The sequence below is a fragment of the Crassostrea angulata genome, chromosome 9, assembly GCF_025612915.1.
Source record: "Crassostrea angulata isolate pt1a10 chromosome 9, ASM2561291v2, whole genome shotgun sequence".
Classification (NCBI taxonomy): Eukaryota; Metazoa; Mollusca; class Bivalvia; order Ostreida; family Ostreidae; genus Magallana; species Magallana angulata.
Window position 1 is genome coordinate 32,364,568 of NC_069119.1, and position 72,089 is coordinate 32,436,656.

General features: G+C 31.7%; 1 protein-coding gene and 1 pseudogene across 2 annotated transcripts; both read left to right on the top strand.

Annotated features, from left to right (window-relative positions):
- Positions 1–4,602: 4,602 nt before the first annotated feature.
- Positions 4,603–7,123, top strand: LOC128162508 (uncharacterized; annotated as a pseudogene).
- A 15,159-nt stretch (positions 7,124–22,282) lies between these two features.
- LOC128163213 (uncharacterized) lies at positions 22,283–27,332 on the top strand. Of its 2 annotated transcripts, XM_052826757.1 has the most exons (10): positions 22,283–22,390; positions 22,674–22,780; positions 24,067–24,212; positions 24,564–24,725; positions 24,967–25,097; positions 25,472–25,574; positions 25,955–26,086; positions 26,432–26,517; positions 26,765–26,851; positions 27,151–27,332. In XM_052826757.1, the coding sequence occupies exons 1-10, from the start codon at positions 22,374–22,376 to the stop codon at positions 27,254–27,256; spliced, it is 1,077 nt and encodes a 358-aa protein (XP_052682717.1). In that variant the 5' UTR covers positions 22,283–22,373; the 3' UTR covers positions 27,257–27,332. The 2 variants fall into 2 exon arrangements, with proteins under 2 accessions (XP_052682717.1, XP_052682718.1); XM_052826758.1 differs by lacking the exon at positions 25,955–26,086.
- The last annotated feature ends 44,757 nt before the right edge of the window (positions 27,333–72,089 follow it).

Below are 72,089 nucleotides of genomic sequence, written 5' to 3' on the forward strand. Positions count from 1 at the left end.
TTTTTTAATTTACCAAAAAGTACAGTTTTTTTTTTATCAAATATCATTAACAAATTAAACTTGCTTCTTAACCATTCTTCAAAGTAGAGCCATATTTCTTTGACATGAAAATAGTCCACAAATAAATGTTCTATAATTTTTATATCTTGATTACAGAAAGAGCAGGCTGGCGAATCAATTATATTGAGTTTGAAAAGGTACTCATTTGTTGGCAAAATTCTATGTAAAATCTGGAATTAAGACCATTGAAATTTGGATTCTTTCGAGGTTTTAAATGGGAGTTCAAAAATATTATTCCATTATATTCCTGTATAAGCAAAGCCACTTTCTGTCCACTTATATACTGAACGAATTGATTCTTTTTTGCTATCGATGAGTACATAAAAACATTCTGAGGGAATTTGGAATTAATGGTCCATATTCTACCTTATTATTATTTGAGGCTGTTAATCTTTCAAAAACTGCTCCTTTCAAACTCCTATATTCTAGAAAATTGGTCTTACCATTTGAGTTTTCAAGAGTTTCAAGGCTTTCAAAATTGCCACAATATGCCTGTGTTTTTTTTCGAAAAACGGCATGTACAGTAGCCATGCGCTGTTTAATTTTTTATGAGTAAACAACATTAAATAGGAATCAAACACAAATAATTTTTTGTTTTATTAACGAATATTAACTTTAATCATAAGTTAAAGAAAATTAAGTGTAAAAGAAATCAAGATAATGCATAAATATCAAACCAGATAATTTACATACGAGTTAATATTTATTAATGAACTCGGCCAAACAAAAGATTGAATGGGTTGTTGAAATACTTACTAAATATACTTAACGCAAAGGAGAGAATGGTTTGAAAAGATAAGCACTGACATGATACATCAATGTTAACAATTGTCACTGTTCTTCTATTGAAAAAGGGTTTGTTTTTTTTAATTCACATTTTGCATTGTTTAAATAAAATCTACTTGTCGTTGTTTTAGAATAAATCCTAGTATTGCGTAAACAAGTTACAAAACGAAAAAAAACGTACGATCACGCAGGATCACGCACGGTTAAAAATGCTAACTAATTTTTCTGATACACGCACGACCCCGCAAGTTACACGAACGATTTAACACGATAAGCTTGTCAACAATAATGTTGTTACCAAAGTAACTGATCGTGAAGCTCTAAAGATTTTTAATGCAAACTGTAAGGATAAAATTAGGATTCATCCAGTCAGTTTGATGATGCAAACTGCAAACTTTATTACAACTGTACATGTAGCCTTTTTAAAAAAAAAAATGCGTTCAAAATCAAAGAAAAGTGTTCGATTGACAAGATTTATAATATACCACAGTGACTATGAATTTGTTTATTAGATATATTTACAAAAAACTGCAAACGCCGTCTAACTAAGAGTCATTTGTTGATAATTGTCTAAATATTTTTTTTTAAATAATGCAAACCTTCATGTATATTTTCATTAAATATGATTTGCTCAAACAAAGGGAAATGGCTTTGTATTTTGGGTTAAAATAGCTTTTTTCGTAATAGAAACTAACGGAAAAAGGATTTAAAAAAAAAATCTTTTCCCTGCGTGAACAATATTGCTTTTGGGGTGGTTTTAATATTGTTATTTAGCATATTCATACCAAACAGTTTGCTGTTTCACAAAAAGTTTGTTGTTTCACGCGAGAGTGGGCGGGGGGATAAGTCTACAAATCAAGATACATTCCAAAACAACCATTTTGCTGTGTAACCTTTTATAAATTAATTAGAATTATGAATTAAGATAAAACTTGACTTTGATATCTAACGTAAACATATGATTATTATCATTTTATGCATATATTGCCCGCTAAGTAATATTTTTCTCGCTCATAGAGACCAATTACAATGAGAACATTTTTAGACCTCCTGTATGCAAAACTTCCGTTATTTGATTACAAATTGTTTTCTATTAGGAATCAATTAGAAATTGATCATACTTTTTACTAAATAAGTTCGAATTCCGCTGGGTCTTTTATAATTTTTACCTCTCCAAAAAATATTAAAAACATATTCTTTTTAATTATATTTTGTAAAATATAACAATTTTTAAAACGGTGAAGGTATTTTGGTTTCTATTTATATTTATCTTCATTTATAGCGACAGTTGTCCCATATAACCTTAACACGTGATGAATATAATTATGCCTTTCAGTCAAGTAAAAGAAGACTAAAGAGTAACTGTAAGCCATCCAGTCCCCTTTCCAGACAAATCAGTTAACATTCAGTTGAATGAATGGCACAGATTCTTGCGTGAGTTTTTTTTTTAAATTATTTCTAGCAGTCATTAATTTTTGACTGGCCAACGTGACCCCATCTATTAGTTTCAGTCGGCCAGGATCTCAAACCGGAAGCCACGCGTAGAACATATGAATTGAGTCTACGCTTAGTAAAATAGCGCAGAGAGATTTCATGTTTTCATGCAATTTAGTTAATATTAAAAACAAACATTAAATCTTTCTAAGCGCTCTATGTTTTATCCAAATTATGTAAGAAAATAGACAAATAGTTTTATTGATCAATGGCGATTCATTTCACTGATTAGTAGAAGGGACGAAGGTTGAATTGAAAAAAAAGGTTCACAACGCTCTTTGCCTTTTTGAAATGTAGAGAATTTTATTTTAACACTCTATAACCTGAATAGTACCAAACCTCATGTGCGAGCTGTAAATATGATCACAGCTGGCTTACATATTAATGCGTTCTTCATTTTCTCTCTCAAAGACTACCAGTCCACTTGCAGTATGACTACTGTTCATTTCTAGAGAATTTTACACATAGTTACTAACAATAAGTCTGAGTATTTTCGTTCATGGACTCTGTAGTTAATAAAACTGAATTTAGATTCTGACCTCTGCATTTTAAGCTAAATCAATATAGATTATACATTATCTAATGCGTCAAACAAATAAATCGTTCAAAATATATTGTTCTTTAATATCTTAATGTGTATTTTCAGAAACTCGGCTGATCTTTCTCCAATCGGCGATTATTTCACACCAAGATTAGATTTATAAATTAAGAAATAATCTACGTTGTCATATTTTAAACATTTAATTTACCATGTGGTAGTAAATTTAAAAAAAAGACTTGTCACAATTTTAAGAAAATTAATCTTATCTCTTTAGGTTTCATTTCAAAATGCAGATACTCTACTAAAGGAATATATTAGAAATCCTCATTTTACACACTTTGAAGCAGATTTTGAAAATAATACAATAGCAATTTTCCCTCAAATTGTGAGATGTGATAAATAGTAAAATCATTTTCTACCGTATATGTAAATTGACTAGATTCTACTATCTGGTTTTAAATGAGGGTCGTCTTAGAATATAAAAATGCACTAAAATTTGCAGTATATTTTGAATATTACAAATGTACATAGGTAAAACAGATTCATTTAAAAATGTAGGATAGCATTATAATGTAAATAACATTTAAATGCCCTTCGATTTTTAAATTTTCTTTTATGTTAAATCCTCTAACGTACATGTACATGTACTCCTACAAAGTTTTATATGTTGTCATAACGTATTAAAGCACAATGGCAAAGCTCATTTACTGCTCCACGCAAAGTTGTTTAAAAATTCCTTTAAAAAGCTTTGTTTAGTTTTAAAAAACCCATAAGAAGAATAAATACATTGTATTTTACGCGCAAATACACGCGGAAAGGATTTTTTAAGTTGGCCTCCTTGATAGTAATAATTCTATTTTTGATTACTTTTATCTCCCTGTGAACATTTGGATTGCTTTAAAATAATATTCATCATTTTAGATTCAACATGAGGAAGCCATGGAAGCTTTCAAAAGCTTTATTAATTACATTAGGCTGTGTTGGATTTGCGCTAATGATAATTTTTCCAAAAAATCATTTGACACAAAAAAGACAAAACACAGAGGAGGTCGCAGTCATCATGCGCACATTTATTAAATCTAACATTGAAAATGCAAGCATAAAAAATTATATTTTGCAACCACATGGAAATTCACAAAATACAAAAGACAGAGACAAGCGTTATTCACAGGCCAAACAGGACGAAGTAGTATACGGTATCCTTCAAAAGAAGAACGGTTTTTTCCTTGAAATTGGTGCACACGATGGTCAATATATCTCCAATACGCTTTGGTTAGAAAAACAACACAACTGGACCGGTTTGTTAATTGAAGGGAATCCTGATCTATGCAAAGAAATAGACAAATTAAAAAGAAATGCATGGCGTTTATGTGCCTGCTTGTCAAATTCTCAAACAAATATTTCTTTCATCAAAGGTGGCGATATAGGTGGAATCGAAGACCACCTTGATGAACACCACATGAAAATATTAGATCGAAAAAATAAAATCTTTGTTCCATGTTTCGCCATAGAACAGATTTTAAACAAAATCAGCGTCCATCATATTGATTTTTATTCCTTAGATGTTGAAGGAGGCGAAATGCCTATATTAGAATCAATGCGATCTAGTCTTAAATATGGAACGTTAACAGTCGATGTGTGGTCTATTGAATACAGAGTGTGGGACGATCATCAAACTCTTGTTGAAAAATCAAAAGAAAACTTGAATTCCTTAAGAAAATATTTTGATGAACTGGGAGGCTATTTTGAACATTCGCAATTATCAGACGATGATAATACAAAGGATGGATACGCCCTTGACGTTGTGTTTGTTCGTATCGGAAAATGGTGTAAAACAAAAGTAAAATTTCCAAATGGGACTGACTGTCCAAAAAAACCAGAAAGCGTATCGAATTGATGACTTTCATCTACATCCCTTTCCCACTGAGAAAGTAAAGGACGCAGATAAGCGATATTCCCAAGCTAAACAAGATCAAGTTACATACGACATACTAAAGAGAAAAAGTGAATAGAAGCTCAAGATGGGCAATTTCTTTCAAATACGCTATGGCTAGAAAGACAACATGCTTGGACTCGACTTTTTATCGATGCAAATCCAGATTTATGTCCAAAAATTGATAAATTGAAGCGACATGCTTGGAGACTGTGTGCATGTCTCTCCACTGCTTTGGGTTCGGTGATATTCATAAAAGGAGACACAGTTGGTAGAGTGGAAAGTCACATCAATGGACATCATATGAAAATGGTTCAAAAGAGGGACAAAATGGAGGTCCCTTGTTATAGTTTGGAGGATGTTTTAGGTGAAATAAAGATATATCATATTGATTTTTTCTCTCTAGATGTTGAAGGTGCAGGAATGGCAGTGCTTGAGTCTTTGAGAGATGGACTGGAAACAAACAATTTTACGGTGGATGTGTGGTCCATAGAGTACTGTGTTTGGGACGGGAAACTAGTTGTCTATGAGAAATCTCTGGAAAATTTGAATTCTCTTTAGTTAGAAGATACTTTCATAGTACATGTATCGGTGGTTATAGTGAACATTCACAGTTATCTAATGATGAGAACTTCAGCGATGGCTATGCTTTGGATGTTGTGTGTGTAAGAAACAAAATATTATGTTAAAATTATAAAACATTACCCAACGGTATGGCATGTTCAAACTGAGTTTCATTGACAGCGTTACCATTTGCATTCACGTACTTGATTGATTTTTTGGATATTGAATTTGATACAGATTTTTATAAAATAACGATTAATTGAATAATTGAACGATTTTCGGGTTTTAATTGACCACTTGGTACTTTAAGTGTTTAAAGTGTAATTATGGCATTGTATATTTAACTTTTACTTCATAAATATCGTTGTTGCAATCCTAAATATTTTGTTCTATCAGCTCGACAAAGTTTGTTTTGGTGTCTCTTTATTTTTTCTTTGTGTGCATTTTTTTACATTTCTAAATTCCCAACTCACTTAAGTTGGATACTTCAATTCTTTTTTAACAAATTTCATCTGCCATCTGTGTGTTCCAATATTGTGTTCTTCTGCTAAAATTCATTTCTAAACAGATAAGTAGATATGAACAAAGCTTGCAAAAGAATATATTTATCAATCATACATGGTCTTAAGTTGAGATTGTGAAGATATAATTTAAGTGTTTCCTTTTTTTAAAAAATTCTTGAATTAAATCAAATAACCAAACATGGCAAACATTATAAGCAATTGACTGAACGAATTGATTACGATTTCATTGTTTAGGTGGAAAAATACTTTTAAGAATGATCTTAAAGTTGTTTATTAAAAATGTATATTCCATGACTCTCAGAAAAGAGGTTCTGGCTCAAGTGTAGGTCAGAAATGTCATACAGTGTAAATGCACATATCATGTTTAAACATTTTTTGTCTACTAACGCCATATAAAAAAGTCTTTAATTCTTCCAACACTATTGAACGGAAACTGCATATTAAGCATTAAATGATATTCCTCTCTTTTCTTGTCTTAACTGAGGAAGACGTAAAGAAAATGCTGATCCATCTTGACACAAGTAAAGCTTGCGGTCCTGATCTCATAAATCCTAGGCTCCTCAAAGAAGCTGCATCTATTCTCTGCTATCCTTTAACAAGGCTCTACAATAAATCTCTCAGTACTTCTTATTTTCCAGCCCCTTGGAAAATGGCCCACGTCATTCCTATTCATAAAAAAGGAAATACCAACGACTTTACCAACTATCGTCCAATCTCTCTTCTCTCTATTTCTGGCAAAATTTTTGAACGATGTGTCTACAATTTCATTTACGAATATTTTCAGAAATTCAATATCATTTGTGAAAATCAATCAGGCTTCAGACCTGGTGATTCCACAGTTAATCAATTAATAGATATCACAAATGACATAGGCAAAGCTCTTGACTCCGGAAAAGAAATCAGAGTTGTATTTTGTGATATTAGCAAAGCTTTTGATAGAGTGTGGTACAGGGGCCTACTGTACAAACTTGCAAACGCGGGGATATTTTGGTCATTATTAAAGTGATTTGAAGTTATTTGAACAAAAGAAAAGAACGAGTAGTTCTCAACTCGGAAAAGTCAGACTTGGGTTTTATAAAATCCGGTGTGCCACAAGGATCTATATTAGGGCCTTTACTTTTTCTAGTTTATATTAACGATATTGTTTCCGATATCCAATCATCTATTAGAATGTTTGCTGATGACACAACGCTATACGTTATTGCTGATGACCCAAAGTCAGCTGGACATGTTCTTAACAGTGACTTCTCAAACAACGGACAGTGGGCATTGCACATAGATGATATAGTTAGAAAAGCCTCCTCACGTCTACAAATTTTAAGAAAACACAAGTATGAGCTAAATCGTAAATCATTAGAAACTCTTTATTTTTCATACATTCGACCAATTCTTGAGTATGCCGACGTCATCTGGGATAATAATACAGCTGAACTAGCACAAAAGGTAGAACACATTAGTATTGAAGCAGCCAGAATCATCAAAGGAGCAACTAAGTTAAGTAGCATCCAAGATCTCTATACAGAAACGGGATGGGAAACCCTTCAAAGTAGGCGTCACAACCATAAGATTTTGCAGTTTCACAAAATAGTTCACGGTCTCGCACCACCTTACCTCACCAGCCTAATCCCCCCGAGAGGTAGCGATACTCACAATTATCCTACATGAAATGCAGAACGTATCACTCAGGTCAAATGCAACACAATGTACTACCAAAACTCATTTCTTTCATCAACAACAAAACTCTGGAATAATCTCTCTTCTGCCACGAAACAAAATTCTTCCCTATCAAATTTAAAGCGCATACTGCAAACCAAAAATACAATTCTCAAATACTATTATTTCGGTCATCGTAGAGTACAGATTCTTCATACCAGGCTTAGACTTAAATGTAGCACTTTAAAACATCACCTTTTCTGTCGCAATATAGTTAAAAACCTACTCTGCACATGCAGAAAACCCGAAACTACTGAACACTATCTTCTTGAATGCCCCCTATATACCAATGCAATAAGGTTGCACTTGAATACTTTACCTTTCCATACCGACGTCAACATATTATTATATGGGGATGCAAATCTTTCTTCAGCAAATAATGAAACAATTTTCAAAGCAGTTCACAAATTTATTTCAGCATCAAAACGTTTTCAAACATAAAAATTTCTCACACATCCTACATCTTTTGTATTATCTTACTCACCCTGCATCTTATTTTTTCCCATAACGCATTTTTCTCATACACATTGTTAGTTTAGACGTAAATTTTTCATAAACGTGATTACAAACACATTCCAACCTGGGCACTTCAATGATTTATAATTTGTAAATTATCAGGAGACGGATTAATATAAGTGTTTACTTGTTTCCGAATCCTTGCCTAATTATGTATCATTGTATATTTTGTACGTTGTATTCATAATAAACTATGGTTTACACTAAAGGATATTCAGCTGTCTTTCTGAATTGAACGTTTTATTATACCTAAGGTAGGGAATTCTTGCTCCAAGAGTTGTTTAAAGAGAACATGATTATTATAATAATTCAATTTCATATTCAGTTTAGTTAATAAAATCTGTGTTCAAAAATTACACTACAGTAGAAACACCATACACCAGACTAGAGGGTATTTGACCTCCCGTATGAATGTATGTTGCCCATTGTTTTATAACTTTACTAAAAATTGGAAAATATGACATTATGATGTTACATTTCTTTAACCCAAATACAGAATAAACGGCAAAAACATCAGGTTTAGTTATGAGCATGTGTTTATTTTGAAATAAAAATAAATACTACATTAATAAAGCAGACGCCAATAAAATACATTTAATATTAATATTAATATTAACGAACAGCGACAACCAAGTTTGAAGGTATGTTCATCTGGTACACCCTGTAGTTGACGCTTGTATTCGTCTACCTCATGATTCTATCAATGTTGTACTGGGAGCGGATCTATATACCTATATAACATTCAATAAAACAACTTAAATACTGCAACTAAGAAATATTTGTATACATATAAGACTTCTTGGAAACACAAAAACTGCTCAATCATACCATTCAATTTGACTTCTCTTTACAAGTTTAGCCAATATATAAAGTTTCAATATGAAAATTATATAAGAGTTACCAAAGCAAGAAATAAAAAACAAACAAACAAACAAACAAAACCAACGGAGACAGTTATTTACTCTAAATTGCATAAAATATTGATTCATATATACATTTGTAAATAGCCTCCTTTAAAACGTCTTCTTTGTGTTAAAGTTAAGTGATAGCACATGCTAAATTTTTCATTTAATCCCCTAAACTTAAAATGAACAATAAAGATGAAAGCTGTAATATAGGCTATATTGCATGAAAAATAAACTTGGTAATTTTTCATGTTTGATTTTATAAAGCTCATTTTATTTTATGTTTTGGGTTAATTATTATTGTTCGTAATGTCAGTTAACACAGAAACAAGCATGTACGTAAAGACACGGGTTCTAAAAGTGAATTTACCTTTCAGTACTAAACAATGTGGTGTGGACGCCAGGAAACCCCAAGATATACGCCATTGCTAGTTTTGAAATATCGCCTTCATTTTACTAATTTGTGAATTTAAAAAAACCGCTTTAACTATTCAAGACTATACAAGATCAGTCAATTTATTATCACCAAATATTTTGTTTTTCTAATTCATCAATTGTGCACAATGAAATTCTAAAATTGTTAAGTTGCCCTTTATATCTATGAATAACGTTTCTCAAACAGAAGCAAACCTGTCAATTCTTAATCTTTTATTTATTTTGTTATATTAAAGACATGATTCCAATTATCGTATTTACAAACAAGAACAAATTGATAGCAATATGACTTAATATCAGTAAATAACGTACTCAAAATGTGCAGTAAAGTTAAATTAGTATTTTATTGATCAGTGACAAGGACAACAACAATCTTACTCTACAAAATGATGCTGATTTAGCACAAGTATCCCGTATGAATGTATGTTGCCCATTGTTTTCAACCTTATTATACATTAGAAAGTATGAAAGTATGATGTTACGTTTCTTTAACTCCCCCCCCCACCCCCACCCCCCCAAAAAAAAACAAAAACAAAAACAAAAACAAAACAAAACAAACAAAAGCAAAATAAAAATAAAAATAAAAAAAAAATTAAAAAAGGACAAAACCAAAAAAAAAAAAAAAACATCAAAATAAAAAGCAACCCCCCCCCCAAAAAAAAAATACAACAACAAAAAAAAACAAACAACAAAAACATCAAGTTTAGTTTTGAGCATGTGTTTACTTTGAATAAAAAATAAAAACTGAATTGATGGACCAGGCGGCTGTAAAATAATATTAATGAACAGTGTCATCCAAGTTTGAAGGTATGTTCATCTGGTACACCCTGTAGATGACGCCTGTATTCGTCTACCTCTACACTCTCCCAATGGTGTACTGGGAGCGGATCTATATACCTATATAACATTCAATAAAATAACTTCAACAAAGAAATATTTGTATACATATAAGACTTTCCTGAAACTCAACTACTGCTTAATCATGTTATTCAATTTGACTACTCTTTACAAGTTTGGCTAATAGAGTGTCAATACGAAAATTATATAAAAGTTACCAAAAACAAAAACCCCCAAAAAAACCAAAAACAAAAACAAACAAAAAAAATCAGTATGAATCAAATTATTTTATAATCAATTCGACATATCGTCTTATAAAATTAAGCAATCATTACTATAAATTGCACATAATAATGAATCTTATATACCTTTTAATAACCTCCTTTAAAACGTCTTCTTCTTTGTGTGAGAGTTGAGTGTTAGCTCATGCTAAATTTTTCCTTAAATTCCCCAAACTTAAGATGAAAAATAAACGTAAAAGCGTTGATAGAGGCTAAATTGCATGATTGAAAAGGTTGATAAGTATATGTAGTTATGGAGAGAGATGAACAATCATATGGAAAATTATATGTAAATCATTAAATCAAAAAATAAAGTTGGTATTTTTTTATGTTTGATATTTTATTAATCATTATTGTTCGTAATGTTAAATGACACAGAAGCAAGACACGTTTTTTAAAACTGAATTTACCTTGCAGTACTAAACAATGTGGTGTGGACGCCAGGAAACCCCAAGGTATACGCCATTGCAAGTTTTGAAATATCGCAGTCATTGTCCTAATGTGTGAAAAAAAGAAACGCTTTGACTATGCAAGGCTCTACAAGATCAGTTTATCTATTATCACCAAATATTTTGTTTATCTAATTCATCAATTGTGCACAATGAAATTCTAAAATTGTGAATTTGCCATCATATCTTTGGGTAACGTTTCTCGAATTGGAGCAAATTTGTTTATTTTTTTTCATTTTGCTAAATTAAAAAAAAGACATGATGCCATTTAGGTTATTAAAAAAGAATTGATAGCAATATAAGTTATAATCAGTTAATAACGTACTCAAAATGTGCAGTTTAATGATTTTTTTATTGATCAAAGACAAGGACAACAACAACAATCTTACTCTACAAAATGATGCTGATTTAGCACAAGCATCTTTGATATCTTTTGTTGCAGGATGCCAGTTTGATGGTCCTTGATTTGATAAAGACCCATTCCAATCAGTGAAGCATTGATAATGCGTATGCCTCTTTCCTGTCAATGTCAATAATTAAATCATTGTGAACTGTAGACGGTAGATACAATGGTTTCGTAAATATTTCAAGACATCACTTTTTCATAGATTTTAGGGATGCTACAATTCGTGGCTAATTGCAATGATCATATCAACATAATCCGTCAATGTTAAATGCTCTGATTGAACGTTAAATTTCTGTGGATTTACCAAACAACGAAATCCACGAAAACTGGTATTCAGCAAATAAGAATGACACCACAAATTATTTGAAATTAAAGTAATTATATTTTTATAAATATTCATTTGCTTTAGCTACGAAAGGATGATATTGAATAAGGATTTTCCTTAATTTTTGTTAAAGCTATTGTTAAATTTTGTTAAATTTTGCTAACAATAATATAATAACCATAAATGAGAAAGTATGATTCTGGTGGAATGGTTATGTTTTGGTAGCAATTGAAATCAATTAACATAAATATTTACATCACATCACAATTATAAACTACTTACTAATTATCCTTTTTTTTTTGGCTACAAATGTATCTTTCTCAATGTTTAATCTCTTTTATAGTCATCTCTTATTTGGCAAAACTGAAATTGGTTTAAATATTTAGAGTGCTGATAAATCTATCAAAATACAATGTTTTGAATATTTAGAGACTAGAAGAAACGTTCGATTCCCACAATCGAAGGCTGTGATACTTATGGAAAGGTAAATGTCATCATTGGCATTCATCTGAAGTTTTAAAAGCCATTATAATAATAGAGGTTAAATTACAGAGTGATAACAAGTTCCTCTCTCTTTTCTCTTTATGGTTTTAGCTTTAGGAATATGTAAATTTGTTATATATTCCCACAAAATTTACATAAAATGTCAATAGCTATAATTTATTGCTTAAATCTTCTCCAATTGTAAAGTTTTGTTGTCTTTCAAACATTTTTTTTCTTTCTCTCTCCAGTAATTTTTATAATATCAGTAGTGGGCAATACGAGATTTTTCACACTGTAACAACACACACATTTCTTCATAAATGCAATGTGTTCTAAGGTTTATCGTATATCGCATTCTGACGCTAGTCTCAAGGTTTAATGTTTTAAATAAGGATCAGCATATATTGTGTGTAGCGGATCTATATATGTAGCAAGACCTTGATTGTTAATGTAAACCATTAAACTGCCCCGCCAAAAGTATTTATCTTTTTAAACTATGACTCAAAGTAAATCTTAAAAACGCATTAAACAAGGTATATGTACAATGCACGAATCACGAATAAAACATATCAAATATTCTTTTTTGGTTTTATATATGATATCACTTTTTCTGTCTGTTTTCCTATAATACTCTCTTTAATTCTAACTATATATTGGTTTTTTCGTTAAATCTGTTCTCATTTTTTCTCTTTTCTCTCTCTCCTTTCACAAATAACATAAGTATCAAATCATACAAATACGATTTAATTTCTCTCAACTCTCTCTCTCTCTCTCGTTTCTTTCTCTCATTTCTCTTTCTATTCTCATTTCTCTTTCTTTTCTCGTTTCTTTTTCTATTGTCTCTCTCTCTATCTCTCTCTTTCTCTATCTCTCTCTTTCTCTTTCTCTCTCTCTCTTTCTCTCTCTCTCTCTTTCTCTCTCTCTCTCTTTCTCTCTCTCTCTCTCTCTGTGTGCAAACAACACAAGTTTTCAAGCTTATTTCCAATGATACAGAAGTATATCGATTAGTTTTCATGTCTGCTCATGATTGATATATGTTCAAGTATTTTTAAATACTTATTTCAGAGGCATGGACATTCTACACAAGGAACTTAAGTTTTCCTCGAGAAATGTAAAGAAAAGTGATTTCATCTTTGGACTAACATATTACTTTTTTATGTTTATGTATATTGTATACTTTCTTCAGTAAGAGGGATGTGCGGCCATCTTGTACATTTGAGGATAAGACTGTAAACATATCTTGAATTGGCTTGTTTCTGGCTTGTTTCTAAAGTTTTCCTCGAGGAATGTAAGAATAGTGATTTCATCTTTAGACTAACATATACCTTTTTATGTTTATGTTATGTATATTGTATACTTTCCTCCTTAAGAGGGATGTGCGGCGATCTTGTACATTTCAGGATAAGACTGTAACCATGTTATGAATTGGCTTGTTTCTGCCCGAAACCGGTCAAATATGTAGCAAAAAGATATAAAATCAATAATATGTAGTTCTACATGTCATTTTGTTTAAAAAGTGTGCATACAAGAACAGGACAATACCTTTTAAATCACTCCGAACAGATGTCGAACTACGAAGATACAGACTTATTTTGAAGACTTAAAAATCTGAAAAGATATGAAGGGGGTTCATTGACGTACTCTCTACAGCAATTTGTTGAGAATAGGTTTGAATCTCGGTCATTTAAGTTACAAAAATGACACTAACACAACAGATATATACTTATAAACACAGTGTGTATTTCTGTGCGTTTATTCTACTTTATACGTTTCTGTCTGTCTCTCTATCTCTCTCTTCTGTTCCTCTTCTTTTTAAATCTCGTTATTCTTAAAGTCTTAAAGGGGAAGGAAACTAAAAATATGTTGTACAATAAATAAATTAATTATCATCTACTATAATTGTAAATCGTATTTATTTTCATTAAAAACCCCGGAACAATGAATAAACCAAGAAAATCGATCGCTTAATTTAAATTTCCTGCCGCCATGGGGGCTACCATTTAACTTTAATCTATGACGTCACACCATCTACTCCGGTTTGTCTTATCAACATAACATCATGATATTCGCTCTAAATGACAAGTTCTGGAAAATTTGAAACAATATTGATTTGAAACCGTTCTTTTACATTTGCAAACTACAAACTAACGTCAAATGGAGCATGTTCGTTGAAATCTAAAAGCGGAGGTTAGTGTTGGAGAAATCTCCGCGTAAATGTGGAAATTGTCAACATATGCCAAGTATCATAGAAAATGTCTGCCGTCGTTATTTCGACATGGTAATTCTGACTTTAAAGAATATATCTTAAACATCCCGATTACAATTATAACATTTATTCAGTTAGCGAAGAACTTGACTTGAAATAAAAAATTTAATCGAGGTCGTTTTCAACTTTGAATGATAGCAGATTAACAGCTGTCATTTACTTATAAAAATGCATATATTTATGCATACAATGATACATGTATTTATTCTTTAGATTGACGTGTGAACTCAAACATTATCAATTTTGTTTAGTCGATTATTTGAGTAACAAATAGGTATAAACCAGCGTTAATTATATTCAGAGCACTGTGTACATTCATTTGTATATGTAAACCAAACCGGAATAGATGGTGTGACGTCAAAATAATTTTTGTTTGGGGTTTTTAATACAAAAGAGTTCTACATCATGTCAGCCTCCAGTAAATACGATTTCTCCAACTTCAAACGCTCATTAAAGCTTAATTACGTATCTTATTTTCAAAACAACATGACTACGTGTGATAATTTACAACACTTTATTAAAATAGATAAATTATGTTTTTGAATTTCCTTCCCCTTTAAACATGACAATATACAAAATATCTATCTGGTATGCATTTACCCCGAAACTGTTTTTACATATAATAATTCATTATGACTTCTCTACCTGAAGCCTTTTCTTTATATCTTTCAATGCCTTAACCTAGAAAACCACACATTTACATTAATAAGATAATATATGAATTATTCTTAAACAGTTAGCTTTGAATTTGATTTGCAATACGTGTTAAACTTTATGTTTAGCTTGTCAAATGTGGGAGAAGTTACAATTTCAAGACAGTTATTACACATGTCTTACAAGAATATCTTTTTGGGATACAGCGAAAAAACTTCAAATACTTCACCAATCGAATTTACGATGTACATGCGATGGCATATCAGATTTCACTTATCACATGTAAAATGTACACTTAAACATTTGCATTAATGTAAACATAATTTAGATGCCTTTATTTAATTGATATGTTTACTAACTAAGGCATGTACTTTTGTGTAAAGTGTGTTTTCTCAATATGTTCAAGTTTGTTGAACAAACGGGAGGTAACCTTTAATTTAGAGCTTTAAGATTTCAAAATCTTGACTTTGATATGCAATCTCAGGCTGGACATTTTCTTTTATAACTCATGTTTTCCCAAAATTGAAATTTCTTTATATCGTTTTGCAGTTATAGATTTTCATATAGTTTTATAAAACAGTGTGCTAGTTTCAGAAAGTTAGCAATATTATACATGTAACACCAAATTTTAGTATTTTTTCGATAAATTCAAATAAATTCACATTTTTTTTTAAATCATTCGTGTAAAATCTAAAAATTTTGGTTTCAAACACAAATTATATTCCTTTACAAAATATTCTAAGGAAAAATGCAATATTTACCACAAAAGTGAATTGAACTAATCAGTTTCTCATTTAAGATTTTCATAACAGTAACATTGTTATACACATGTTGAAAGTTTGGTTAGTGTTATCAAAAAGGAGTTTCAAAGTGCGTTCAGAATTTTTCTTCCTGGATTTTTTAAAGTTTGTGAATACAGAATGTAATATACCATGCCCGTATCCCAGTTATGAAAGAAACTGTGACCTTATTGTGATTGTAAAAAGTAACGTTGTACTGTAACAATGGGATGCATGCAAGGTAATGTTTTCAAATTCAGAATTATTAACCGATTTTTGAAATTGAAAAGATGAATGGATTATATAATGAAAACATTTTTAGTAACAACTGTTATACTACCAAAGATTACAGATTACATAAAACTCAAAACCACTACCCCTGTTGACAACATTAAAAGTCGTCTACGAAATAAGTAATACATGTATAAACGATTCAACATATCGAATTTATGTCATAGATAAAATGCACTTTTCGAAACACACATGGCAGATTTGTCTTAATTAATATTTTTTAAGGTCTTCCGTTTTCAAAATAAATACATTGAACATTGTCCTCTGAGTTTTATTTTTACAATTTCCCCCCTTTAAAGTTTCAAAAAAAATTATTTGAATTTTGTGCTTCAAAAATGCTGATTTTTGGTTGTGTTTTTGTCTCGTAGATGTTTAGTTTAAAATTTTCTCTGAACACGTACAGAACAAAATATGTGCAAAATATCAAGGGCTTTCACTTGACACCATTAAAAAAGGGCTGACCCTTTAAATTAGGGGTCTAGAGCCCTTAAAAGTCTTCGCTTTATAACTCAAAACTGGTTAATATTTTGTTATAGCTGTCGACAGAAAAGTTGTTTATTATGGTGTTATCAATGTCATTACAAAATAAGTTTGTACAGGTAATGCATAATATGAGTGTAAAAAGCTTGTCTTGTTAAGATGTACCTATTTTCATTTGGAAAGTAAGTGAATAGTCTTCGTGCGTATAACGGACATAAATTAACAGCTGGACGTGTACCAGCATATACGGGATACTTTAATTCATTAGAAAAGGTGTCTTTAAAGTATACGTGTACATGTTTTTCTTACAGCCTTTTTTTTTGGAGTCACCTCTGTTTAGTTCTTATAGTGGAAAACCGTTAAAAAAACAAAACCGTGTAAAAATAAACGTTCGTTTTCTTATCTAGTGAGATACATAAAATAGATTTTTTCAAAAAATAACTTCCATGAAATAGATTTGGGTCATTTTGCTGCATTCATTTCAAATCGACCTCATTTCTTAGTTGTGTGCGTCATAACGTAACTCATCCCTCGCCCGCGGCCGAGAAAATCGGTCGCCATGGTCGCGGCTGGACTACCTAGCGGTCAGCGGGTATCTGATACACAAGAGTTGCGTCTGTCATATGTGATTTTATTTAACTGCAAAAACAAGAAGCGTTTTTATATTGACTACACATCAAAGCTTACACTTCTTAATTTAAATTTAACGATAGAGTGTCAATTAAGAAATCGCTCTGTTAATTCATAAAAGCAATGCTATTCTCAAACTGAAGCAATATCAGACAAATAGATCAACTGTGGGATTTAAGGGAAAAAAGCTTATATTTATTTGAGTTTAGTCATAATACTGCAAACGTTTTAAACCTTCCTGGGTTCGGATCTCTCTATGTGTGTTTTACCTTTACGCAAGTTATCCGATCCCTCATTCGCGGCCGAGGAGATTGGTCGCGGCTGCACTACCTAGAGGTCAGCGGTTATCTAATTACAAGATATACTTGTTTGAGTTTATATACAAGAACTGTTTTTATTTTATGTTCTTAAAGTTTGTTCATCTTCAATTTATTTAATTAAACATATAGAATATATATTTAGGAGTCGTTCTAAAAATTGATAAAAGCGATATTATTCCAAATCAGAAACATCGTCAGACGTAAATCAATGGTGAATTTTGAAGTCTTAAGTGTTCTAAAAATCATACTAACTATGTTTTAGATAAACAACGAAAAACCACAAAGATTAAACTTTAAAATGATGATCACCCTTCGCACATAACCAAGGGGATACTGCGCGAGTTGACAAGTGATCTGCGGTAGCTTCGTGTTCTTCTACATGTACTTTATCACACGTGCATGTTTATTAATATTTTGTACGATCCAAACTATTTGTTTATTCGAGATTTTGACCTGTACATGTAAGAATAACTTGAGTTTTAACTTAAAAAGATTTTCTTTACCCACGAATATTTCCGCCAAATACTGCTGAGAGGTTTTACAGATATCGTAGAAAGTAGTTGACGTTTTCATAGCAATGCACAAAAATTAGAGAGAGAGAGAGAGAGAGAGAGAGAGAGAGAGAGAGAGAGAGAGAGAGAGAGAGAGAGAGAGAGAGAGAGAGAGAGAGAGAGAGAGAGAGCTGAAAATTGGAAGCAGAATTTAGAAAATAAAACACTCTCCAAGCGTTCAAGGCAGGATAAAAAAAATCAAATATCGAATTAACACATGCGATAGAGGCTGACACGATAAAAGAATTGTCCGGATTCTTATTTTAAGAATGTTAACATGAGTTTTTAAACAAGTTTTGTTTAGATTTTATCGGTTACATGATCACAGTGAAAGGGCTTTATTTTTTTTCAAAATGTGGCGAAATTCAATTTTGAGCGACTACTTAACATGTGTACTCCTCAATGTGTGTCACTTTCCCACCCGTGTGTTTATTCGGACAGTCTACGCTTATTCAATCCACTCCACGTGCGACCGAAAATCTCGTGTCGCTTCAGCGCACATAGCTCAGAATATTGCCCCCGGGCTGCAGATCAGCAAGTGTTATATAATTGAGTAACACATGGAGAGGTGCTTTCACTGCAATTGTTAAACAATAAGTATCTAAATATTGGATGTCAATCATCGTCACATTAAAGGTGTGATATCGTAATCAGAGAAAAAATAACTTGTTGAACACGCTAAACTTCTATAGTTATGCAGGCACGTACCATCGGGGGGGGTGGGGGGGGGGCTTTTTTTCCCCACTTTTTCTTGCAGTAACAATTTTTTTTTAAAATTTAGAATTTACCTATAAAAATTGAATTATCATGGAGTTGCCCCCCCCCCCCCACTTTTTTGCGAGTATGTAAAACATTTATATGAAAATAAGGAAATGAGGAGTGAAATTGAAGTTATATACTATATATTAGGATTTTGAAGATTTTGGGGAACTTTTAATTTTTTTTTTTTTTTGCTAGTCAAGATTTTTTGGATGGGTCTGCCCCCCCCCCCTTTCAAAAACGATGTTACGTTCCTGTTATGAATAGAATAAAATATATCAATATTATTATCAGAGACATAAATAACTTAATAAATTGAAAGGCCATGGTTCAATTGACTTGCAGACTATAATATAGCGACTTTTTTGCCTCCAAAAAATGTATGCACTTAATTGCGATAGATATGTGTTCTTGGGGATTATACTAAATTGTTATATGCACATTGATAAAAAAAAATTCATTTAAGTTGTGTAGTATGAGGTTGTAATCTAAATTGATTGACTTAAAACTCAGCTGAATATTTTATTTTTGATATGGCTTGTCAGAATGGGAGATTGTTAACTTGTAGCTTGTTAACTCTGAAAAAGTCTAGAACAGAAGAAATAAAGTCTTTATGGTTTTTGCTACATCTTCTTATTTATGTGTACGAGTATATAAAGCTATTTTAGATTTTGATTCACTATATAAAAAGTGTTGTTTTTCTGAATATAGGTCATTTTTGTGCCGCACAAAACGGGCGAAAAGGATTTTTATACCTCACGTAAATTAATTGGGGGGGGGGGTTAAAATAAAAATCACCTTGTCCGTCCGTCCGTCTGTCTGTGCAAAATTCGTGTCCGGTCTATATCTTTCTGATGGAGAAACATTGGAAGTTCTTACTTCATAAAAATATTACTTATTACCTGACGAAGCGTCATGACCTTAACCCAAGGCCATTAGGACAAAGGACAAGGTCACTGACAGGAAAAGTGCAAAATTTGTTTCCTGTCCACTGTGGAATTTCTTTCTTCACACAAAGATTGCTTATGACCTGAGAGTGTATAATGATCTGTCCCTAAGTCATGCATTTAAGGATTCTATTTCATATAAATAAAAGATTCCTTATGACCGATGATGTGTCATGAACTCGATCCAGGGTCAGTTGTGCAAGTTCAAAGTCATATTAAAAAATGCTTAATTCCTGTCTGTGTCATATCTTGTATTAATGGAAATGAGTAAAAGCTAAAGTTTGACATAAAAATTGCTTGTGACCTGTAAATATACCCTGTCTTGTCTGACTCACTATAAGAAAAAGAAGCATCCATTATTCTCTGATAGAGAAAAACGTGAGTTATGATTTTTTTTCTTAGCGGGGGTACTGTAGATTCCTTATTTTACGCGAGTACTTAATTCCGCGATTCAACGATTTACCATCAAATCGCAAGTACATAAAATCGCGATTGCCGAAATTTCATCAAAGTTTCATGTAGTTTACATGTGTCCCAAAATTAACAGCGAGATTTTAGAATTCGCGAGACGGGCTTCCCGCGATTTTACGCGGATATTAATTCCTCGCGTTTAATTAGGAATTTACAGTATCATTTGTGAGCTTGCTAACATTATCTTTTAGATGGTCCAGTGGGAGCACTGCCCCCGCTCTCTTTTTCCCTTAAGTTAACGTTTAAAAATAGATTTTTGGGGCACCCCCAACCGCCAAACACACACCTTTTATTATAATTATATTAATTATATGCATGTATATATATGATGTTCTTTTAAAGTTATCCTAAACGTAAAGTAAGTTAAACGAAGAACTTGCCTGGTATAAAAATAATACTTTAAAATTGAGTCTCGTTTTCAATTTTTTGAACTTACTATTATCATATTGATAATCCAGTCTCATTAAAACCATTTCCCTTCTCCTTACACTCGTCAGGGTCTGATAGACCTGTATCAATAACAGACCATTTCCACTTGACCTCAACATTTGCATACAATCTCAATATACTTGTATTTACCGAAGATATGCCTTTATCTGTTTAATGACTGGTGCAACTTTTCAATACTCAGTCTAGAGGTTACATAAAAAACAGGCATTCATTAATTTGTTTGTCTCCATTTGAAGGATTCCAATCACTTTTCTAAAGCTCTAATTGGTAAAAAAAAAATGGTCGTGTAAAGATGACCTTTATCAATACAGGGTCTATCAGGCTCTGACAAGTGTGAGAAGGAGGTGGTTTTAATCAGACTGATGGACAATCCTTTCGCGACACGAAGTTGCGACGGAAGACCTACTCCTTGCTTTGCAACGAGCTCGGCTCTAGTTTGTTGATCTATTTCCTTATAATACTATGTTCGTGAAAAAGATTATATCAGAAGAATATCTAGTAACCATGAATAAATAGGTAAAAATTATAAGATTTTGTGATTTTGCCCTAAAAAAGAAGTCAATTGCTTATTGTAAAATATCTAATATCACATATTTATTATGTATAAACTTGAAAAAAAAACAATCAAATTTTTTCCCACCTCTTACATCATTACACACGGGATAATTTTATATCTAAAGATATGATAATACATATAGTCAAAAGACCATATAAAACATATTCATCATTACCAAAGAGCTACATTTCTACAATGTATATATACATGTAGCATACACAGAATCTTTAAACAGTTGGCATTAAAATTTATGGAAAAATTAGGGGTTTATTCTAGCACAAATAATTTTTAGAGTATTTGTAATCTCAAGGCATTAGTTGCGCTGGTAGACTACCTTTAGGATGAAACAAGAAATTGATTTAGAGTACTTTTACAATTTTTGTGTTTGGCAATAATCGACTTATCGTGTGGTGACATGTCCGACTTCATTTATGACATGTACATTGTACACTTAAAATAATATAAAAAAATGTTCTGTTAAATCGCATATATATGTTCTGATGTTTACTGTTTAACCGAACATATTTTTTTTATTAACAAAAACAGTCAATTTGATACATTATACAATCAATGTGGATTACTAATGTTATTTTAAAAAGTCAGTATTTTATACGTGTGTGTATTTTTCATGTAAAATTACGACGAATGAATAATTCCATTTAGACAACGTTTACCATGAACTTGTTCCCGTGCTTTATGCCAATGGTGAATAGTTATATAGAGGTTATGTAATATTACTATGTCTAGTTCACAGATTAACACAATTATCAACACACTGTATAAAACGCCAGATTCGCTTTACAATGACACACGTACACTAACAATACACTAACCAATTATAGTCCCTTTCGTGATTAACGTTCAGCTTTTCGATTGAGAACACCGTTTCCCCTTCTGAGCCCCATCGTGTCTCTTATCTTAACCTGTACAAACTGTTCGTAAACATCGTTTTGAATCATAAACCAACATGCAATTTGAAAATAGGTGAGTAGCATTCAATATTTAATCATAAAGAATTTAAATTTATTAAGAAGGTGTTTGTAGAAAAAGATAAACAATGTACAATATATGATTAAAAACAACTTTAATTAATAATGTTTAACAAAATGGATACGTGTCAGTGTCTGCGTATGGCGGACAAATATAATCAGTTTTTGATTTGAAGAAACAAAATAATAACGTCCAGTAAAAGCAAGTGTATTTTGTTAACATTTGTTTTGATGATTATTTTAATTATTTTATAAATAAATAATGATGAAATATATAGTCTTCCAGATACCTATACACCAGAATTTCATGACAACCGTGCTGTTTTACAAATGCCCCACAATACTTTAGGAAAAACTGGATTGAAGGTGTCAAAACTAAGTTTTGGTAAGTGTAATCATTCTATTCATCACTATTTATTTGAATCTGTTGTGAATTTAATTTTATGTTGCTTCAGGTAATAAGGAGATTTTTGTCAGAATTTTTATAAAATTTGCCTTAGTTTAGATATTAGGAAGCCTTTCAAAATGCTTGAACTGATTTAAAAATAACACCATTTTGAATTTAAATTTTGTTATTCAAATGATTTAAAATTTAGTACAAAGCCAAATGTCAGTAGTAGTAATGTGAGCAGACTTCTTATAAAGGTTACACAACATTTGAAAACCGATCAAATGTTCATGTCAAAACTTAGTTTAGATTGGTATAATTATAATATATACTCAACACTATTCCAAAATATTTATTTGTTGCAATTTTGTTGCTGTTATTGCTATAAAGAAGATAAAATATAGATATTCTCTGAAACTCACTTTGTTTTTAAAAGAAAGGCTTTAGATAATTGCCTTAGTACCAGAAAACATTTTAAAGTGTTTCAACTAATTTCAAATAATTCCATTCGGTATGGATTGGAGTTTCTTCAAAACTTAAAATAAAAAAAAAACAAAAACAAGATATAGTTCACTCATAATGTAGCGGATAGAGGGTCCTTAAAAAGTCCATTAGCCGATCGAAATGTTAACCTAGGTTAATGAACTTCTTATAACTAACTCTCACTTAGATGTAACATAAGCCCCTTCTAAATGTCAAGTGTACGGCGATAACTAGTGAATTTAGTCTTCAATCACAACTATGAAAATAGATCTAATGACGATGAATTTAGGGCCCCATAAATGTATTTCAAAAACTAGTTTACGTTGTTGTCCCTAGAGGTGCCATCGGGTACTGTATTACATTTAATTTGCATCATTAATTTGCATTCATTCGTTAATATGAAAAATGGAGGTTTTTTCCATATTTTTTTTTTTTTTACAATTTTGTACTATCAAATTTTGTTTTTCATGCAGCATCAGGCTGTAAAATATTATTTGATGAAGTCTAAAAATATACGAAATACACTTCTTATAAAAAGCAAAAGTATGCAAAAAGAGAAAACAAATGACAGTAAGAGGCTTTTGTTACATGTATGTCATCTTTCTAAATTAAATGTCTATCTAACTGAATTCTAACTGAAATACCATCTTAAAACTGTAACTGTAATACTTATAATAAATGTCTCTGTAATAGATATCCATCTTAACTTTGAGATTACAATAACATTCTTTAAAGCAATATTCATTAAAATTGTGTTTTAATAAATACCATTGATAAAACGAGATAATATTTCCTTTCAGGGGCATCGTCTCTAGGAAACGTTTTCCGTTCAACCAATGAGAGTGAGAGTATAGAGGTGGTTCGTGAGGCCCTCCGACAGGGTATAAATTACATTGATGTTGCGCCTTGGTATGGACACGGGCTGGCAGAGAAGGTGCTGGGAAAGGTATGTTATATCAATGTTAAATACTTACAATGTAAAAGAAAATGCAAAACTGGCGTGTTTTATTTTCCATGAAATTTTATGTGAGGCAGATTTTCATGAGATAAAAAAACAAAATGTTTTGTTTAACTTTGATTTGGATACCATCGATTTGCATAGGTCAGACTCTAAATATAACCTCAAACAAAAGGTAAAGATCGCCTGCTTAATCTAAATTGATTGCAATCGATCGAATTTTCAAAGTGCATTTAAAATAGAAACGCCGTCTGAACATGTTATGTTTAATAAGATGAACTTCATACCATCAAATCACAGAGTGTACAAGTTGCTATAAACTTCTTAATTTTACCTCAGGCATTGGATGGCATCCCCAGAACCGCATATTATATTGCTACAAAAGTAGGCCGCTATCAACCGGAAGTGGACAACATGTTTGATTTTTCTGCTGAGAGGACGTTACGGAGTGTGGACGAAAGTTTACAAAGAATGGGACTCGACTTTGTCGATGTTATACAGGTTATCTCTTTTTTGCATTGTACAACATTAAGTCATCAATAGTGAAAATGGCAATACATTGTAAGCATTAGAGTAAAACGATGAATTTAATTCTGATGATAAATATTACAAAGGAAGGCTAGTTAAAAACGATATCGAAAAGGTATGTTATGAATTAAAAACAAAATTAATATATCTAAGAGTCAACTACTTCTTTTTTTCTTGAAAGCACTTAGAGTCAACTACTTCTTTTTTCTTGAAGGTCCATGATATGGAATTTGCACCTAGTCTAGATATTATAATAAACGAAACTCTTCCGGCGTTGCAAAAAGTTCAGCAAAGCGGTAAAGCTCGGTTTATAGGAATCACTGGATATCCACTCGGAAACTTTCGGTATAAAACGTTATGGTTATCTGTTTTAATTCTTCTTCTGTCCTTTTATTTCTTTCAATTTTTTTTTGTACAAAATTATTTTAAACTGGGGCAATTTGTTTCTAAAACTATACTATATTTTTAAGAATATACAGTCTATGATTGTATTTTTTTAAAAATGAAAAAAAAATGTATTAAAAACATTACGAGTTATCTCATTGTTTTTTATATACATTGATTTTTTTGAAACGTTGTATAATATTCAAAAGTAGATATTTCAGTAATTATCATAATGAAAGAATTTATTGTTGATTAATTAAACAACCAATATAAAGGAAACATTGTAACAATTGTCAATGTGTGTATTTGCTTAAAGCCTTTTTTAATTGTTGTAGAACTGTGCTCGAGAGAAGTACCGTAAAAATCGACACAGTTTTGACATACTGTAGGGCATGTATCCATGACAACGGATTGCAAGAATATATACCGTTCTTTCAGGTATATTCATCAAAATAAATCACCGCTTTTATCAATTTGTTAAAGCAAACAAAAATTAAAGAAAATCATCATTCCATATTAACCTATCATATTTATAGCAAATGAATATTTCAAAAAAAATAATTACTATCAAATAATTTATGGTGTCATTCTTAATCGCTGAATACCAATTGTCTTGGATTTTGTTGCTTGGTAAATAAACGAAAATTTGACGTTCATTAAGAGCAGATCACAATGACGGATTGATAGGATCATTGTCCACGAATTGTAGTATTCTTAAACACAGAAAATATTTGAATGGTTGATGTCCACAAATATTAGTGAAACCAAAGCATGTACCGTATACAGTTCTTAATGATTTGATTATGCGACATTGACAGGAAAGGGGCATAGGCATTATCAATGCTTCACCGATTGCAATGGGCCTACTTTCAAATCAAGGACCGCCCGATTGGCATCCTGCAACAAAAGATATCAAAGATGCTTGTGCTAGATCAGCATCATTTTGTAGAGTAAGATTGTTGTTGTTGTCCTTGTCTCTGATCAATAAAATAATCATTAAACTTTACTGAACATTTTGAGTACGTTATTAACTGATGATAACTTATATTGCTATCAATCTTTTTTACAACCTAAATGACATCATGTCTTTTTTTTAAATTTAGCAAAATAAAAAAAAATAAATAAATTTACTCCAATTCGAGAAACGTTACCCAAAGATATTGATGGCAAATTCACAATTTTAGAATTTCATTGTGCACAATTGATGAATTAGATTAACAAATATTTGGTGATAATAATTACTTGATCTTGTATAGCCTTGCATAGTCAAAGCATTTTTTTTATTCACACATTAGGAAAATGATTGCGATATTTCAAAACTTGCAATGGCGTATACATTGGGGTTTCCTGGCATACACACAACATTGTTTAGTACTGCAAGGTAAATTCAGTTTTAAAACCCGTGTCTTGCTTCTGTGTCATTTGACATTACGAACAATAATAATTAATATAAAATCAAACATAAAAAATTACCAAGTTTATTTTTTGATTTAATGATTTACATATTCTTTTCCATATGATTTCATAAGATTTTTTAACCTCTCTCTTTAACTACATACACTTATCAACCTTTTCAATCATGCAATTTAGCCTCTATCAAAGCTTTCACGTTTATTTTTCATTTTAAGTTTGGGAAATTTAAGGAAAAATTTAGCATGTGCTAACACTCAACTCTCACACAAAGAAGAAGACGTTTTAAAGGAGGTTATTAAAAGGTATATAAGGATCATTATTATGTGCAAATTATTGTAATAATTGCTTAATTTTATAAGACGATATGTCGAATTGAATCAAAAATAATTTGATTCATACTGATTTTTATTGTTTGTTTTTGTTTTTTGCTCTTTTGGGGTTTTTGTTTTTGGTAACTCTTATATAATTTTCGTATTGAAACTCTATTGGCCAAACTTGTAAAGAGTATTCGAATTGATAACATGATGAAGCAATAGTTGAGTTTCCAAGAAGTCTTTCCAAATATTTCTTTGTTGAAGTTATTTTATTGAATGTTATATAGGTATATAGATCCGCTCCCAGTACACCATTGGGAAGGTGTAGAGGTAGACGAATACAAGCGTCAACTACAGGGTGTACCAGATGAACATACCTTCAAACTTGGATGACGCTGTTCATTCAAAGCATTTTACAGGCCTCTGGTCTATTAATGCAGTATTTATTGTTTATTCAAAGTAAACACGTGCTCAAAACTAAACTTGATGTTTTTGTTGTTTTGTTGTTGTTGTTGTTTTGCATAATGAGGTTAAAAAAATGGACAGCATATATTTCTGTAGGGAGGTCAAATACTCTCTAGTCTGGTTTGTACTGTTTCTGCAGTATTTTAATCATTGAACACAGATTTTATTAACTACCCTGAACATTAACTTGAATAAATATCATGGAATAAAATACATAAAACTCTTTTAACTGAATTCAGTTTATTGCTTATATTCTATAAACATGGAGAACCTTCATTAACTATAAGTTGTAAATGTCAAAGCACATTAGAAATTCCTATATGTATGACAAATTTTATTTGAAAGATATTTCAATATAGCTGCACCTTTTTCTCTTTTTTTTTTCGATGCTTAGACACCAAAACTATGGTGAATATATTTCGTATCCAACAAAACTTATTGTTTGATAAATGTTTGATGTAAAGATTATTCAAAGGTCTTTTAAATACATTTTACTTTGTGTCTTCCCTGGAAGACAAAGAAGTCTAAAATAAAACTATTATGCATGATAACCAATTTGAAAAACAACAAACACAAATTTGTACTACCATCGGTGTTGACTTATAGAGTTTGAAATTTGTTCAAGGTTATTTTGTATTGTAAATTAAAACAATTGTGTTCAAATTTAAATAATGTTTTTTTATTTCTATTTTACACAAAATACATACTACTTTGGTTTTGTTAATTTTCAAGGGTATCTTTTTCATGAAAATCACAGTTTCAATGATAGGTAAAATCGTGGCCAATGACCCTATAAATACCAAATTTAAATAGAAACTAGAGCAGAGCTCGTGGCAAAGCCACGAGTAGGTCTTCCGTTGTTGCTGCGGGTTGAAAATATATGTGATCTGGTGTCAAACGACTATAATGACTAAACTTTCAGTTCTGCTTTTGTTATAAAAACGTGTTGTGATTGAAAGCCTGTATATAAAACATGTTTTGAAAAGAAAGGAAGAAAATGCTGTATGAAAACTATTTGTCGAACACAGTTTGTGTAATCATTTCAAAAATTCTTTAAAAAATGAGACATCATGTTAAATGGCGAGTTAAATTTTCAAAGGGTAGCAAGCATTGTTATAAACAGTATGTACTCATGACTCATGTCAGGAATTGTATCTCTCTTTTAAAACCGAACACGCCTACAAAACACGAAACCTTTTCTCTAAGATAACTCCTTTATTCAAATCTTTCTAAATTTTTGAAGACTATATGCAAGTTTAGAATTGTTACGTGCGGACAAACTTTAGTAATTAGTCAAAATTGATGGCATCTCTGAACTTTTCTATAGGGAAATGTGTGTCGTCTGATATCATTTAATGATACGAGTAAACTTGGACATTCAAAATAATAAATAATCAGCTAAAAAAAAAAAAGATCAGCGGGAGAATTTATGCAAAAGCGAGCATCTAAATTTTACACCAGATGGTTCTGTTTCATAAAGACACCGCTATGTAACGTAATGTAATTAAATAACCTTATTTACAGAATGAATAGCACCTCTCTCGACGATGTAATGATATGCAAAATCCTTATTTTTATGTCAGTGGGTTGATTTATAAAATTGAAAAAAAAACTTCAATTGCGCTTGCGTAAATTGGAATTCTGGGAAGGAATTAGACAGTCCGTGTTAGAGAAATTCGAAGAAGTTATGAAACTGGTCAGTTTCTAGATCAAACTGCGCATTGATGTATTAAAAAACTATTATGTGTATCGTCTTGTAGCCACGGTCCGGAATCCGTATGTGCAGTCATACATTGTATGTATATCGATACACCTTTACCTCCTCACCTACATCCATACAAATGAGGGTGCAACCTTCATATACACATGCATAGTATTATAGTTCTGGAAACTATTTATCTTGTATTTTTATATATTGGGTATTCATTGTTCACCTAAAATTATTATTCCACTGGCTGTAGCTAACCTTGTAAGTAAATTAAGTTGCATTACAACCTCATAATACACAACTTCAATTAATGTTTTTTATCAATTTTCATACAATTAGCAATAAATAAAATCCCCAATAACGCACTTAAGTGTAACTTTGAGAAGCGCACATATTTTTTGGAGGCAGATATGTCGCTATATTATAGTCTGCAAGTCAAGTGAACAATTATGGTCTTTCAAAGAAATAAGAAATCTGTCGACACTTGCAGTACTTTGATGATTTCGATGGCGATCGACTGCATTGCATAATGTAGTCGTATTTTTTAAAGAACAAAATTTCCTTTGACTTCCAACTTTCAATTATAATATATTATGAATTATTCTGTTGATAACTATAGAAGTTTAGTGTGTTTAACGGGTTAATTTATTAGCCACACTCTCAGGTAACGATTCCACATCTTTAATGTAAAGATGATTGACTTCGAATAATAGTCTTATTGTTAATAAAAGCACCTTCCAACTGTTACTCAATTACATATGTTTTGAGTTGTGTGTGCTAAAGCGACACAAGATTTAAGGTCGCACGTGGCGATTGAATTAACACAGACTGACAGAATAAACAATCGGGTGGGAAAGTGAAACACGTTGAATAGAAAATGTTACACATAAGAAGAAGTCACCAAAAATGATTTTCGACAGATCTGGATATCTTTTCGCCAATTTAAAAAAAATCCAGCGCGAGCACTTGTTAGCGGGGCGGGAGGAGGGGGTGGGGACGCAGCAATGAATTCGCTTCCACACTCAAACGAACAACCGTGTATTAGAAAAACTACAGAGTGATTGATATGGGACTGATAGAATCTAATCTTCAGTTGTTTAAAACTCATGCGAATATTCTTTCAAATAATCAGCAAATGCCTCAATTCAGGACAATTCAGGACATTCTTTTATCGTGCTAGCACCTACCGCAAACATGTAACATGGCACTTTGATTATAATTTGAGTTGATTTTTAAACTACCTTGTACGCTATAGTATAATTAAATCAATGCTCAATCAGCTGTACAAGCAAAATAAATTTAACTTTTCATCTTAATCCTATATAATAGTTGAAAACATAATAAGTATAGTTCTGTCCGTGCAAAATATGAAACATGAACGCGTAATAAGGTACATGTAGAAGAACACGAGCCGACTGCGGATCACTTGTCCTCTCGCGCTATATCTCCTCGGCCATGTGCGAGGGATGATCATCATTTAATATTGGGGTAGGGGGGAGAGTTAATTTTTTTTAGATATACAAACCAGCCATTAATTTATGTCTGACAATGTTTCCGATTTGGAGTAATATCGTTCATTATTTTTCATTTTCACTCAAATGTTTAATTAAATAAATACAAGATGGACAAACTTTTATAACATAACATTAAAACAGTTCTTGTATTTACGGCTATATAAACTCAAACACATTCTTCTTCATCTAAGTGTGCGTCGCGGTGTGCGAATCTTGTGTATTAGATAACCGCTTACCGCTATGTAGTGCAGCCGTGGCTCATCTCCTCGGCCGTTGACGAAGGATAGATTACGTAAAGGTTCAACGCACAGACACGCACAGCTCAGAACCCAGGACGATTTGAAAAGTTTGCAGTATAATGACCATATTCTATCAAATAAAAGTTCTTTATTTTAAACTTAAAACCCACAATTGATCTATGTCTAATATTGCTTTAGATTGAGAATGACGTTGCTTTTATTAATTAACTGAACAACTTCTTAATTGACACCGAATCGTTTAGTCGATAAACTTTTATGTGTAATAAAAACTAAAACAATTCTTGAGTTGGCGGCTAAATAAACTCGTATATGAGAGACGCAACTCTCGTGTATTAGATATCCGCTGACCGCTAGGTAGCCCAGCCGCGACCATGGTGACCGATTTTCTCGGCCGCGGGCGAGGGAGAGTTTCGTTAACTTGGCCAAATTGCCGCGAGTACTAGTCAACACGTATTACTTTTTCCCTCATATTATGCAATACCCGAACACAAAAACAGTTTTATGAGATCAATAAAGTCACAAACAACATTTTTTGCAGCGACGCCCATATCGAAAATATTACCGTTTTAGAGTTATGAAGCAAAGACTTTAAAGGGATCTAGACCCCTCATTTTAGGGGCTAGCCCCTTTTTTATGGTATCAAATGAAAGCTCTTAATATTCTGCACAACTTTTGTTCTATATGTGTCTAGAAAAAATTTACAACTAAAAAGTTATTGAGCAAAGATATAAGCAAAATTTAACATTTTTTGAAACATTAATTTCGATGTAATTTTTTAAGAAGTATACGTGGGTTAATCAAACATGTAAAACTAGGAGGACAACGTTCAAGATGTCTACATTAAGGATTTGTAAATTAAAACTACTTGCTACGGATCAACTCGGAGCCTTTGCAGGTACACGAGACCCACTAAAAAAATATTCAAAGGGGAATAACTCAAAACCGGAAGTAGCGATTTCAAATTTTTTTGTGCTATAGTAAGCTATTGTCATTGCCAATAAACCCTGAAAATTTGAATAAAATCTAATCACAAACAAGCGAGATATTACAGTTTAAAGAAACGTCTAGAAGAAAAAGAAGAAGAAAAATAATAATGAAGAATTTCCAACAGAATCAGTACAAGGTCTTCCGTTGGAAACGGAAGACCTTAATTACATTTCGATGAACATTTAATTTCGTAGATCAGCTAAAGAACGAAACCCTCGAAAATTGGTATTCAGCGAATATTGATGAAACCACAGTAATTATTGTTGATCGTCATCCTTAACACAGAGAGGTAATTCTTAAGATTAAAGATGCTTTTATAATCAAATTTTAAGGCGGGTTAATAATGTATTTTTCTGGAATGTCGCAACCTTCATATTCCGCATATGAAGCATATATATATATATATATATATATATATATATATATATATATATATATATATATATATATATATATATATATATATATATATATATATATATATACACAGTACCCGCAACGTTATTTTTTACAAGATAAACGATAGGATAAGATTCACGCACGATAGGATAGCATTAACGCACGATAGAACAGTATACACGCACGAAAGGATAGGATTAACGCACAATAAAACAGGATACACGCACGATATGATAGGATTGATACACGATAGGAAAGGATAAACGATCTTCATGATAAACGTATGATAGCTTTAAACGATATTTACGAACAAACTGATAATGGCAGAATTTGAGAGAGAACACGTACAAATAAAGATTTACGTGGAATTTCTTTTTAGTAACAATTGCCGAGTTGTTAATCATCGCTGCATTATTTATAGAATGTATAAAAATGACCAGTTAATTTTTTTCAACTAAAATGATGAGCTTTAATGATCAATAAATTTTCTGTATTGTTAAAGTTGTTTTCATTACCGAACACCCTAGCCGTACCCTGCGAATATTTCAGCCCATATTAAATCTCTCGGAAAATAGCGGGTTTAATTATATGAATCCAACTCTTGTATAAAGTAAATATAAAATCTATCATAAGTACATTTCTTTTTATATAAGAAAATGGAGCATTAAAAACGAATTATTACAGACAAGTTAAATAAATATTTACACAGATACACATTCCGTGTACGGTTTGTTAACATTATTTTCATTACCACACACCCTAGCTGATTGCCGAGAACATTTCAGCCTGAAATCAAATAACACACGGAAAATAACGGGTTCAAAATACAACTCGGGTTTTAATTAAATATAAATTATATCATAAAAAGTTTTGTTTCTGTAAAATATAATGCAACAAAATTATATTGCATAAAAGTTAATGTTTATGCAGGTATACACTCTGCGTACGATTTAATATATTCGATGTACAGGTAAATATGTTACCTTGTTCCTAAGAACTTCGTTTTTCATTTTCAATGTTAACAGATGTGATTTACATATAATATTGGTTAATTTTGATCTAAACAATTTAAAAATTAGTATCCTGACGGAATGTTGGATAGAATTTTACAAATCTTGTTCGATAATTATTCGTATACGGCGCACCGAACGAGTTGCAACTTAATAATAAATTTACTTGCTTATGAAAAGGCACGAAACGATTAACACGATAGGATAAACGGAAGAATTGTTGAAATTAAACAATAAACCTGATAGGATTAACGCACGATAGAATAGGAAAAACGCACGATAGAACAGTATACACGCACGATAGGATAGAATTAACGCACGATAGAACAGTATACACGCACGATACGATAGGATTGATACACGATATGATAGGATAGGATTGTAAAAAATAACGTTGCGGGTACTGTTTATATATATATATATATATATATATATATATATATATATATATATATATATATATATATATATATATATATATATATATATATATATATATATATATATATATATATTTATATATATATACGAAAGCATTTTACTGTTAACATAATATAAACCCCATTATTTTTATCTAATTACGTCACATTCCATATTTGGCATTCCATATATATTTTTCTGTATATTTGTGGTGTTTAATACCATACATAAAATCATCAATGTACACAAACTTAAGGGATCTTTTAAAATGATAAGCTACAACCGATTTCATTTCAAAGCATAGATGGGAAGCAACTTCATTTTGTTATATACATGTATATTCGAAGGCTAAAGTGTTTTATTTTCTTCTCTTACCTTGAACTTTTTCTATGACAGAAAGATCAGAAAGGATACGATTGTTAAATAAACATCTCTAATCGATTCAAACGGTGACTTGTAAAACCGCTCCTTTACGGTAAGCTATACAAGATCTTATAACATCCCGTACAGAGTCAACTCAGATCGACCTTTCAAATAGCCAAAGAAATCGCTACTGTTAACATTCTTTATCGTCGATAACTTTAAATCAGTTGTGTAACAAAGAAAGTCATGGCACAATGTATGTGTCGATCTAAGTTAGCGTTATTGTTATTTGGGTAAAAAAAATAGCAAATGGGACCAATATTATACACAATTTTATAATGAAAGACCGAATACGGTATACATTAAAACGAAGGACTAGAAATGAAAGATATCAAGTTACAAAACATTTTTGAGACGTGTTTATTGAAACTTTAATCTGGTTGGTTATTATGTTTCTTTATAAATGAAATATCCCTCTGAGATAGCACTTTTTGGAAATTGAAAGAGCTTATAAAGAGTACCGTAAAGGATCAGTTTTACAAATCCAACTTTAGTTAGATTGGAAAATATTCACACAGGCTTCGCATGCATTTGATAAACACTCTTTTGAAAAATGGCATGCTCAATATTATGATCGTTATTCTTTATGCATTTGTTTCTTAACAATTTGTTTTTCAAACTATATATGTACAGAATATTACCATAATTTACATTTATTAGTAATTATTGAAAAAAACCGGCGTTGCAAAAAAGCGACACGATTCCCTAAACGAGAGAATTGAATTTAAATTTATGTCACCAAAATATACACACAACGACATTCACGGCGGGTATGCCCCTCTAAAAAATCAATATTTTTCCAATCATTTTATATCGAACATAACAAACGCCAATCATATTTTCTTTAGATACAGTTTCGATGAATAATTTTGTTTTCTTAGAGAAAGCTAGAGTTGAGGCCTATTTTTAGCAATTTTACTATGTGAATGAAGGAATTCCCGCTTTAAATCCGCGCAAATTGTTAGAAATGTTCTATTTGTACTGTGGCAGCTTTTGTCTGTCACCTTTTAAACACATTGTAATAACTTGATACTGAATTGTTTAATAGTAATGCAGTTAACTACACTTGGAAGATCAGTATATCATGGTTGATAAGGTATGCATTGTGCATGAGTGATCCTCCTTCCCCTGGTTTGTTTATCTACTATAATGTACTGTCAATGACATCTTCTTTTGATAAATGACAATATCATCTATGTATCTTGTTAAAAAAGGGTATTTTCACTTTTTCAGTATTTGACAAAAACCCCAAAACCTACCTGCTCAATGCCAAGAAGTACAAAGGAGTTTCTGAATATGAAAGACGTATAACGTAAAAATGTAAACCAGAAAATAAGGAGGTGTTGTTATAAATGAACCTGCATGACTTGTCAACGAAAGCATTCTTCTGTTTATATTTACATCCTTTTGTTAAGAAATTAATAAATTAATCAAAAAGAGTTAATCAAATTAATAAAATGAAAGAGGTTCGCTCCTCTCTTTTGAGTAACTATTTTACGTCACCTCTTGTCTAAAAATTAGTACATTAGATGGGAGAAATAGACAGGTCGTTTTAAATTGGAATATGAGGTTGACAACATCATGATTATATCGTACAATGTTTGATTTTTTAAAGGTTAATTAAGGTCTCAACCAATTGATAAACGCAGCGTGTAGATTTGAGACCTGCTAGCTACTACAGTGCTATATTTTACACTCAATATCCGTAAGAAATAGAAGGAATCATACTTGATGGGTGTAAATATAAACAATTATGTTTTTAATACACATGCATGGAAAACTGACAACAAGAAAAGACTTTGGAGTTATAATTTTTTTTTTGCTAATAATAATAATAGTAAACAGTTGTTCTATTCACCAGTATTCAAGAAGATGTAGCCCAGGTCGGGGTTGCAAAACTAACAACCAAAGACGACAAAAGCCAAACATTCTCCATGGTTTTTTTTCTATATCTAGTTGCAAGTTTATGCATGCTTATCTACTACAAGATATCAGGTGACATATTTCTTGTTACTATCTTGCTTGAACTGTATATTTGTATGTCATTTTGAATTGATTAACCTGTGTTTCTTCAAAAAATATACTACATCCGATAACGATTAATAATATTTCACAATAATAAGTCACATAGTTTTTGCCAGGGCCTTTCAAACTCTGAGATTCTACAGTTTTTAAGCAAAACATATTTCTCTACAGATATTCTGTTTTTCATTATATTTTCAAGTGCACTTAAATTCAGTTTTGGAACTTCTTAATATCTACTTACAAATATGTATTGTTTTATTATTAGAATTAACAGATTATGTACTTTATACTAATTTTTCTCGTTATATTTTCCAAATAAAATTGAGTGTTTGACAAATGTTACTTGCATTTTAAATTTCCTTAACAACCACTCCTCGCATAGTTCCCAAAGTTCTTTTACACAATAGCAATTTACAAATAAGTGTTTAATAGTCTCATTGACAAAAGGAGCAGACTGGGGATTATTTAACCTTAATCATGTGAAGAAAATCATTTGTTGGTATTATTCTATGTAAAATTTGATATTGTAGCCATTGGAGTTTTGACTCTTTAGTAGTTATTCATGGTTTATTGTTATTTATATTTTTATTGATGAAGAAGATATCTATGTAACTGGGTATACTTGGGCCAAACTTGTATTTGATTTCATTGATATTGTCTTTATTTAATCTTTCAAATGTTGCTCTCTTTAGGCTTGCATATTCAATAAAATTGTTTTTATATTTTGGTTTTCTATTGTTTTTAGTCTAAGAAAAACACCCTAATTATCGAAAAGATCTTGTATATGTATAAAACCAGCATTAAAATAGTGTTTTAGAAAAAAGAGAACTGTTATTAACTTTTATTTTTGGGTTGAGTCAGATGTTTTTAATTGGAACATTCATAATTTCTTGTCTAGTTGCTTTTACAATTAAACTCCAGCTGTTAAAAACTTCTTTCCATAAAATATTTTATGTATTTTTATATAAATTAGATGTAAAGTCCATACCTTTTACCCATAGGTTTTAATTTTTGTTTGTAATTCTGTCTTTCAGAGATTTATCCATTTTGTGTCTGAGAAAATCATTCTTCTACATGTAATCCAACTAGACTTTAGAGCTGAGTTAAAATCTGTAAAATCTATCATTTTTAAGCCACCATATACATATTCCTGTATAATAGTGTTTCTTTTTACTTTGTGAATATTGTTTCCCCATAAAAATTGGTAAATTTCCTTATTAAAAGTTTTTGTAAAATCAGAGTCTGGGTTAGATACACAGATCGTTTAATTTTGGCAGAATCAATGTTTTCATTACTGAGATTTTACCAATTGGGGTTAGTTTTCTTAATTTCATTGGTTTAAAATCCTTTTAATTTCTAACAGTTTAGGCTCATAGTTAAGGCATGACATCTCATCTAGAGTTATAGAAAATTTTATTCCTAATAAATCAAAGGTTGAGTTATTTCAATTTAGTTTCCATCTTGTGTGGTGAAATACATCTCTTGAAAAAGTCCTACTCCCAATCCAAACCATTTTAGTTTTTGTGTAATTAATTTTATGTCCTGAAAGGTCAGCGAAATAATCTAAAACTCTTTAAATACCATCCATAGACTGAGGTGAACCATCAAAAGCTCATTAGCTTTTTTAAGTTATATTACACACACATCCTTAAGAGTGTCGTCTGTGGGAAACATTTTGCGTTCACCCACTTGATAGTGATACATGTAGTATAGAGATGGTTCCTGAGGACCTCCGAAAGGGAATACATTATATTGGTGTTGCTCCTTGGTATGGTCAAGGGCTAGCAGAGAAGTTGTTTGACAGGTATGTTGTTGAGAACAAAGTTCAATGTTCCCAAAGGAAATGCAAATCTCACCTTTCCTTTTTGTGTAATTTTTGTAAAACAAATGTCATACGGTCAAAAAACAATGTCTTTCTTGTTTATAGGTTCGGTTAAGATACTACTTATGCATAGCGGTCGGTTTTACTGTATGCAATAAGAGGTAATCACCTGATCTTTATTTTAAATCATTGCATAAATAACAACCCACAAAGTGCGTTAAACATAGAAACTCAGCTTTAATAAGTTAGTTTGAATAAGGCGAAATATATGCCATCAAAAATTCTAGATCTGGAGAAGCTAAAAATATCTTGATATCTCTTCAAACAATGAAGGGAATCACAAGAATTACATATTATATTGCTACAAAAGTTGGTAGCTACTAACTGGAAGTGAACGTTGACAAAATATTGAAGTTTTCCGCTAACATTATGTTGCTATCAACTTTCTGGGGCGTTTTTTTACTACCAAAAATTTAATTATGTCATGGTTTAAACTTTACATTTGCTAAAAAAGGAAGTTAAGGCTGATTTGAAAAACGTACAAACACAAGGACACAACTACATGTAACAAGTTAAAAATACATTGTGCGCAATTGAATAAATACACGAAGTATCTGATGATCACCGATGCACTGATCTGGTATGGTAAACAGAATTTTAATTTAATAGACACTAGGACAATAATTATAATACTAGTTTCTCCAAACTTGCTATGTCGCATACCTTGAATTTCTTGGTGTGCAAACCACATTATTTAGTACCACTTAGTTAAGTTTTATAACCCGTATTTATTATTATATTTCTGTGAATGAATATGAAATACTCGATACGCAAGGAATAGAAATAATGAAGTATTTACAGTCAAACATCCAAAAAAATAGTTTATTATCTGATTTTATATTTTGACACCCTTCTCTCTATGATCTGATCTGGAATTCTTTATTTTTCTGAAAGAAAAAAAAGAAATAAAGACACCAAATGAAGTCGGCCTAGTTATGGTAAGTCATACACTACATCAACACTCGGAAGTATTGTGAATATATTACTTAACCGTGTCCACAATTAACTAGAGAAAAAATGCGAAGTAATGACGATTGCTAAATTTACGGAAGTAAACATTACAAATGAAACAGCTATATCTGCATCATTGACCATCATTTGAAGACTACAAATTACCGTTTATTTTGCATACGGATGCCAGCAGTGTAGGTTTAGGAACGGTATTATATCAAGTTCAAGATGGGAAGAAGAGAGTTATCGCTTACGCCAGCAGGGGTTTGCGAGCAAGTGAGCAAAACTACCCCGCCCATAAGTTGGAGTTTCTTGCTCTCAAGTGGGCTGTAAGTGATAAGTTTCACGACTATCTGTATGGAACTTCTTTCCAAGTTATCACTGACAATAACCCCTTAACTTATGTTTTGCACAAAGCAAAGCTAGATGCTACAAGTCAAATGTGGGTTGCTTATTTAGCAAGTTACAATTTTACAATCAAATATAGGCCTGGTCAGCAGAATGCTGATGCAGATGGACTATCTAGACAGCTTTTCGCTGATGCTGTAAAAGCCATATGCCAATCAGTGATTTGCGCAGTGCCATACTGCCAGAGTATAGGGGCATACTCTGAAGCACATAGGACTGATGAGGAGGAAGATGAAGCTCAGCATATTAGTGAGATTGATTGGAGACAGGAACAAAGGAATGATCAGGTATTGTCCAGAGTAATAGAACTCAAACAAGGATTTTATCCGAACAGATTTCAGATGAATAGAGAAGTCTATGCAGTTCAGAGTTTTTTTAAAGAATGGAGAAAGCTCTACCTCAGAGATGGAATTCTGCTCAGAAAGGCTAAAATTGATGACAGAGAAGTGCATCAGCTGGTGTTTCCAGAGGTTTATTGAGAAGTAGCTTTCCAAGGGATACACAGAGTTACAGGACACCCTGGAAAAGATAAGAGTCTGTGGTTGGCTCGGCAAAGATTTTTCTGGCTTGGTTTAGAAAAGGAAATAAGCCAGAAAGTTGAAAATTGCCCGAGGTGCATAAGACGCAAAACGCCATCCAAACCTTTTGCTCAATTAGTCCCTATTTAGACTACACACCCCATGGAGTTGGTATGTATTGATTTTTTGAGTCTAGAGAAAAGCAAAGGGGGTATTGAAAATATATTGGTTATTACTGACCATTTTACACGTTTTGCACAGGCTATACCATACGTAGTCAGAAAGCTACTGTCACAGCGAAAGCCTTGTACGAAAACTTCTTCTTACACTACGGATTTCCGGAGAAGCTTCATAGCGACCAAGGAAGGAATTTTGAGTCCAAAGTGGTCAGAGAACTCTGTAAGCTTTTGGGCATTAAGAAGACTCGAACCACTCCATACCACCCCATGGGGAATGGATCTGTCGAGAGGTTCAATCAGGCATTGCTGAAGATGTTAGGGACGTTAGAGCATGCCCAAAAAGCTGACTGGAAATGCCATGTTGCCCTATTGGTACAGGCGTATAATGCTACAAAGAGCGATGCAACAGGATTTTCGCCCCATATGCTGATGTTTGGATAGAATCCTAAACTTCCAATTGATTCATTCTTGGGTCTGGATCTTGGGAGTGAAGGAGATGCAAATCCCAGAGGATATGTAGAAAAACTTCAGCAGATGATGCAGTCAGCTTATGCCATTGCAGCAGAAGAAGCTAGAAAGACTGGGCTAAAAAACAAGGAAAGGTACAACATTAAGGTAAGAGAGACTAAGCTGGAACAGGGAGATAAGGTACTCGTCCGGAATGTTGGTTTAAAAGGTAAGAATAAGCTAGCAGACAGATGGGAGGACAAAGAGTATGTAGTACAAGAAATGCCCGACCCAGGGATCCCTGTGTATAGAGTCAGAGCTGGAAACAAATCGGGCAGAACAAGGACTTTGCACAGAAATATGCTTCTTCCTTGTACTGGTCTTGATGAGGGGGAGGAAATACAGAAAGCAGAGTACAGGGTAAAGAAGGTATGTTCAGATAAAAAGGTGGAAGGGAATTCTGAACAGGACCGAAAGTGACTTGGAAAACTACAGTGTACAAAGAGTTAAGGTTACATCAGAAGCAAAAAGAGACAGTCCTCCAGAAATGTCGTCAATACCTCCAATATCCTCAGTGATGGATGATGACTCGTCGATTATAAGTATGAGTGACAACTCTTTAAATAACTGTCAATATTCTATATCATTTCAGAATTCTAGTGAAGAGCTCGAGGATTCCAACATTCAGTCCACACCCAATCAGTCGATAATGGAGGCAGCTCCAACCATTCGTCGTTCCACCCGAGTACGGAAAGCTCCGGATCGATATGGAGAATGGATTTAAGTGAAAGTAATTGTGAATCGAGACATGAGACAGTAGAGTGAGATTTTTGGTGAAATCAGTGACTTCATAAGTGGAGATAGAAGATGATTTTATCGATATTGAGTAAAGAAAAATAATAATAAAAAAAATATTACAATGATTTTCACTGAAGTGTTGTTTATTTAATCATAAACATTTTGATGATGACAATATGTCACCACTTCTCACTTTTAAAATTAAGGAACCCTTACAATTTGGAATATTAATTGATCATATTTTATGAAATCTTAATTCAAACGTGTTATGCACACAGGATGAGTTCAGAACTTTGAGGTGTTTCTTATTGAAGGTGATTCTTCAACAGTAATGTTAGAGTCTTCTGATTGAAGAGTCTTGGCAGTGCTTGGTAACCATAATTATTCTAATGCATATATTCTGTTATAATTATAATAAAGTGTAATTGCAAATGTTAGTAATATTTATAACTTAATTGTAGGTTTTTCGTATATTGATTATTTGAGAATATTAAAAGTATAGTCACACTGTATGACTGTGTCAGTTATAATTTCTCTACCGACCTGGACTACAAAAGCTTTAGGTATAAGATCTTAAGGTCATTAGTTCCAGCAACAAACTACCATCACTAATTTTTTTATTTATCTCATCTCGGCTGGGCATAGTAATATGGGCATGCTTATATATGCCTGTCTCCCTATTCTTACCTTGGTGTGTGTTTGTTTCATAAGCAACGTAAGGCAAATCCTAAATTTGGACATACTCCCGGGCTTTGATTTTGGGAAGAAAGCAAATTAAACCGTGTCAGTTGGCAATGTGTCTTGGTTATCCATATAACTAAGGAACTTCTCGAACTCTTTGATTTTCTGGTCAGTTGATTCCCCCTTTCACAACCAATTGTTTCTGTTCACTTATTATGTCAATTTTCTCGATATTCTGTAGAAGTAAGAAGTTGTGTCGCACCATATCAGTGAATGAAATGAACCAAGTGCTAACTCAAAGTTCTATAAAAGGGGAACATTTTCTCTTCAACAACATTGACAGGGATGTCTATCGGCTTTAAAGAGGTTCATACATCCATCAGCAACCTTAGTTGTGAGGATAAGTTGCAAATTAACACTGGCATGGTCTAGCATAAAAAAAACCTCAACTTTTCCTCTGAATATGGATCGACACGCATTGTTTTACATTCCTCAGCACATTTGGCCAAACACATGTTAACAATTTTGCAACAGGGTTCTTTTATCTTTAACGAAGACACAGAAAGCTTGATTCTAGTGCATATGATGATTTATTGGATTTATTTGCTGGAAAGGTATTAAAGGAGGAGACAGACATATACTTGAATAGTTCTTCATGTCGTACACTGTTCCTAAGTACATCATTGTATCTCTGTTATCATATAAGCTTATGACATCGATGTCTTTAAAGCCTAAAAACACCACTTTTATAGTGCAGAAATATTTCTTCTCTCTCAAACTTTGCTTTGTAAGCATTTGTTGTAATTGACAAACTTGCAGGTCGAAGAAATAGGTACATGAAGTATAAAAAAAAACCCAGAAAGGTTTAGGAACAAGACGGATATTGAGAAGCATGAACACAGAATGTTTAAATAAAATACCGGTATACGCCTCAAAAAGACAAAACGGAAAACGTCATTTTGACCCAAATAACACCATTTATGTAAAAGTAAGCATATACATGTATCATCAATCTAACAAATCAGTATACCCTAATTGTGAATAAAAACTTTTTGTTGGATCGGACTATAATTCTTTTAATGCTTTGTTTCTTGTTAAAAACTTAAATGGAAAGTGATGAAATCTGGCATTAGGCCATTTTAAATCGCAATTCTGACCTATTTTACGGAATTTCCCACAAAGCTAGCGTATTTCTTAAGACTCAGCATGTCTTAGTTATAGTGATAAACTTTGATGGACCAAATTAAACTTGTTGGTCTCATGCTTTTTTTCCGTTTTAAGAAACTTTAAAGAAAAAAATATGAAATCTAGCTGTCCGCCATTTTGACATAAAAAAGCATCGCTTTAGTGGAAACCAGCATGATTCCTCAGACTTAGCACGTCTTATTTATAATTTGAAAATTTATTTAAAAAATTGTAATTGTCTGTTTCTCGCTTTTTCACCATTTAAGAAACTAAAGGGAAAAAAAAAATCTGGATGTCCACCGTTATGAATCGCCATTTTTTTTCTTGAAAATTGCATATTATTCCTGACAATCTACAACTAAGTTATGATTAAAAACTTAGTTGGACTGAATATTCATTGTTTGTTTCACGCTTTATGTCCATTTCAGAAATATAAGAAAAATTAACAAAATTTTGTTATCCGCCATTTGACATCGCCCCTTCGACCTAATTAACCACATTTGTGGAGAGCCAGCATAATTTGTAAGAATCAACACACATTAGATAATGATAAAATACTATTTTGGATCAATTCACTAGTGTTTGTCATAATTTTTTCCCATTGAAGAGACTTTACGAGAAAAATTTGAAGATTGGCTGTCCGCCATTATGAATAGCCATATTGAGCTACTTAACACCATTTTCATGAAGGCCAGCATATTTTTTCAGACTCGGCATACTTTAATTATGATAAAAAACCATTCTGGACCAAATAATAATTATTTGCCGTTAAAACGTTTTTCTAGAGCTCTTTTTAGAAATTAGGACTAGACTAAAAACAAAATAACCGTTATAATTCGGAAAATTGCAAAAATGATCGAAGGAATTTTCATTTTCCGTGTGCGCCCAGATTCCCGCCGAATGTATATCTTAAGCACCAACTTTCTTTAACAGATGATTTTGTTTTGTCACTTGATACACTCAGTAGGCCAATATGGTCATACAGTGCTAAAATACACGTAAAATGGTTGAAACTCTTCTTCTTTATCGCTACTGAAACTGAATAATTTTTTAGAAAGACTTTAAAGTCCAAAATTATTAATTCAACAACCACAGGGTACGGTTCCTTATCGCAGGGTGTGGCCAGAATCCACGTTATCGGGTAATATTTTCTGCAATTTCCGCTACATGTACCTTCATATAACCTGTACGAATCATCCAAAAAAGCATACTCTCGTTTATGTTAACATCTTTCATCTAACAAATTGATAAAATGATTGTGAAAAGTATAAATTGAAAATTATTTAAATTACAAATCATGTACATCAGTAAGATGTATATGTGCATGATTATTTCGTGGAGTCCGTGATTTTTCCTAGGTCACTATAGGTTTCGACCAATTGATAAGAGGGTTGGGTAGATTTCAGGCATGTAAGTGTCTTCATAGCCATAAATTGCATTAAAGGATGACTGCACTTAGCGCCGGGTTTTGGGCCCTTTTCAGTCGCTTCTGTTGCATTTATTTCTTAACCTAATATCACTTTTGTTAAATTATTAAAGAGTCTAGTCAATTTTTAACATGAATTAAGATTTTAGAATGTGATACATTAAGCTCTTTTTCTCCTTACAATTTTCGAAAAACATAGAAAGAGTATTCGCTTATCTGCCCTTGATCAAACATACGATTGATTTTAATGTGCATGAGAGGTGGAGCTGGCATTATCAGAATGGTACTTAAATTAAACTAGCGTGAATAACAATGCCTTGTATTACTAGTATGTGATCACTCTTTCACCATAACCCTATCTATTCTATAAGGTACAAGTATACTATTTAATATGGTTTCAACAATTAAACCACGCCCATGTAAGTACAGGAGACTTTAAAGGGACTTAGACACGATTTCAGATTCGTACTTTGTAACAACATACTGTTTTTTAATGCAATTACGTAAAGTTGCAGTTTAGATGTTGACTATTTCTGCAATTGAAACAAAAGTACTTGTTTTAAAAGTTTATTTTCTCGCAAATATCGCATGTCCATAAGTGCTGTCATCCTTTCTGTTAAAATTTGAAGTAATCATATTGGTGGATGTAGATATAGAAAGTTACCAATTTCCTAGCCAAAACACTGCATGATATATAATAAAAAAAAATTGGAGTTAAATGCCAGATATTTACACCATTATACATGTACATATATGGTTGTTTGTATTTCTGTTAAGGAAGAGGCAGAGTAAGAATGAATACTAAAGCTTAAGCTTTGTTCGTCTAATATTCAATAAACTGAATATAAGATGCAGAAGAATTACATGTACGCAGAAAAAGAATATCACTGTTGTATAATCTGTACAATTTGATTACAATGTAACATTAGGTAGAGAACAGTGCAGTGATAAGTTGCAATATCTTTAAATTTGAACAAGTGACATTGCAAGGTAGAATAGCCAGGCGTTAGATGACAAGTTGACAATGAAAATGACAATTTCTTTATTCTCTGATCTGCATAAATAACAGTGTTGAGAAAAAGCAGTTGATCAATAATACATATAATACATACATTGCATGCATTGGAGATTAACAATACAAAAGTGAAAAAGAGGAAAAAGGTAAAAAGTATGATTTACAATTAACCTAGAGAGTTGATGATTTCTTTTCATTTTCATAATTATCCAGTAAAGTAATTAGTATTGTACTTTTTTTTACAAATCGCTGTGTTGGTTTACACATAAAATCCCTGTGGCACCACCTCTATCTAGAAGCCTGAGGAGGATAGACAAATTATGCGTGTGTCGATAATTCGCAAACTCTTAGAAATATGACCAGAGAGTAGTATTGGTGATTTTCTACGATAATGATCCGAGTAACTATTGAAATGAGGAATTGTGACGGTGAGTAGTTTATTTACAAAACCTACCATCGGTGGATATCCTTATAAAATGTCCTAGGAGTTAGTGATGATAATGATAATTTTTGCTTTTTTCTTTTAAAATGTAATTCTGTTCTGTCATTGATAATCCCGTTGAAAAAGAAAAATTTTGACCCACAGGAAGAGCAGACTCCGACAAATCAATATTTTTATTTGACAGTGAAAAAAAGTGCTTTTGGGGAATTTAATTTTTTTGTACATGCACCAGGTTTGTAATCTATTTTGGTTAATAAGTCTATGTAAAGTATATGTGAATTTAAAGTGAAGTGCTTGTTTTTGGTGAGTCCAGAAAGGTAAATTCATTCCACTTGTTTGCATCAGCGAAAACTAAAAATATGTTAATGTGGTTTTTCTGGTGGATTTACCAGCTTTCTTGTCTCTAGTTTCATTTCACATTTCACACAATTTTATTTTGGTAGATCCACCAAGTATTGAAATAGCGCCAGCATTTTTCATTTTAGACAAGTTCTTCAAATCTGTTCAGTGTAGTAGTTATATATTGACATATTAGAAATGTTACCTCTTTGACTATTGGTGGAATAACCAAATAAAGTTTTCAGAAATGCTGATTTTTAGGCATTCGAAAGGTTTTCGTTTTTGTCATATATTCTATTATTGCTTTGCTGGTGGGTTCACCAATTCATTGAATGGAATACAAAACTGTATACAGACAATTTCACACTTGATTTTTCGTGGAATCACCATGGTCCTCTGTGAATGAGATATTTTATGTTGTTCAAAATAATAGAATCGCCAGTATCTTATCATTGGTGGACCTACCAAGTTTATTCGTAAGTGAAATAATCGATGAATAAAATTAGTGGAACCACCAGGCTCCTCTGTGAATGAGATATTTTATGCTGTTCAAAATCATAGAATCGCCAATATCTTATTATTGGTACGCCCACCAGGTTTATTCGTAAGTGAAATAATCGATGAATGAAATTGTTGGAATCATCAATATTTTGACTGTTATTGTTAATGCTTAAAGATACTGTAAAATGTGCTTTTGTGTATAAAAAAGATGGTGGGTTTACAAATTTATATTGTGTTCAACAACCAAAATGAATAAATTCATGTTCATTTCTGTTATTGCATTGTGTTCATTTTTCATTTTGCACTGAAAAAAGAGGACACAAATAGAAAATCCTCTTTCTTAATAGAAACAGTTATTATTAAGGTATAAGTTTACTCAGAATGAAAAAAAATACCACAGATGATAATGAAAAACCATATATTGTGTGTTGAAGACCTATCATTGTAGTGCTATTTTCCACTTTTAAAAAAGTAGGTCAATGACCTACTTTTTGAGATAATGGCAACGGAATATTTTTTAAAAATATAAGAAAAGTCCCTAAAAATGTTATACCATGATTGAAATTTTCTTAATTGTGAAAATAATACAAATTGCTTAGCCCTTTTAAACATGAAATAAAGTTTATGAATGACAGTGACACTGAACAGACACAAAGCATTAAGTTTTCATCCACAATTTCTTTGAATATTCCAGGTCGAATTTCCTCTATCAGTTTTCAAATTCCTACCCTTTTTTGATTCAATTTTACAAAAAATTGAATGATGATAATACTCAAACATTTCTAGCTTTAAACTAGGCATATTGACCTTACTCTGCTGGTATAAAAGTTATATGAGGTCAATGATCAAAATTTTGAGATATGGTGTCTTTTATCGTTTTTAAGCATTTTTCAATATTTTTGTAGTGTGTGCCATTCAAATATCTAAATGAAAAAGTGAGATAAAACCAACAGAAAATATGCAAAAATATGTTATTAACAAATAAAATCTTAATTTTGAATATTACAGTACTACCAAAAATATTTTAGTGAAATACAAAATCTGAAAATTTTAGTTCGAATTTTCTCTGTTTTGCTAAAAGTCCAACTTTGTTTGAGCCTAATTCCATGATATAGTTAAAATATCGAATGGTTTGTCAATAATAATTCATTCCATAAATACTTTAAGTGTTTAGAACAAATTTTACTCATGACATTGAACTTTTTAACAATCCGGATTTTGAGACCTCAAACCCTGAGTAAACGACGTCCTTAAGCGGTTGATATAATCAGACATATTCTGATTATTATTCTGTCATGTTAATTAATAAATGATGATATCGTTTAATCGTGATATTGCTAAGTGAAAAAGCCAATGTTGTAAAAGATTTTTGAAATTTGTATCCGTACTTAAAATCAATGGTTGTAATTTGCAAATAGAATCCATCGAATAAAATAATTATTGCAGAAAATAAAATTTGTTAAAAAAAACATCAGGAAAGAAAAGGGGGATAATTCCTGTCATAATTTCGTCTTGCAGGGTAATGAAAATAATATCTGTTGTAGAGGACATCTTAAAGTAAATGTGTTTAAAAAAAAAATAATGACGAATAGTTTTACACTGCAACGCCCTTCTGCATTTAGCATCCTTTTGCTAATGATTAATTTTAATTTTGAAATACATAAAACCTTTTGAAATACTAGTATTTCGAATAAAGAAACTTTCTATCACGAAATAGAACAATTAAAAAGGTAAAAGCTTTCATGACGAGTAAGAAAGCAACGTAAAAGGACGTATTATTCATTTTTATTTAAAAAGTCCATTGTTTCTAAAGACGTCCTTAATGTAGAAACATTGACAGCTTGATAAATTCAACAAATTGTAAAAATAATGCATGAAATTTATGTTTAAGGAACAAATGAAATAGAAACATTGTTTTCTTTGAATTAAACCATTACTATCAGCTGTTTGTTTTCTTACAAAAACCTGATAGGCAAAAAATAAATATTTTTACATGTATGTTAAAATTTACCATTATTAAGACGTAATTATTTTTCAATGATATTGGAGGAAAATGGGCAATAGAACAAACCGAGTTTTGTTCCGAACAAAGTGTAATTTTGTCTCAATCAGGAGTTTATTATACATGTAACTTTTGAAAAAATATATAATACCAAATTATAAACTACATTTATTTATATAAATAATCTTATCAGTCATTTTGATTTCAATTATTATTTTACACACAAAAAATCACGGCTTGGATATTTTAGCTATACATGTAATACTGTTACATTGTAAAGATGACATGTGGTGATAAGAAACAGTGTTCAAAATCAAAAAGTGCAAAGCAAAAATTCGAAACAGGAGCAGATTAAACACGGACCCCAAAAAATAGAGGCATTATTTTAACAAAGTTGTCTTTAGTAATCGTTATAAACTATATCATTTGATTACTTTAAAAATGTTGAAGATGAAGATGAGTATCATAAATCTTGAAGCATCAACGTGTATTCTAAAAAAGACAGATGCAAACAAATTAATATACTACATCAGGTTTTTTTTTTATATCAATTTTAAGATGAATCTACCTTATATCTCCTGAGAACGAAGCGTTAGTATTTTTTTCCGTCAGTTCTTCAAAGGGACGTAAGTGGCATACTGCATCTAATCATAAATAGATGCGTCATCGATAACCAGAAACAACACGACAGTCCGGACCCTTTAAATTAGACATAACTTTCTTTGTTTATATACTTTGGTGGGACATTTTACCTTGATCATATGTTAACCTGATTTGCTCTAATTTTCTCATAATAGTCTCTCAGATATCAAAATCCCATGGGAGAATGGTGGGATTTTTCACCCCATTTAAAATCGCACCAAAATCCTATAAGAGAAAAAAATCGTTGTAGGATATAAACTACCATTGGATATTTTCTCCCTTCATTTGTGTTGATAGAATAAATATGCTTTCCATAAAGCTTTGATTGAATTTAAAATCCCATGAATCACCATGTTTGAACATTTTATCCCAGAGGATAAACAATTGTGTAAATATCACCTTAATTGATTGTATGTTGAGGCTAACTAAAGACTAAAAATTTAATTAACTGATCATATCGTCTAGTAAAAGCAATATTCAAACAACCACTGTATTAATAAATTAGATAATGTCCATATATCCATCAAATGAATGACTAACAATCGATCATATTCATTACATCCTTGTTTATGTTGTCCAGAAGTATTATTATATGTACCATCAACAACATAATCTTCTTGAAATGAATAACAACAATAAAGTTTAACAAATTCTGAGAAAATAAATACCAAAAATTACTACTGAATATGAATGAAAATATATCAGTTTATGTAAACCCATATACATGTACTGTTCCCTTTTTAATTCTTACTGCCCCAAAGAGACTCATTTTTGTATTATATTTTGATGACTAAAATACTCAATGTTTAGAATCTTACATTATTGGAACCTAGTTGTTTGTAAAATCTACATCGGAGCTTTAATATAACCAAAGGTACTTGTTTGTATTTACAGAGTTTAATAAAGATGTCACAACAAGAGTGTACTTTAACATACTAGAGTAATGTCATTGACATGTTTTTTAAAGATGGATCAGCTGACGAAGACTTTTGTCTTAATTATAAGCCTTGTATCAATCTCTAATGATAAAACGCCGCTTAATGATACAAATATCATTAAGCGTTGCAATTGCAACCCCTAATGCTATACATTCTTGCATTAACAATTGACAACATTAACCACTAATTATAAATCGCCGCCAAGTAATACAATTTTATCATTCAGCGTCGCGAATGCAAGGTACACCTTACGCTTAATGAAACAAGCAAAAAGCTACATGGTCGACCCCTAATGATACAAACATTTTTATCATTAAGCGTTGCAATTGCACTCTTAATGATAAGATAATAAATCTAAATGTAGAACACTGATCTGCAATGGACATCAAACTTGTTGTGAATGTCTTTAATGTCTTTGGTGGTTACAATAAAATATAAGTAAACGTTATAAACACCTACTATAGAACTCAATGAAAATCGCATTTTTAACATTTATAGAACTACTACCCACCTAATAATAATGCATTATGATAGTACTGTACATGACTACATCCACGTGTTAATGCGTCCTCTTTTGACTTAAACTAAAATCTTTAGTAAAGAGATATTGAAATAACATTCCTTTTTAAACAATTACAATGATACATGAATGTCATTAAAATGCTTCAATCTGATTGAAATATTTATATTGAAAAATATTTGCACAGTAATTCATTAAAACAACACTTTAAATAGTAGAACATCTTTACGTAGAGATAGGTTAAAGCATTTTTTTTAATGCACCCTGGTTTTCAAAATAGCATTTTTTTATCCCCGAGAGAATGATTAGAGGTGTAATTATTTTATACCCCTTACATGATAGCATCAGTGATATATTTAAACCAAATATGAATGATTAAAACCTCTTAATCTAAAAATACTGGGAAAAGTTACGAAATAGCGATCTATGCTACGGAACAACAAATTTGCTTTGATTTCCAAAATTACAGCAGAAATGAGTGTCATATTCAGAAGTAAAATATTGTCAACTAGCCCTTTAATTTGAAAAAAAAAATTAAATCAACAGACTTACTTTGTAATAAATGGTTAGATTATATTAGTCTGATAAAGTCAGTTGGCATTCAGTAAAGTCAATTTATGGCTAAAATAATTATCGAAAATTAAAATGTTTTTGTCTTAGTTTGATATTCATTTGTATACATTTTTAATTATATTGCGACCAGAAAGCACTGGATGTTGACATTCATCATAAAGCATTTATCTAATTATTTTCTAACATGCAAATACTGGCTACTGACGTTCACCTTTAAACATTTTTTTCATTGATAACAAATGAGTGCTTTAGTAAAAATTGCTTGATAAACTAAAATTTGAGCGTCAGTCGATCGTATAGTTATAAGCGAATAACAGAGCTCACAATTCTTTACTTGTAAACAAGGCGCATGCCATATTTTAGTTTACATTGGTACAATATACCGGTTTTTCAAGCTGATTTCTCTCTCTCTCTCTCTCTCTCTCTCTCTCTCTCTCTCTCATAATTCGCTTTAAGTATAAAACATTGTTCATAGCGAGTACGTGTCATTTTGATAAAAATGAGCACACTCTACATGAAGAAAAGTGACCCATGTTGAATAATTACCTCCTTATGGATTAAGGTTTTTTAGTATAATTTTTTATCATTTATGAAATAGTCTTTACAATATCGTAGTCTTTACTTCAGTTTACAGAAAGAAACGGACAGAAGGGGGTATATCTTAGAAAATAAATCCTTCATGATAACAAGACACTGACGTATTGTATCGGGGTACCGGTGTGGCTGTCATCCTAACGAGTTACATTTACATGTCTCTCATTATTACGAGCGACAACACATTAGAATTATTTCGAGATACAAGCCACTATAAAACAAAAGTTTGTTTATCGGCGAAGAAAGAGTAGACTCGATATGTTCATGAATTATCCTTGCAATGACGATTTTCTCCTACTACAGACTATTTGATATGAAATTGTATCACCCAGAATTATGAAACCAAAATTATGAAAAGTTTACTACATTGTTAGGCATTATAACCATCCTGACATTTGCAGTCACTTGCAGCAGCCATTCAATAAGGAAAATCGTCAGCAGTCATCAAGCCAGCTGAAGCAAACGATCAATAAGGAAAATCATCAAAGTACTAAGAGTACTCAATCAGAAATTATGTTATACTTTATCATCGGAATATTTTGATAAATATCAAGATGATTAACTATATAATAATAATTTGTAGGAGCATTGAAAACTTCGGAGGCAGAAAAGATCGCCTTGATGAGAAATATAAATGCGTCTTCTGATCAAAAGCATGGAAGATATAAACCTCTCAAAACCACCTGGTGGTTACCGTACAGCTCAAATTTGAGACCTGAAAATAATAGCCCTATAGATCTCCTGCACTGCCCTGTAAATCGTTTGATGTACACTCTTTTAACGGCCTATCATTCACAACAATATCGCTGTGAAAAGTTAAAAAAAAATGAAGTTCAAATGACCTAATGGACACATTTAGATTGGCAAATTTGCCGATGCAATTGTAAAATCGCGATAAAATATTTTATAAAATTTTAGCAAGTGGTGCATAAATTTTTTTGACCAAAAATCGTTCTCAAATAATAAAGGTATATAAAATGTTGTTTAGAATTATTCAGGTTAAGTGTCAAGTACAGTTCAGCTGATTTATATGCAAGTGCAGCGTCATTTCCGCCACATATAAAATTTGTCTTCTATTATTCGTAGTCATCGTCGTCGCTGTAAACTGTTCGAAATTACATCTTCTCCAACAGAATCACTAGGTTAATTTCAACCAACTTTGCACGGATCACTTTTGAGCCAAGGAAATTCAAGTGTGCACGAAAGAAGGATTACACCCTATTTCAAGGGAGATACATAGGAAATAATGAAACTTTATATGCATTTGACCATGGGGGTTGGCTGGGGCCACAGATGTGGGGGAGGTGGTCAAACTGTTCCATAGTAATATATCGTGAAAATCTTTAAACATATTTTTATCAAGAACCGGTTGAAACTTATGTGTAAAGATATTTATGTAGTTTTGATTCTAGTTTGTTCAAATCTTAACCTCCCAGAGATATGATGGAGCCACAACGGGGGATCAATATTTTATATATTTGTAAAGTGTTGCTCGCGTGAGCGATGTGACTCCTGGGCCTCTAATTTCGTGATCTTGTGGTGTTTGAAAAATGGTAAAAGCTGTTGAAAAAGGTTTGGTTTCTAATATAAAATGTCTTCGAAAAATCAGTTGTGTGCCGGAAAAATTGGTTTATCCGTTGGCCAAAACAAATGATAATAAAAAGCACGCATAAAAAATACAATTTTAAAGATTAAATATAGCAGACTATATCTCTATCATGCATATATTTATTCTGAGAGTGCACCAAACCCCAAGACATTGATTAAGAAAATAAAAACAAGATACGCATGGGCCACTTTGTATACCTAGGTTCATAAAGCAATGACAAGAAAAAGAAAATACACTGCATTATATTTCAGCACAGAACATGTGTTGAACTTCATACACCTACCAAGGAGATTTTTTAAAATCAATATTTGCTACATTCATCTTAAAATAAGGGCGTTTTAAACAAAGTTTAATTGAATTTAAATTATTGATCTCCTTTTGTATAAGTTTTGCAATTATTCCACCTTTGAAAAAAAACAGGTATTAAATGTTAACAGTTTATATATTCCTATCCATAATGATGATTTCTACCAAATTCAAGATAAGCAGGACACTGATCACATGAATATCATTGTTTTTTTTTTCTGCTATGATTTGCTAACTCTGTTATATATTTACATAACTGATAAGGTTTTATGATGCTTTGATGTATTACATCTATGATATCAAACATGATTTGTTAGATTCCTCCGTACTTTAAGGCTCTTAAATAGTCATTGTCACAAATACTGTTTTAGAGAGACTGCGGGAATATAGATTTATTCTATTTGCTCTGACAGAGAAACATTATAAAAATTCTAAAAAGAGGATAGGTGCACTGCTGATCACAGTATCCCCCATTAAATGGTAGGAAAGAGGTCATGAAGTGTTTTTTTTTCATAATTTTTTTATTTTTGAAATACAAGCATACACACAATTACACCCACAAAAACCACACGCAAACACACCAACCAACACACTCACCATCATATTTTGAATAATAAACTTTTTTAATAGCGCTATAAGCGGTGGTTACTTGCTTGAAAAAAAAAAGTAAAAACAAATAACAACCACAAAAAAAAGTAAGGAAAAGGAAAAAAATTGTTGTAAAGTTCATAATACACAAGAAAGAAAAACAAAACATAAAACAAATAAGAAACAAAGAGAAAAGTTATTGGTCAACTATTCTTTATCACTATCCCAGTTTTTCAAATTTATGCACTTTAGATCTTTGAATTGCAGCATATTTTCAACATTATATTTTATCTTTAAATGACCAAGAAAACCAATCAGTGTTGGCACCTTGTTCAACATCAGACAAGAAAATAAGTATTGTTTCATAGATAGAATAATAAAATTAATAACTTTGTTATGACATGTCAATGGAGCTTCACCGAACATATTTTATACATTAAACCCAATCCTTTCAGAGTCTTTCTGTAAATATGAAGACTCCACAAAGTATGAATAATTTCACAAGAAAAAAAATATGGACTACGGTTTCTACATTTTTCTTACAAAATCCACAGCTGTCTAAAGACTTGATATTAATTTTTTTAAGGTAATACCCAACTGGAAGAATTCTGTGTAAAATTCTAAACTGTAACCACTGAACAGAAGAAATATGAGTTGTTTTAAAACAAATCTTAAAAACATCATGTACTGAAATATCACCAACACCATATGGAGTTAGTTCTGTCCTTCATTTATTTATAGCAGTTGGGACATCATCTTTCTCATTCAAATAGTTGTAAATAATTTTGGTACATTTTTCTGATATTAAAACAGGTTGCAAAAAAACTGGCATACATGGATTAGGAGTTCTTTTGACAGAACTCCTGTCAATAGATAATAGTTTCAAATATTTAAAAATTGATATTGTAATGCTATTATATTGCATAATACATATGTCATTGAGGTTATAGATGCGTTTAAATACATCAAAAGCTAAAAGACTACAATCCTCATAAAAAAATCTTGCACTAGCTAAGAGGTCGTGAAGTTTATAGTGCACACCATTGCAGTAAAAAGAAAAGAAATATTTTTTTGATGTTGTATTTTTATGAATTTATGAATCTAAAACGGTAATTTTGATGTATGTGTTTTAATGAGTTTGTTGGGTTCATCATAAATCAAAGCTTGATTTTAAAGTCAGTATATTCAGTTTTTAAAAAGGAAAAAACTTATTTTGTCAAAAAATTAACAATTTCAGTAAAACAAGGTAACAAAAAATTGGCAATGACATCAGTAAATAGATAACAAATATTTATTCAGTAATAAAGTAATTAATGAGTTCTATCATCCTGTTCCCTCTGAACTAATTTAGATCTAGAGGCTCTTAAGGGGAAAATAACTGCCCTTAAACATTATACCATATGATACAATATTGTAGAATATGATACAATATTGCATTTAATCATGTAATACGATATTGTAGAATATGAAATCTTGTTAAATTATATGATACAATATTGTATTACATGTATATGATACGCTAATTGTATACTTAAATAAAATATGATATAGTAATGTATTATATGACGCAATATTGTATATTATGTATGATATGTATCCCTAAATCTTATTTTATATCATTAATATGATATTGCATCATACAAATTATATGATATTGTATCATGACTTAATATTGTTATGTCTAATATGTTACATTATGATATTGCTCCCATAATACGACATTGTACTGGATAATATGTAAAGATAAAATCTTCCTTCTGTATGTATATTTTCCCTGTCATCCATCTTTCTTTCTTAGAATTGTTCTTTAAATGGCATAAGTTTCACATTTTGGTTTGCTATTATATCATTAAGAGTGCATATGCAACGCTTAATGATAAAAATGTTTGAATCATTAGGGGTTGACCATGTAGCTTTTTGCTTTTTTCATGAAGCGTTAGGTCTGCTTTGCATTCGCGACGCTTAATGATAAAATTGTATCATTAGGCGGCAATTTATCATAAGTGGTTGATATTTTCAACTGTTAATGCAAGAATTTATCGCATTAGGGGTTGCATTTGCAACGCTTAATGATATTTTCATCATTAAGCGGCGTTTTATCTTTAGAGGTTGATACAAAGTCTCACAGTCTTCAATTAACAGGAAAGAATAACCAGTTCAAAGGAACATACCACACTACCTAACAACACTACACACAATGGCAGAGTATGCATTAAATACACATAATAATTCAGTAAAGGAGCATAACTCTTCAAAATCATCACATATCAAAGCTGCAAGTTCCAGTAAATATTCACAAAACTACTTTTATCTTTACAACAAAACTTTAAATTCACATTATGTTCTAATTCCTTACATAGTTTCAAAACATTTTGCGCAGTAGTTAAAGAGGAGTAGTGTTTACAACGTGCTAATTACTACATTCAATAAATGGTCAAAAGGCTAATTGCAAAAGCGCCAAAATTCTTAGAAAAAAAATGGAACTAGAATATCTTGGTACTATGCACATCTACATGTTATCTAATTTTCTGCAAACTTTCGGGAAATTATGTGCAACAGTTTAAGAGGAGCTGCTGGCTGACGGACAGGTCAAAAACATTTACCCCTCACAACGTGTTGCATGGGATTTATTATATATAAGCCTAACATGATTTGATAATTCCAAAATAACTCTTCCCTTTTTACTTTTAAAGTGGTTTAGACATATATTATGATTTGCTCAAGCATCAGAAGATCTTATGCCATCGATAACAACACTCATTGACAATACGGTCTTAATAGTTGAGATTGTAAGGCATGCACACTGACAGAAAAGTGACAATAAATACAGAACAAGAAAACACATCAGTGGAAAATGAGTGACATATCAAATGACAGACACATGCAATTTCAACTTTTACATTTTTAAATTTACCAAAATATTGATTGATATAAGTTAAATCTGAAATTATTTATCTTTCACAAATGAATTTAACTTCTATAATCTTTAACTTATAATAAATCTCTTCAAAAAGGCCACCCCTCTTATAAATATTAAGTACAACGACTAGAGCAGAGCTCGTGGCAAAGCCACGAGTAGGTTTTCCGTTGTTGCTGCGAGTTAAAAAAAATATATATGATTTGGTGTTTAACGATTATGAGGACTAAACTTTCAGTTCTGCTTTTGTTATAATAACGTGTTGTGATTGTAAGCCTATATAAAAAACTTGTTTTCAAAAAGACAATAAGAAAAGGTTTTTAGGAAACTATTTGTCGAACAGAGTTTGTGTAATCGTTTCCAAAATTCTTTAAAAATGCAACGGTAAGTTACATGGCGAGTTAAATTTTGAAAGGGTAGCAAGCATTGTTGTATAAATATACTCATGTTTAATGTCAGGAATTGTATATTAAAAAAAAAAAAAACCAACCCCCCTACAAAACACGTAATCGTTTCTTTAGGATAATTTCTGTTAATCTTTCTAAATTTTTAAGACTATGTGCAAGTTTGAATTTGTTGCGTGCTGTCACTATTTAATAATTAGTCAATATTGATGGCATCTCTGAACTTTTCTGTAAGGAATGCATATGCATATATTGACCAATGTTTTGTATGCACATTTGCACTCTTCCCATCATGCATCGTCGGAAGCCAGGCGTTTTTTATCCGTTACACTGCGTTTAAGCAATGTAACGAAAAGAAACACGTGGGTTACAACGTTGTCTCCTCATTATCATGTGTCAATTTGATTCTAGATGATTTCCAAGTGGTAAGGTTTTCAAAACTTTTGTAAAGTCTTGATAACGAATTCCTACAGTTCTATTTTTTAGGTTAAAAATACAAATAAAAAGGAAAATGTATCGAAAACCATAAAGGCATTATTTCTTCTGTATTAGACTATTTAAGAGTTAAAAAAAATAAAATATTCTGCTGAGTTTTTAGTTAGCCCTCGGCTGATTAATTAAATTGAAAAAACAAATCAATTGCGCTTGGAAATCCCAGAATTAGAATTCTGGGAAGGAATAAGACAGTCCTTGTTCGAGAAATTTATGAAATTGGTCAGCTTCTAGGTCAAACTGCGCATAAATGTATCGAAAGAGTGTCAATTGGTATCGTCTGCAGCTACGGTCCAGAATCCGTATGTGCAGTCATACATTTTATGTACATTGCTTTACGTTTACCTCCTCACCTACAGCCATTCAAATGAGGATGCAACCTTCATGTACACATGCATATTATTATAGTTCTGGAAACTATTTATCTTGTATTTTAATAGATTGGGTATTCAATGTTGACCTAAAATTAGTATTCCACTGCCTGTAGATAACCTTGTAAGTTAATTAAGTTGCATTAAATCCTCATACTACACAACTTCAATAAAAAGTTGGGTTTTTTTATCAATTTTCATATAATTAGCCATAAATAAAATCCCCAAGAACACATGTGTATCTCACTTAAGTGTAACTTTGAGAAGCGCATATATATTATGCTTTGCATAATATAGTTGTATTTCATAACTTCTAATCCCAAGAACGAATTTCCTTTGACTTAAAACTTTGAATTATAATATAACTTTAGAAGTTTAGCGTGTTCAACGGGTTAATATATTAGCCATATTCTCAGATTACGATCTCACAACTATAATGTGAAGATGACTGACTTCGAATTAAGCTTTATTGTTTAAAAAGTTAACTGACCACTGTAGTGAAAGCACCCTTTCAACTGTTACTCAATTACAACTGTTACTCAATTGATGATCTGCAGCCATAGATAACCTGGGGCTATATATGTTCTGAGCTGCGTGCGCTGAGGTGATGCAAGATTTTCGGTCGCATGTGGCGATTAATTTAACACAGATTGGCCGAATAAACAAACGGATATGAAAGTGAAACACGCAAAGGAGAAAGTTTTACTCATAAGAAGAAGTCACTAAAAATGATTTCGACAGATTTGGATATCTCTTCGCAAATTTATAACAAATCCAGGGCAAGCATTTGGCGGCGGGTGGGGCGAGGGGGAAATACAGCAATGAGTTTGTTTTCACAATGAAACGAACGGCCATGTAGAAACACTACAGAAGTGATGAATATGTGACAGATAGAATCTAAACAAAACTTGATTAAAAACTCATGTGAATATTCTTTAAAATAATCCTCGAATGCCCCAATTCAGGACATTCTTTTATCGTGTGAACACCTACCGCACACGTGTAATATGAAACTTTGATTATAATTTGAGTTGTAATTAAACTACCCTGTACGCTAACGTTAAAATCAATGCAAAATCAATTGTACAAGTAAACTCAAACTTCTGATCTTAAACCAATATAATAGTTGAATACTTTAAAATTTTGTGTTCGTACAAAATCTGAAACATGCACGCGTGATAAGGTACACGTAGAGGAACACGAACCTACCAAAGATTTTGCTAGCTTTTTCCGAAATATTTTATACCGTTTTGAGACGGTTCTCTCTTCTGTGATTAGTTTACTTTCAGCCAACGTCAGCCTGATGGCTTACGACTAAGGTCGTCATATTCATTTGTCAATTGCAACGTGATTTTGCGGTCCCACGGAGTAAGATAATATTGTGAGTGTATGCTCTACTTAAAATCAGAAATGTTTCAGTAAAATTTTCTAATGTTTACTATGTTTTTTGATCATGGTGAAAAAGAAATTCGAATGTCCATCAAAATGTCATTTAATTAGAGTCTGTAATACCATAGCAAAAATCTATTGTGAAATTTATTCATATATTTTGTTAAGAACAAATTGTGATTGTTGTTTCTATTTGTTTTTTTTTCAGTTTTTTATCCTTTAATGTCTCGTCAATATGGAATAAACACGTAAACTGTTTATTATGATTTTGTTGGACCTGGCGAGGCAAGGGTTCTATTAAAAAATCCATATCCAAAACAGAACACAGATCACTTGTCCACTCGCACGGAGTCTCCTCGGCCATGTGCGAGGGGTTTTCATTTGAAGGTTTAATATTTGTTTTATTTATTTTATTGTTGATTTAATACATTATTTGTACAGTTTTTAAAATATTTAAGACTTACAAAGTCAAACCAAACATTAATTTGTGTCTTACGATGTTTTCGATGTGAAGCAATATCGCTTTTATTTATTTACAGAACGACTTCTTACTCCAATGTTTAATTAATAATGTAAGAATACTATATGGACAAACTTTTGTAACAAAATTTCAAAAGTTCTTGTATTTTCGGCTTTGTAAACTCAAACATGTAAGTGTGCGTGTGCGAATCTTGTGTATTAGATAACCGCTTACCGCTTGGGAAAGCAGCTGTGGCTGATCCCCTCGGCCGTGGGCTAAGCATAGATTAGGTAAAGGTACAACGCAAACACACGCAAAGTTCAGAACCAAGGTAGATTTGAAAAGTTGGCAGTATAGTGACTAAAATCTGTTAAATAGAAGTTCGATTTCTTTCTTCTTTTTTTTTACTTGAAATCCATAATCTAACTATGTCTGATATTGCTTTGATAAAAAAAAATGTATTCTAAAAAACAATTGTTTCCTAATGAATTAAAGCCTCCTGTATAAACCAGCATACTTTCTGTGGAAACTTTATGCAAGTTGTACGCACAAAGACTTTCGTTAACTTGTCAAATGAAAACAGGTACATGTTAACATATTAAGCTTTTTACACTCATACTTTACAAATCACTAACAAAATAACATTGTAACGACCTTTATGAGATCCCAACAAACAACTTTTCAAGCGACAGCGATATTCAAACTCCTAACTGTTTTGGAGATATTAAGCAAAACCATTCAAGGGCTATTGGTCCTTACTTTAAAGGGCCAGCCCTTTTTTATTGGTGTCTAATGAACGCCTCGATATTATGCATAATTCTACATGTCTTTACAAAATATTTTCCTTTTAAAGATACAAAAGAAAACATGTCTAAATTTTCGCAGTTTTTAGAATCCTATTTATTTTACTCCTTACCTTTTCCTAGATAAAAAAGCGTAATCCAAAAACAAAAACCAATGTGCACAACTACAATGTCTCTGTTATTCAAATTCGTTGGATTCCTATTCCCTGCAATCAAAGTCTCAGAGCCTTTGCCTTAAAACCAAAGGCCTTAAAAATTTTCAAAGGGAAATCACTCGTTAATAGAAAAGGAATTTTAGAATTTATGAACTGATTAAGATTTTGTAAAGTCTATAAGCCCTGAAAATTTAAGCAAAAACCGTTCAGAAATGAGAACGATATGATGCCTCAAAGTTCGCGGCAAGGAAGAAAAAAAAGAAAACTAGAACTCTTTACGAGTAGGTCTTCCGCCCGATTTTGTTTTATATGATACGATGAAATATCGATACTCTTTGCTAAATCTGAGATCCTGGTGAAACAAGTTTTTTTTCTCGAGACCGGAAACGGACGAACAAAAGCGATTAATGAAAATCAAAGCTGGTGTTTTTTTTATACATTTGCCTAATGTACATCACTGTTCATCATGCTAGATGAAGCACCAAAGATAATCGGTTAAACTTGTTAAAAAACATGAATTGTTTGATTTCTTCTGGAGAGTACCGGAAGTGACGGTTGACAAAATAAAACCCGTTAAACACATCTTCAATCAATTGTCTATCATTCATAAAAGTTCGTGTCTCAATCACTTACAGTGACTAAAATCTCGCGGTATCAAATTTGTACAAAAGAATAGGTACCTAAGATATTTGATATAACTCACCGGAGGTAGAATATATTTTCTTATTTAACATATATAAGATCGTGTAATGTTATACCAGTATTAATTCAATGTAAAAAAAAATAGGGAAAAAAATATATTTGGGTGCTTCCTGTGACGACCGGAAGTAACTACGATTCAAACAAAATAATGTAAACACAGAAACATACTCAGGACTATCATCCCACAAAGTTTCGTTGTTCAAGTCATCACCGTTTTTTAGATCTCGTGGAGTCATTGTTTTGTGGGGTTTATTTTGTCTCTTGACAGGAAACGGACAAAAGGAAATGCTCAGTGAAAAAAAAGCTAGTATTTCTTGAACATTAGACACTTTAACTTTATTGTTCATCAATTTTACTAAAATTGTCAAAGAAAAAGAGTTATTTTTTCAAACAGCTTGATTTGTTCCAACCCTTCCGGTAAGGACCGGAAGTGACGGTTGACAAAATGAAAGACATTAAACCCATTTTCTATCGAATGTCTATTATCTATATAAGTTTCGTGCATTGATCACTTGAATTTCTGAGATCTCGTGGGTAAAACATTTATATAAAAACACTTTCTGAGATATTTGAAATATCTCACCAGAAGTAGAATTTTTTGTTAATATTTAAGATCGGAAACATGACACATTAAAGGACTTTTACTTATATCTTAATTCTATATGAAACAAATTAAATACGAAAGAAAAAAATAATTATTGAAGTACTTCCGGTGACGACCGGAAATTATGACGAACAAAACAAAGTCTGAATGCTCAAGTCTTTATCATTTTTGAGATCTTAATGTCAAAAGCTTTTTGTCGCGGGACAGGAAACAAACGACAGAAAATGAACTTCAAAAAATGAAAAATGGATAATCGAGATATAATTTTTTTCTGTTACGGCTGATAATTTCAAAAAAATCTATCGAGCCATCTCTGAGAAATCGTGTGTACAAGGAGGAGAACAGAATTGGTACCCAATTTTCGGACCATAGTGAGCTCTTAAAAATGGCGCCACTGACGAAAAACAATAGGCACGTCTTCAGACTATCCTGAAAACTTCATATTCATATTTATGATAGTTTTTCAGATCAAGCGTGCACAGAATGGGTCGTAAGAGTTACAAAATCAGCAATAAATCGGTGACGACGGCAAAAATATAAAAAACAAAAAAAGTGCAGATCACTTCCCATCATCAGTGAAAAAATGGCGTAAATCGGTTGGATTGTTTCCGAGAAATCGCCTGCACAAAATTTGTGGACAAAAATGATAACTAGATACAACCTCGATACGAGTAACGAGTAGGTCTTCCGTCTGATTTTTTTTTTAAATGATACCATGAACTATCGACACAATTTCAAAATTAACACCCCTCCCCCCCGAAATTTTACACAGGGCGAAAAACAATCTTTAAGCAAGTCCTTTAAGGTGGCTTAAAGGTGGCGTAAAGGTGGCTTAAAGGAGACACAATCTTTAAGCCACCTTTAAGTCACCTTTAAGCTGAGCTTATAGGTCCTTAATGTCCAAACTTCTTTAAGTCACCTTTAAGCCATCTTTAAGCTACCTTTAAGCATCTTTAAGTGGCATTTACGTCCCTTTAAGTTGTCTTTAAACCATCTTAAAGTTCCCTTTAAGTCAGGTTTGATCAAACTGAACAATAAAAACATGTATTAAATGCAAAAGCTCTTTTATAGGGAGGGGAGGAGGTGATCCGCGTGATGATATAATTTCCAAGGAAGGGGAGGGGATGTTCCAGGCGGTTTTATTTTTCGCACCATTAAACACATATCGCTATCATCAACAACGCTCCGATGGACACAGATTGCCGTTATAAAATTCTTTATAATTTTGTGTGGTTTCAAAATTATTCAAAATTATTGTAGGGGTAGGCACAGTCTCTGTATCTAAATTTGTGCATGAAATTATATTTAAGTATGTTTGTTTCCTATTATAAATTAATCGGTGAAATCTCTCTATCTTTATCTCTCTCTTTTTCATTCTCTCTCTCTTAGTTCATCCGGTTATAAAACAAATTAAAGATAATGAACCAAAACTGCAATATTTAATTATGTAATCGGGTGAAGGTGTGTATTTTTTTTAATTTTAATTATTTCTTGGTCTAATTCTAGATCTGCTAGATACATGTTAAAGATGATAAGACTCTCAGCTGCCTTTGTTATATCGGGCAGGATATTAATGCTTTGTTTGTCTAGACATAGTTTTGTTCGTTTGTGTATATCTAATTAGAGTCTACTGTTTGTCCAACTTAGGAAAACCCCTGGAACTAACACAGAATATACAAGATATACTCAACAGTTGTGTCGTGTGCCCAGGTACAAGTCAGGGTTTCTAAAGGCGTTGGAATCTTAGTATGTACGTGTATACGATAAGTCTAGTGAATAAACGTTTATTTACATTTGTAATTCATTTTCATAGTATTTTTTCCCAACTCTGGGTTTTAAAAATGTTACGTCTACAAATTAAAGATACATGTATGTAAGAGTAAAATCTAGAGGCTAATTAATTCCTGTACCGGTGATCATAAATAGGGGTTAATTGTTTAAATATATGGATAAGAGTAAGTATGTCACAAACCCGGCCTGGTACATCATACAATTGTATGTACAAGTATATGTATACATCATTTGCAATTGCAACATGCAGTAAATACGTAACCCGTAATTGGTAATATTGTTTGTTATAGAATTGATAGTCTAAAAATCATGTAAACAAGTAAATGTTTAAACATACTGGAACGGCGCCGTGATCATGAAAACCGGGAAAATTGCGTAGAACTAATACCCTAATAGTTTCAATGCATTTAATAAAAGAAATGATTTCTCATCTTCTTCCTTGCATTTCATTTAGCTGTGAATTAGCTGAACGTTTATCTACTCGATTTAAATTTATTTACTAAGTAAGCCTAACGGTTTCCATTAAGGTGTAATGTATTTTTTTTTCTCACTGATGACCAAGTTCCGTATTCCATTCTAAATATATGCATGCATGTAATTTATAAATTAGATATAATTGATTGTTACAATTTGAATGGAAGTCAAAATCTTTTCAAGTAAAAAATACACATTGAATACATTGATTCAATATCCACTGATATATAGGATATAAAAACCTCCCTCAATATGAAAGTTGCCGTGGTGCAGAGGAAGCGAAGTGATGCTGGTTAACGAAGGGTCCCGGGTTCAATTCTCGTCTTTGGCGTTTTGATTATTTTTTTTTTCATTTTATTTTCTAGAACAAAAACCTTTTCTATCTTTATCATATAGTTAATATATTTTGTTGGTAAATTAGGCACAATTTTGAATTAAAAGATTTTTTAATGACTTAAAGGTGGCTTAAAGGTGGCTTAAAGGTAGCTTAAAGGTGGCTTAAAGAAGTTTGGACATTAAAGACCTATAAGTTGTCCTTAAAGGTGGCTTAAAGGTGGCTAAAAGATAGTCTTTAAGCTGCCTTTAAGCCATCATTACGCTTTCTTTAAGCCATCTTTAAGCAACACATAAAGCTTAAAGGTAGCTAAAAGATCGTCTTTAAGATACCTTTAAGCATCTTTAAGCTATCTTTAACGAAAACGAAAGATGGTCATTCATTCTGTGTTAAGACATTGGATAAAAATCCCTAATTAAGTCAAACATAGGCCTGACGATGACTTTTTTAAACCGATAATGTAGTATTAAACAACTTTGATTCTTTAAAATAATAGAAAAATGGTCAAAATCGGCAGAATAATTTCTGAGAAATGGCGTGGACAAAATTTGTGGAAAAAAATAATAATAAGAAACAGTACGAAAACAATAAGGTCTTCCGTTGGAAACGGAAGACCTTGATAATAAGAAACTGTACGAAAACTATAAGGTCTTCCGTTGGAAACAGAAGACCTTAAAAATTTCCCAGCACAAAAATAGTAAGGTCTTCCTTTGGAAACGGAAGACCTTAATGAATGTTGAGAATATGTATGCACCACTAAAATGAAGTTGAGAAAAATATGGCCTTTAAAATGAGCCAATTATTTTGTCAGTACTAAATATAAAACATATTTGTAAGTTAGATGGTTTCTTATAGTAGACATATTAATTCCAAGGTTTCGAGTATTCTTAGCACTGATTTTCTTCGCGAAACATACATTATTAAAATATATATGTAATCAACATGCTAAACTTAACTTTCATTAATATGAATCTGCATGTTAAAACCTCTCACTTTTTTACAGAACAACAGTACTAGTACTCTAGCCAATATTCCATAAGATCGAAGTCTAATAGTTGATCTATTTGGAATATCTGGCGACTAATAGATGGTTTATGATATTTTAATAATGTAAATTAAATTGCACGTTGTTTGAACTATTCAATAGCATGATATGTTTTTTTCCTACAAAATTTCGTTTGCAGCATAAAATAAACCTAGATCAACCAAAAGATACAGTTGAACCATATTTTTTTTAATAATTGTATGAACTGTGTCTGAACCTTTTTTTTTTCTTGATTACTTCTTTAACCTATTCTTTAAAATTAAAAAAAAAAAGCCAAGTGCATGGATAGATACTAGCAATTAGAGGTGTGGGGCAGAGATAAAAAATCTAAACTGATATGAATGATAAATTTATATACGTGGCAATAATTTTTAAGTATTTAGTTAGTCGTGTCTCTAGGTGTTGTTCTTTGAGTCTATTTCCAAATATGAGTTTCAGATAAAAGACTGTTATCAAAAAAGAAAAAATAAGGGGAAGATGGGTTCATTTCCGTGCCGCCCATTCAACTTCCCTGTTTTATGAATACATCATTTATTCAAATAGAAGTGGAACACACTATGTTCATAGTTAACAAATAAATGTGTAAAGTTTACTACCGATATGTTGTGATATAAAAATGAATGAAGTATGAAGTTAAATAACGCTAGTAGTTGCATTAATATTTGAACATATTAAACTAAAGTTGTCCGCCGTGATGTAAATTAGTCAACACGCATTTCTTTGCACCCTGTTCTTGAAAGTTATTTCCATTAAAACTTAAAACGCATCAAACTGCTGCATTTAAATTTATTAAATGTTTGTATTAACCAAAAATGTCCGATCCTAGGTATCTGCCTGCGATAAATTATCAACTCGTTATACATTTCATCATGACGTTAATTTGTCAACCTGCATTCTTGGTTACCCCGTTATGGAAAGTGTTATGATAATCCCTTTACGTTATCATTTAATATTATGCATTGCAAGTATATTTTCTGATGCAAACTCCCACTGACTGGGATCCGCCAAAGTGTATTCATCACCTTACTCTTTTTTTCGCTATTTTGGACTGGTTTATCGAGAATTAGAGTAGATTTTTAATTCATTTTACAATAGTTACCAATCAGGTTAAGTTCAGTTATACTTTACGGACATCATATCACAAAATACAAACGGTTTAAGCAGTTGCTATAGTGCAGACATATTTTTTAGTTTATTGGCAAAATGTCTCAATTTATTAGTCTAAATCTTTTTATATACCTATATTTAACTCATATCAAACATGATTTAAAAGCGTTTACCACATAAAATTTAATGTTAAAATTGAATCAAGCAGAACAATGAAAGAAAAAAAAACCAAGAATATCTTTCTATGCTTTTCAAAAGTTTTTTTTGTGTTAAATGCAAATTGTTCTTTTTGTGTTACAGTGTTTTCATTGTGTTCAAGTAAACATGATAGATTTTCTCTACCATATTTTAGACGAGTTTGTACAAGGACTTTGTGAATAACGATTTAAAAATGAATGAAGGAGGTAGTTACATCATTTTGACCTGCAAAAAGAGTCAATGCATCAACAATTATTCAATAAAGATCAAACATGGAAAGAATCAAAACTTTATCAAAAGCCTATATGCGGTGTTCTGCATTTCTCACTTCTCACCCACACCTTCCCCCCTAATTAAAATGAGATTCTATAGAGAGCTTTTAAAATGAGGTTGAAGATTTGGAATTCATATTTAAATTATCTATGTAAAAGGATATCACCCGTAACGGCGCGATGTAAAACTGACGTCATTTTATATCTAAATATTTATATTTGCAAATACATTTCCTTATATGAACCTATATAATAGCGAAAACGTTCAATTCTGTATGAACTTTTTCTTGACTTTACAGTGTTAATAGCATGCGCTTCTCGCTTGGATAATTGTAATCATAAAACCTCGGTAATTTTAACAGTTCTGAACGATTTGTCTTTTTTCAAACGTAAATATAAGTTATGAACTGCAATGTTGAAAAAAAATAACCGGGATATGAAGTTGGTTGGTACGTGATCAAATGTAATGAGAATCCCTTTAAGCTTCACAGGATTTGATCACGTGACCAACCAACTTTATCCCGGTAACCTTTTTAAATTGCTGTTTATTTCTTCATTGATGTTCTAGCGATTTTTCGACTGAGAAACATCGAGCGCATGCTTGTGCATGAACCGTTTTTAACTATGATGTTTATAATTATATGAAAAAAAATTTATCATGTTAAAATTGTACTTGAGGATAAATGCGCTCTATACGTCAAAAGGCAAAATATGAAGGAATTTTTACATTTGTTCGCAAAATCGTCCACTGTAGTGATTTCATAGTGATAGTCACAGTATACAATTATTTAATGCTTGAGCAGTCAATACACCAGAATATTTTCCCGAGGTGCAGGGAACAGCTAAAAAAAACACACTGAGCTGTTCCATGCACCAAGGGAAAAAAATCTGGTCTATTGACTGTTCATGCATTAAAAAGTTGTCTTTATTACATAATTCATTTCTCTAGTTTTTAAGAATACAATTGTATATTTCAACATTTACCTTACACGAGGCTAAGCAATAAAGCTGCTGATTATTTTATACTTAATATTGATAATATAAAATTTGGTATCGCTAGTATTAAAAATAGCGTTTACGTTAATGAAACAACGCGGTTCTCTTATAACGTTACGTTACATTCCAAGAGAATTATCGAAAGGATACCGATCGTGACGTCAACGTTAACTATGACGTATGGCGCACAGACAAATGACATATTACACATCAATGAAAAAACAATCGGGAAGCCTTAACGTACCCACGTTCTGAAAGACGTTTCCGGTACCGGTCCAATAGATCGCAGTCTCTTGACCGGCGGTCCAATATATTGCAGTTTATTGACCGCTGGTCCAATAGGTCGCAGTCTATTGACCGACAGTTCAATAGAACGGTTTTAATAGTTTTAACTTAAAAGCAAATAGACGCAAATATTTTATCTGTAATAAAGCAAAAAATATTTTTTAATAAGTTTATAAAAAATGGACATATCTCATGGACAATAGTTTATAATTATTTAATGCTTGAGCAGTCAATAGACGCGAATATTTTTCCCGAGGTGCAGGGGACAGCTAAGTTTTTGAGTAGTGCAGGAAAGAGCTCAGAATAATCTATTGCCCGAGGCAAACGGCAACCAGCCCTTCCCTGCACAAAGGGAAAAATTCGGGTCTATTGACAGTTCCGGCATTAAATAATTGTTTGGTACCTAATTCCATTTAAGTATGTTGTGTTAACAATTCTAAATTACAGAAGGTTATACTATTATGCATTTAGGTCATTGATAATTGATACCAAGATGACCTAAAAGATAATTTTAAGAATAGTAAAAAATATAATAAAGTAATCTTGTAGCAATTAAACTTTTTCCAAAATACTTTGCTGGTGTAATTAAGAATAATGACCCCCGAAGAATAATGACAGGGGGGTCATTTTCGACGAAGAATAATGACCCCTCCCCTTTTGCTGTAGAATAATTGGATTTTTGTGGAGAAAAAAGACCCAGTGGTCATGTTTCATTGTGTTAAACGTGCAGAAAAATAACCCCCGTAAAAAAAGACCCCCGCTGTAAACAAGAATAAAAAAAATTGGTTACCCAGTATCCCGACAAGGTATCTGACTTTGAAATTACTGTCATTTTCATTCTGTTCAATTAATTTTGAAGTTATTAACAGTAAATAAATCACTGTATATAGTTTTTCTTATCCGTAGCAAGCACACACAGAACACTCTTACATTGCCACATTTTGATTGTTAACAGTTACGTCTCTTCTCTCGTCGACATGTGGCGCGAAGTAACGCTGCATTTGTGTAGAAATCTGCTGAATTATACTTGATTCTTTTCCATGAATAGTTCTTAAAAACATATTATATAGCTTTATTATTTAAAGACAATGTTTCATTTACAAAATGTATGCACAGCTTGCTTGACTTTATATATCGCGATTTTACACTGTGTTTTTGTAAATCTGTTCAAACGAACTGAACGCGAAATTTTCACGGGGGAGCGTAAAAAGGTTAAATATATTTTACCAAAAATTACAAGAAATTTAGACTTATCATATTGATCAAATTTAATGAGGTAAGATCTATAACTGCCCCCCCCTCCCCCCATCCTTCTCCTATCCTCCAATGCATTGTTGTTGTTTTTTCTCAAAATGTACCTTAATTATATTTACTTGTACAGTCCATCAACGATACGTGTTTGATGGTTTAGGCAGGAGAATCTCCAGATGGAAAATTTTATTTCTCTCTTAATCGCTCGTTCACAAACTAGGTAAATGAATTTGAATTTTGAAAAAAACATACTACTGAAAACTACTGATTCAGGTTTTAATATTTTAAAAGATGAGATTAGGGAAAGAATAATTAATAAAAAATGAAAAGATATCCCATTTTATTCAAGAAAATATAAAACCCTTTATTGAGATTATACCAATTGCTAGAAGATCATTTATTTGATCCCCTTAATATAATGTGCTTTACATAACAAAAACTCTGGTTTGAATTTTTTTCATTCTAAAACATATGGATCCATTTACTATTATCTAATCCAAATTTAAAAACAGAAAAATTAAAAACTATTGTAGTTTATCATATATTGTATGTAAAACTACAATAGTTCATGATAAAGAAAGATAACTCTTGCTGTTTGAAGCAGTTTTTGTTACAAATATGAACAACAAAGTGCTCTTCTGAACTAAAAAGCAGCGCTTCACTATGTTTTGTAAGATGATTTGACATTGTATATAGCTAAATATTATTTCCATATGCATTTTAATTTTATGCTGCGATAATTAAAGTTTCGTTTTCACTTTTTCTAATTTTCTAACACACGTCAAATTTGGGGAAATCATATATATATATATATATATATATATATATATATATATATATATATATATATATATATATATATATATATATATATATATATATATATATTAAAATGAATAGCAGAGGGATATTACACCTTTGAAAAACATTTTACGTTATTTTCGTTTTCTTCTACGAACATGTACATGTCAAAAGTATGCATCGAGATTCTAAACATTTTAAGTAATGATCAATTTGTGACCACGAATATTCTTATTTTGGAGCAAATGTGTGAAGAGTACCTGACTATAGTCAATCTTAAATATATAATAAACACTGATCGAATATGATAAGTGATTATTTCTAAAGGCGTTGATAAGGGGTTAAGGGCTTATTTTGAAGGTATATATTATATCCCCTTTGATTTTGATCACACGAACTTAGAAACACAAACGTTACGCAGATGAAGTTTCTTAATATTTTCTTCTATTATATCTAATTGTGTCCATGTAGCTCACTAGAACTTTTTTTAACTCTTCACAACGATATTGTGGTGAATGGTGGATCGGTATCTCCCTTTTCTTTAATAGTGTACATCAAACAAAACAGGGCAGTGCAGGAGACCTATAGGGCTATTATTTCCTGGTCCCAAATTTGGGCTG

Bases quoted from the DNA above. Each gene is read 5' to 3' on its own strand.
- LOC128163213 (XM_052826757.1), top strand. The intron at 25,575-25,954 runs GTATATTCATCA...CGACATTGACAG, and splicing joins AATATATACCGTTCTTTCAG to GAAAGGGGCATAGGCATTAT. The intron at 26,852-27,150 runs GTATATAAGGAT...AATGTTATATAG, and splicing joins TTAAAGGAGGTTATTAAAAG to GTATATAGATCCGCTCCCAG.